The 72,089-nt window shown below is 43.2% G+C and overlaps 2 protein-coding genes across 5 annotated transcripts; one reads left to right on the forward strand and one right to left on the reverse strand.

The window, feature by feature from the left end:
• Positions 1-38,291: 38,291 nt before the first annotated feature.
• Positions 38,292-39,230, forward strand: LOC109762023 (uncharacterized). The gene has a single exon (XM_020320833.4). It carries the CDS (start codon positions 38,382-38,384, stop codon positions 39,066-39,068), a length of 687 nt encoding a protein of 228 aa, XP_020176422.3. The 5' UTR covers positions 38,292-38,381; the 3' UTR covers positions 39,069-39,230.
• A 652-nt stretch (positions 39,231-39,882) lies between these two features.
• LOC109762021 (uncharacterized) lies at positions 39,883-45,637 on the reverse strand. 4 transcript variants are annotated; one of them, XM_020320832.3, is made up of 5 exons: positions 45,228-45,637; positions 44,335-44,398; positions 41,816-44,236; positions 41,679-41,743; positions 39,883-41,543 (listed from the first exon to the last, which is right to left on the reverse strand). In XM_020320832.3, the coding sequence occupies exons 2-5, from the start codon at positions 44,356-44,358 to the stop codon at positions 40,502-40,504; spliced, it is 3,552 nt and encodes a 1,183-aa protein (XP_020176421.1). In that variant the 5' UTR covers positions 44,359-44,398; positions 45,228-45,637; the 3' UTR covers positions 39,883-40,501. The 4 variants fall into 4 exon arrangements, with proteins under 4 accessions (XP_020176421.1, XP_073352828.1, XP_020176419.1 ...); XM_073496727.1 differs by having other exon boundaries at positions 44,335-44,389; positions 45,228-45,592; XM_020320830.3 differs by having other exon boundaries at positions 41,679-44,236.
• Between the last annotated feature and the right edge of the window lie 26,452 nt (positions 45,638-72,089).

Below are 72,089 nucleotides of genomic sequence, written 5' to 3' on the forward strand. Positions count from 1 at the left end.
CTCGCCCGCGACGGATAATTGCAGGTCAGTTACCATCTCGATCTGGGGTGTTTCGCTTCCATATAATCTGATAGTCTCCTTCGTCCGGCTGTTAAATCCACACCCCCTTTTGCTGCTTGGTCTTCTCTGCTTTGTCTTCTCCAAGGTCATTCTCCATCGAATTTGGGATTGTCCATCTTTTATTGATGCTGATATTTCTACTCCCAACTTAATGCAGGTGCTCTTAGTAGTACATATTGATGTGCTATGGAGAGGCGACGACCATGACGATGGCCGACATGAGTCCACAACGGCAATGGTGGTGGCGACTTTCCCAATGAAGCTGAGGAGAGGCAATGATGATGTGGGCATGAGACTACGGCAGCGGCGGTGGATCCCACGCGAGGAGATCCTCCACCTACCATGTCGCCTTCTTGTTGCAGGTTCGATCTATCTCCCAACCTCCATCTTATGCAGATCCATCCATGTCGAACCCGATTGCGCCAATTCCATAATTGATAGGACGAACTTTCTTGTACAGAATTGCTGCCTCTAGTTCAGATTCTAGAGGACACAAGGTAGAAGTTTAGCACAACATGAAGAATCATCTACCTCTTTGTTTTCTAAGTATATATCACGAGAGTATCAATGTTAGTGCATGGCAGATGTTAATTTGATACATGTTTTCTTGTTGTCCCAAACTTTTGCGGGAGTTACAGTGGCTATAGGAACTGTTTCACATCTGAAAATCCATACTTCCAGGTTACACCTTCCCCTCTGCTTCTAATAAATTAGCTCTTCAGGTAACTTCAAGTCGAGGTTATTTTGATATGGTAGCAACAGTGGGTCGTTTGAGTGGTGCAGGAGCTACCTCTTGCTTTTCCAATGCATTTATTTTTGTTTCATGCTAGTTAGAGATTATAGTTTCTCATGCCATGCATAAGTAGCTAGGAGTGGATAATGATTTATCTTGGATATCAACATTGCGTTAAAATGATTGTGATGTAGTATGATGATATGGTATCCTCCTCTGAATGTTCGAGTGGCTTGACTTGGCACATGTTCATGCATGTAGTTGAATCAAAACCAACATAGCCTCTATGATATTTATGTTCATGGTGTTCATATCCTACTCATGCTAGTGTCCAATGTTACTTATGCATAATGCATGTTTATGACCGTTGTTGCTCTCTAGCTGGCCGCTTCTCAATCTAATTGCTAGCCTTCGCCTGTACTAAGTGGGAACTCTGCTTGTACATCAAAAACCTTGAACCCAAAGTTATTCCAGATGAGTCCACCATACCTACCTATATGCGGTATTACCCTGCCGTCCTAAGTAAATTTGCATGTGCCACCTCTAAAAACTTCAAATAAATATCCTTTTTGTGTGCCTGGATCGTTCATGGAATGACAGGAGGTGGTCGGTATCTTCCATGCAGAAGGAGTTATTCTCAAGTCGAGTGTTTATTCACTCGCCATTGCACGAGAAAAGGGCGGTAATAGGGATTCCTAGTCCCGAACTCAAAAATGCAAATAATTAAACAAAACTTCCCCGGGACTGTTGTTGGTTTGGACGGCACCCGTTGTTTCCGACAAGCCGTGGAATGTGATTGTTGGTGGAGGGGGAGTAAACCTTTACTTTTATCGCTTGGGAACCGCCACTAGCGTGCTTAGCATGGAAGATTTTAATAACTGATGGTCGTGAAGTAAATGAGAAGGGTGCATGTCTCAAAATATCATTTATCTCTGTTTAAAAACTTGAGCTCTGGCACCTCTGCAAATCACTGCTTCCCTCTATGAAGGGACTATCTATTTATTTTTATGTTGTGTCATCACCTTCTAAAACAAGCGCCAGAACCTGAGAGCACAGATGTCATGACTTATGCATTGTGTGTAGCTAATGTTGGGTGCATCATGACTGGATCTTTTATACCATGAATTACAATGTTTAGTCAGTACTTGAACTTTGGAGGTTGATACGTCTCCAACGTATCTATAATTTTTGATTGTTCCATGCTATTATATATTCTGTTTTGGATGTTTAATGGGCTTTATTATACACTTCTATATTATTTTTGGGACCAACCTACTAACCCAAGGCCCAGTGCAAATTGCTGTTTTTTTGCCTATTTCAGTGTTTCGCGGAAAAGGAATATCAAACGGAATCCAAACGGAATGAAACCTTCGGGAACGTGATTTTTGGAACAAACGTGATCCAGAGGACTTGGAGTGGACGTCAAGAAACAACCGAGGAGTCCATGAGGCAGGGAGGCGTGCCTGCCCCCCTGGGCACACCCCCCACCCTCGTGGGCCCCTCGTGGCTCCACCGACCTACTTCTTCCTCCTATATATACCTACGTACCCCGAAACCATCCAGAAGCACCACGAAACTCTATTTACACTACCGCAACCTTCAGTACCCGTGAGATCCCATCTTGGGGCCTTTTCCGGCGCTCCGCCGAAGGGGGCATCGATCACGGAGGGCTTCTACATCAGCACCATAGCCTCTCCGATGATGTGTGAGTAGTTTACCACAGACCTTCGGGTCCATAGTTATTAGCTAGATGGCTTCTTCTCTCTCTTTGGATCTCAATACAAAGTTCTCCTCGATCTTCTTGGAGATCTATTTGATGTAACTCTTTTTGCGGTGTGTTTGTCGAGATCCGATGAATTGTGGGTTTATGATCAAGATTATCTATGAACAATATTTGAATCTTCTCTGAATTCTTTTATGTATGATTGGTTATCTTTGCAAGTCTCTTCGAATTATCAGTTTGGTTTGGCCTACTAGATTGATCTTTCTTGCAATGGGAGAAGTGCTTAGCTTTGGGTTCAATCTTGCGTTGCTCGATCCTAGTGACAGAAGGAGACACGACACGTATTGTATTGTTGCCATCGAGGATAAAAAGATGGGGTTTATATCATATTGCTTGAGTTTATCCCTCTACATCATGTCATCTTGCCTAATGTGTTACTCTATTCTTATGAACTTAATACTCTAGATGCATGCTGGATAGCGGTCGATGTGTGGAGTAATAGTAGTAGATGTAGGCAGGAGTCGGTCTACTTGTTGCGGACGTGATGCCTATATACATGATCATGCCTAGATATTCTCATAATTATGCACTTTTCTATCAATTGCTCGACAGTAATTTGTTCACCCACCGTAATACTTATGCTATCTTGAGAGAAGCCACTAGTGAAACCTATGGCCCCCGGGTCTATTCTCCATTATATAAGTTTACAATCTATTTTACTTTGCAATCTTTACTTTTAATGTTTATCATAAAAATACCAAAAATATTATCTTATCATCTCTATCAGATCTCACTTTTGCAAGTGGTCGCGAAGGGATTGACAACCCCTTTGTCGCGTTGGTTGCAAGGTTCTTATTTGTTTGTGTAGGTACGAGGGACTTGCGTGTGCCCTCCTACTGGATTGATACCTTGGTTCTCAAAAACTGAGGGAAATACTTACGCTACTTTGCTGCATCACCCTTTCCTCTTCAAGGGAAAAACCAACGCATGCTCAAGAGGTAGCAAGAAGGATTTCTTGCGCTGTTGCCGGGGAATCTACGCACAAGTCAAGACATACCAAGTACCCATCACAAACTCTTATCCCTTGCATTACATTATTTGCCATTTGCCTCTCGTTTTCCTCTCCCCCACTTCACCTTTGCCTTTTCTTCGCCCCTCTTCCGTTCGATCTTGTGTTACCATGTGCATGTTTTTGCTTGCATCTTTGCTTGCTAAACAGAGAACCTAAGATCTATGGATCCTCATCCGCTTGCTAATATTTTTAAGAGATCCAATTATGATGAACCAATTGCTAGTGAGTTTTCTGCACTAGATTATCTTTATGAAGTTTTGCTTGAAATTCGTGAATCTGAAAATTGTGATGAAGTACTTTATGGAGTGATTCATGGTGGATCTTTGAATAAAAAGCATGATTGCAATGATGATAGTATAAATTCTATTAATGTCAATTGTGCTTATAATATGCAAAACCCTAAGCTTGGGGATGCTAGTTTTTGCTATGTCTACTACTTGTTGCAATGATCATGATTGGGGTGATTCTTCTTATGATCTTGAAAATTTATTTAAGCCCCATGATGAATATGAGATTGATAATAATGTTTGTAATAATGTTGAAAGTGGGTTTGGAAGAGTGTCGACTTTAGATCCCACATATTTGGAGAATGTTCAATCTTGTGATTTTTTTGATAAAAGTGGGTTTGGAGAGGTCACGACTTTAGTTAATGATAATCCCACTATTTTGGAAGAGTGTCAACTTCGCATGCATGTGGGTCATGTTAAGAATATGTTATGTGATAGCTATTTTGTTGAATTTGCCTATGATCCTACATGTAATTATTATGAGAGAGGAAAATATGGTTGTAGAAATTTTTATCTTACAAAATTACCTCTCGTCATGTTGAGATTGCTTTTGTTTCTTTCTTCTTCCTTGCATATGCTAGATCTTGTTCGCCTTGATAATGTGTTTGCTTATAAAATACCTATGCATAGGAAGTATGTTATACTTAAGTGTGTTTGTCTTATGATTTATGATGCTCTCTTTGTGCTTCAATTCTTGTCTTTCATGTGAGCATCATTAAAATTATCAATGCCTAGCTAAAAGGCTTTAAAGAAAAGCGCTTGTTGGGAGACAACCCAATATTTTTCCTTGATGTTATTCAATAAATCTTTCATCTAGCCTCTGTTTACATGTGGTTTCATGTTTTAATTAGTATTTGTGCCACGTAGAACCTTTGGGAAGACTTGGGTGAAGTCTTTTTGATCTTGCTGTAAAAAACAGAAACTTTAGCGCTCACGAGATTAGCAACAACTTTTTGCTGGAGAGTGCTATTTAGTTTATTATTTTTGAAGATGATTAATAGATAAATTCCTCACGTCCAGAAATTTATTTTAGAATTTTTGGATTTCCAGAAGTTTGCGTTAGATACAGATTACTGCAGACTGTTCTGTTTTTGACAGATTCTGTTTTTCGTGTATTGTTTGCTTATTTTGATGAATCTATGGCTAGTAATGGAGTTTATGAACCATAGAGAAGTTGCAATACAGTAGGTTTAACACCAATATAAATAAAGAATGAGTTCATTACAGTACCTTAAAGTAGTGTTTTGTTTTCTTTCGCTAACGGAGCTCACGAGATTTTCTGTTAAGTTTTGTGTTGTGAAGTTTTCAAGTTTTGGGTAAAGATTTGATGGATTATGGAACAAGGAGTGGCAAGAGCCTAAGATTGGGGATGACCAAGTCACCCCAAGGTAAAATCCAAGGATAACCAAAAAGCCTAAGCTTGGGGACGCCCCGGAAGGCATCCCCTCTTTTGTCTTCGTCCATCGGTAACTTTACTTGGAGCTATATTTTTATTCACCACATGATATGTGTTTTGCTTGGAGCGTCTTGTATGATTTGAGTCTTTGCTTTTTAGTTTACCACAATCATCCTTGCTGTACACACCTTTTGAGAGAGACACACATGAATCGGAATGCATTACAATACTCTATGTCCTTCACTTATATCTTTTGAGTTAGACAATTTTGCTCTAGTGCTTCGCTTATATCTTTTTAGAGAACGGCGGTGGTTTTATTTTATAGAAATAATTGATCTCTCATGCTTCACTTATATTATTTTGAGAGTCCTTTAGAACAGCATGGTAATTTGCTTTGGTTATAAAATTAGTCCTAATATGATAGGCATCCAAGATAAAAACTTTAAAGTGCATTGAATACTAAGAGAAGTTTGATACTTGATAGTTGTTTTGATATATAAAGGTGGTAATATTTGAGGTGTGCTAGTTGAGTAATTGTGAAATTGAGAATGTGTTGAAGTTTGCAAGTCCCGTAGCATGCACGTATGGTAAACGTTGTGTGACAAATTTGAAGAATGAGGTGTTCTTTGATTGCTTTCCTTATGAGTGGCAGTCGGGGACGAGCGATGGTCTTTTCCTACTAATCTATCCCCCTAGGAGCATGCGCGTAGTGCTTGATTTTGATGACTTGTAGATTTTTGCAATAAGTATGTGAGTATGACTAATGTTGAGTCCATGGATTATACGCACTCTCACCCTTCCATCATTGCTAGCCTCTTCGGTACCGTGCATTGCCCTTTCTCGCCTTGAGAGTTGGTGCAAACTTCGCCGGTGCATCCAAACCCCGTGATATGATACGCTCTATCACACATAAGCCTCCTTATATCTTCCTCAAAACAGCCACCGTACCTACCTATTATGGCATTTCCATAGCCATTCTGAGATATATTGCCATACAACTTTCCACCGTTCCGTTTATTATGACACGCATCATCATTGTCATATTGCCTTGCATGATCATGTAGTTGACATCGTATTTGTGGCAAAGCCACCATGCTTAATTTTTCATACATGTCACTCTTGATTCATTGCATATCCCGGTACAACGCCGGAGGCATTCACATAGAGTCATATTTTGTTCTAAGTATCGAGTTGTAATTCTTGAGTTGCAAGTAAATAAAAGTGTGATGATCATCATTAGAGCATTGTCCCATGTGAGGAAAGGATGATGGAGACTATGATTCCCCCATAAGTCGGGATGAGACTCCGTACGAAAAAAAAGAAAAAAATAGGCCAAAAAAAGAGAAGGCCCAAATAAAAAAAGAGAAAAGAAAAAAATGAGAGAAAAAGAGAGAAGGGACAATGTTACTATCTTTTTTTTCACACTTGTGCTTCAAAGTAGCACCATGATCTTCATGATAGAGAGTCTCTTATTTTGTCACTTTCATATACTAGTGGGAATTTTTCATTATAGAACTTGGCTTGTATATTCCAATGATGGGCTTCCTCAAATGCCCTAGGTCTTCGTGAGCAAGCAAGTTGGATGCACACCCACTTAGTTTCTTTTGTTGAGCTTTCATATATTTACAGCTCTAGTGCATTCATTGCATGGCAATCCCTACTCCTTGCATTGACATCAATCGGTGGGCATCTCCATAGCCCGTTGATTAGCCGCGTCAATGTGAGACTTTCTCCTTTTTTGTCTCCTCACACAACCTCAATCATTATATTCTATTCCACCCATAGTGCTATGTCCATGGCTCGCGCTCATATATTGCGTAAAAGTTGAAAGAGTTTGAAAAAGCTAAGTATGAAACAATTGCTTGGCTTGTCATCGGGGTTGTGCATGATGAGAGCATTTTGTGTGACGAAAATGAAGCATGGCCAAACTATATGATTTTGTAGGGATAAGCTTTATTTGGCTATATTATTTTGATAAGACATAATTGCTTGGTTAGTGATATGTCTCCATCGTATCTACTTTTCCAAACACTTTTGCCCTTGTTTTGGACTCTAACTTGCATGATTTGAATGGAACTAACCCGGACTGACGCTGTTTTCAGCAGACTTGCCATGGTGTTATTTATGTGCAGAAACAAAAGTTCTCGGAATGACCTGAAACTCCACGGAACATATTTTTGGAAAATATTAAAAATACTGGAAGAAGAATCCGCGTCAGGGGGGCCTCCACCTGTCCATGAGGGTGGGGGGCGCGCCTGCCCCCCTGGGCGCGCCCCCCTGCCTCGTGGGCCCCCTGACGCTCCACCGACCTCAACTCCAACTCCATATATTCGTGTTCAGGGAGAAAAAACTTAGAGAGAAGGATTCATCGCATTTTACGATACGGAGCCGCCGCCAAGCCCTAAAACCTCTCGGGAGGGCTGATCGGGAGTCCGTTCGGGGCTCCGGAGAGGGGAATCTATCTCCGTCGTCATCATCAACCATCCTCCATCACCAATTTCATGATGCTCACCGCCGTGCGTGAGTAATTCCATCATAGGCTTGCTAGACAGTGATGGGTTGGATGAGATCTATCATGTAATCGAGTTAGTTTGTTAGGGTTTGATCCCTAGTATCCACTATGTTCTGAGATTGATGTTGCTATGATTTTGCTATGCTTAATGCTTGTCACTAGGGCCCGAGTGCCATGATTTCAGATCTGAACCTATTATGTTTTCATGAATATATGTGAGTTCTTGATCCTATCTTGCAAGTCTATAGTCACCTACTATGTGTTATGATCCGGCAACCCCAAAGTGACAATAATCGGGACCACTCCCGATGATGACCATAGTTTGAGGAGTTCATGTATTCACTATGTGTTAATGCTTTGGTCCGGTACTCTATTAAAAGGAGGCCTTAATATCCCTTAGTTTCCATTAGGACCCCGCCGCCACGGGAGGGTAGGACAAAAGATGTCATGCAAGCTCTTTTCCATAAGCACGTATGACTATATTCGGAATACATGCCTACATTACATTGATGAATTGGAGCTAGTTCTGTGTCACCCTATGTTATGACTGTTACATGATGAACCGCATCCGGCATAATTCTCCATCACCGATCCAATGGCTACGAGCTTTTCACATATTGTTCTTTGCTTATTTACTTTTCCGTTGCTACTGTTACAATCACTACAAAACCAAAAAATATGACTTTTGTTACCGTTACCGTTACTTCCATATTACTTTGCTACTAAATACTTTGCTGCAGATATTAAGTTATCCAGGTGTGGTTGAATTGACAACTCAACTGCTAATACTTGAGAGTATTCTTTTGCTCCCCTTGTGTCGAATCAGCAAATTTGGGTTGAATACTCTACCCTCGAAAACTGTTGCGATCCCCTATACTTGTGGGTTATCAAGACTATTTTTTGGCGTCGTTGCCAGGGAGCATATCTCTATTCTTTGAGTCACTTGGGATTTATATCTGCTGGTCACTATGAAGAACTTGAAAGATGCGAAAACAAAAAGTTATCCCTCAACTACGAGGGGAGGTAAGGAACTGCCATCTAGCTCTGCACTTGATTCACCTTCTGTTTTGAGTAAGCTTGCGACACCTAAACCTGCTTCTGCTATTAATTCTGATATGTCGCATGTTATTGATGATGCCACTTCTGCTATGCATGATACTTATGATGAAACTACTTCTATGCTTGATACTACTGTGCCACTTGGTGAATTTCTTGATGAACAACTTGCTAGGGTTAGAGAGAATGAAATTATTGAAACTGATAATATTGAAGATAGTGATGATGAAGACTCTCCCCCTAATAAATATGAATTGCCTGTTGTGCCCGAGGGTTATGTTCTGGATGAAGAATCTGCTAGAGCCATTCTTGCTTGCAATGATAGAAGTGATCTTAGGAAGTTATTAGCTAAATGGAAGCAGCAATCTCTTAATGCTAGAATGAAACATGACCCTGCTTTTGCTACTTCACCTATCTGTGTTACTGATAAGGATTATGAATTCTCTGTTGATCCTGATATAATTACTTTGGTTGAATCTGATCCTTTTTATGGCTATGAATCTGAAACCGTTGTGGCACATCGTACTAAATTGAATGATATAGCCACCCTGTTCACTAATGATGAGAGAATTCGCTACCTTTATATCCTTCAAATATTTCCGTTCTCATTAAAGGGTGATGCTAAGATATGGTTTAATTCTCTTGATCCTGGTTGTGTGCGTAGTCCCCAGGATATGATTTATTACTTCTCTGCTAAATATTTCCCTGCTCATAAGAAACAAGCTGCTTTAAGGGATATATACAATTTTGTGCAAATTGAAGAAGAGAGTCTCCCACAAGCTTGGGGGAGGCTTCTCCAATTACTTAATGATTTGCCTGATCGTCCTCTTAAGAAAAATGAAATACTTGATATCTTTTATAATGGACTAACCGATGCTTCCAGAGATTACCTGGATAGTTGTGCTAGCTCTGTTTTTAGGGAAAGAACACCGGATGAAGCTGAAATTCTATTGAATAATATGTTGACGAATGAAAATAATTGGACACTTCCTGAGCCAGCTCCTGAGCCAATTCCAGAGCCTATTCCTAAACCAACTCCGAAGAAGAGAGGTGTTCTATTTCTCAGACCTGGAGATATGCAAGAGTCAAAGAAATCTATGAAAGAAAAAGGTATTAAAGCTGAAGATGTTAAGAATTTACCTCCTATTGAAGAAATACATGGTCTTAATTTACCGCCTGTTGAAGAAATATATGATCCTAATCCATTACCTATTAAACAAACTCATGGTCTTGATAACCCGACACAGGTAGTAAAGGTAAATTCTCTCTATAGATTTGATGAAGGTGATATTCCTCACTATAAGTCTGCTAGACAATTGTGGCACCCCGACTCGGAGAAACCGGAACGCCCCGTATTCCAGCCCAGAGATCGAGGAGAAGTCTCTGGAATATGGCACTGCTTGACATAGAACAAATCAGCTCTTATTACAAGAATAATAATACAAGGGTCTGGTGTTACAAGAAGCACATCAGCACGGCGACACTACGCCTGCGATACTACACTTGCTCTATGCTAGCAGCGAAACAACTCGTAGCAGCGGAATACTTCTAGCAGCGGAACAACGACGAAGGTGGTGAACTCCACTCCGCATGGACTCTGGCTGGAACACGATCTAGCTCGCACGCACGGCAACCTCGACAAGCAATCAAACAATCACGGCATCACCTGCAATCTGGCATGACACGCCAGGTGAGTACATTGAATGTACTTGCAAGCCCACAACAACCATAAACATCAAGGCAAGACAATAACATAGCATTAACAGGTTAATTAATTAACAACTACCATGATGGAGCAACTACTAAGCATGGTATGAACTGATACAATACCAACATCTCATATCTCCATAACCATATCTCTCTTGGCTAACCGGCCAAGCAATATACCATCTCGATCACCTCATGATCAAAAACCAAACGGTGATCTTTCCGGCGATCACAACCATGACCAACACTTGGTCTCCAACATCATCATCAACATCCTGCCATTCTGTACTGCTCAAAATATCAACATATATATATATCACATATAAGTCATTCCGTCATGTGAGTGTTGATCGAACGGTGTGACCTAGTACGAACCCATGCCCATGACCGAGGACGCGGCTATCGATAGGTTTAAATACACTCTGCAGAGGTAGCGCACTGTACCCACACCACGGAACCCATGGCCTCGCACTCCCATTCGGGTGGACCAACGGCGTTCTGACAAAACCGATCTACTGCCATGACACTCTCCCGGCCACTTCGACTCACTCCCCACTGGGCTAGTCCTGGGTGGCCCCGTGTCTACCAAAGACACAACAACCACCGTCGTGGCCAAAACAATAAATGGTCCCACACAGGGACAACCCGGGTACAACAACAACAATGGGCACACAAGGTTATGTTCCGGGCCAGGGTACCGCACGCCATAACCTTCCCTAGTTGGAGGCACCGGCGAGAGGCATGACAATAGACCGCATTAGGGCCTTCCCATAAAAGGCAAATGTGGTTGCACTGGAAAAAGCCCGGTTCGGTGGCACCTGACCAACTTAATGACGGAATTTAACCCCAAAATATAACTGTGATAACTGATACTCCGATATCAACTATCAAACTATAATCCAAGTCATAGCAATATCCAACAAATAATCCAAGCATAATCTCATCATCTCAAAATACTCAAAGGGTAGCACAACACTACTGTCATGATGAATCCGAAAACAATAATCGTACTACTCCAATAACAAGAATAAAGCTATTTGGCTAAGATCCACATGTAAACATCATCTCCGAAAATAATACTCCAAGCAACAGAACATCAACTAGTGAAAGAACATGCGGTGCCCCCATGTTTGGTTTTGGTAATTGATGACAATCTCTATGGACTAATAGTTGCCTTGAGTTATATTTGAAGGGTTTGTCCATAGGCTTTTCTTGGAGTCCATTTGTTGGTTTCAAGGAGAGTTTGTGATGACCAAGGTGCTATTAAGGAATTATCCAAAGATTGGTCTTACATCATCCAAATGAATAGAGTTGGAAAAATTCAAGGTTGATCAAGACTAAGTACAGAGAGTGTTTCAAGTTGATCAACACACAAAGCGTAGAAGATGTACCGAGAGGGATCAAGCGATCCCATGGTATGGGTTTGTCCATAGGCTTTTCTTGGAGTCCATTTGTTGGTTTCAAGGAGAGTTTGTGATGACCAAGGTGCTATTAAGGAATTATCCAAAGATTGGTCTTACATCATCCAAATGAATAGAGTTGGAAAGATTCAAGGTTGATCAAGACTAAGTACACAGAGTCTTTCAAGTTGATCAACACACAAAGCGTAGAAGATGTACCGAGAGGGATCAGGCGATCCCATGGTATGGTAAGCATTGTCAATTACGCTTTGTGTACTAACCCATGGTCTTTGTGAGAGTTCTATGTGGGGTTAGGTTATCTTCCATGGGCTTGCGTCAAGAGGAAGATCACACACAACCCATGGAGGATGACATCAAATCAAGGTTGTGGTGTGCAAGTTCGAGTGATGCATGACGAAGAGATCAAGTGCTTGAAGCTTGCCATCCATTGTGGTGACAATGGACTTGTGAAGATGTGCCGAAGAGTGGCTCACCCATAGTGGAGTATGGGGGAGCAATCTACTAGTCTTCACCGAGCCAACGAAATCAAGAAAGGTGGTCCAACTTCAGGAAGTCAAGATCGTCTACATCTAGCTCAAGTGGACTTTGTGCAAGGCAAAGGTTTGCCCTTGATAGGTTCTCTATTTTACCGGTCTCATGGTGGTAGTTTGGAGACCGGGTTATAGGATCGATTGCCGTACTATCAAGGGGGGCTCTTGATGAGTAGCTTGATCGTATCGTTCGCAGAGAACTCAAACCATTGCATCCTTGCATCATATTTCTTGGTTCTTGTTTGGTTCTCTTTGTGCGTTTTAGAGCTTATGGTCATCTTCTTGACAAGCTCAAGTTCATCGAAAACAGAGTTCACATGCTTCTTCCTTTGCGTTTTCGGTGTTGGAGGTTTTACCGGTCTTTTTCGAGGAAGGGTTCTCACCATTTTATTTTGGGCCTTTTCTAATTTGCTTATTATTGTTATTTCTATCAATATTGTGTTAGCCCTTGTCGCTAGCTTTCCAACAAACTTGGTTTCGTTGAATTCAGAGTCCGTTTGCAGAAGTTGTGGCAGTTTTGGTGTTCTGAAAAGGCTGCAGCGGTACTACCGCGGACAGGAGCGGATGTAATTTTTTACTACCGCTCCAGAGCGGTACTACCACGGCTACTACAGCGGTAGTACCGCTCCGGACCAAAAACTCGTCCCAAGCCCATCGGAAGTATGCACGTATGTATTTTTTTAGTACCGCTCGCAATCAGTAGTACCGCGGTAGTACCGTGAGGACAAGCGGTAGTACCGCTCCGACGGTTCTTCTGGCCATTTGCCTCATGGTCGTTGTTTTTCAAAGGGCTACTGCCTCCCTAGCGGTAGTACCGCTCGGTGCGGGGTGTGAGCATAACGGTTGGATTTTCCCCCACCTATAAAAGGGGGGCTTCTTCCCCAATGAACCTCATCCTTTGAGCTTGTGTTCTTCCCCCATTGTTAACCTTCTTCGAGCTTGCTAATCCCTCCATGGATTCTTGCTAGTTTTTGAGGGAAAAGAGAGAGGAGATCTAGATCCACATTTCCACCAATCACTTTCTCCTCTATGTGAGGGGAACCCCTTGGATCTAGATCTTGGAGTTCTTGGTGCTCTCCTTCTTGTTCTTCCTCTCATTTTCCTCCCTAGCATTAGTTTCTTCGGTGGGATTTGAGAGAGAAGGACTTGGGCACTCCGTGTGCCCTTGCCATTGCATTTGGTGCATCGGTTTGAGTTCTCCACGTGATACATGGAAGTTACAAGTTGAGAAGCTTATTACTCTTGGGTGCTTGGTACCCTTGAGCTTGTTCCTCTTGGGTGCTTGGGCGCCCTAGACGGTTGGTGGTGTTCGGAGCTCAATCATTGTGGTGTAAAGCTCCCGGCAAGCGTCCGGGTCTCCAATTAGGTTGTGGAGATCGCCCCGAGCAATTTGACGGGTTCTGGTGACCGCCCCCAAGGGTTGCCAAAGTGTAAGGGTTCGGTGACCGCCCCCAAGGGTTGCTATTTGTATGGGTTCGGTGACCGCCCTCAAGGGTCCCTTAGTGGAATCACGGCATCTTGCATTGTGCGAGGGTGTGAGGAGATTACGATGGCCCTAGTGGCTTCTTGGGGAGCATTGTGCCTCCACACCGCTCCAAACGGAGATTAGCATCCGCAAGGGTGTGAACTTCGGGATACATCGTCGTCTCCGCATGCCTCGGTTATCTCTTACTCGAGCCCTTTACTTATGCACTTTACTCTATGATAGCCATATTGTTTCTTGTCATATATCATGCTATCACCTAGTAGTTTATCTTGTTTAGCATAAGTTGTTGGTGCACATAGGTGAGCCTAGTTGTTGTAGGTTTTGTGCTTGACAAATTAACTGCTAGGTTTATTCCGCATTTGTTCAAGCCTAAACCGTAATTTTTTTAAGGCGCCTATTCACCCCCCCCCCCCTTTAGGCGACATCCACGATCTTTCAATTGGTATCAGAGTCTCATCTCTCTTTGTTAGGCTTAACCGCCTAGAGAGTTAAGATGTCGACTAGGGGATTAGGATTCTCTGACACTCTTAGTTTCGATGGCACAAATTTTGATGTTTGGGTAATTCGCATGCTTAATCTCTTTAGGGTCATGGACCCAAATTTAGAGCAAATTGTAGATATGGGTTTTTCTCCTCCAAAGGATCCCCAAAGATTATCTTTAGAGGATGAGAAAAACTCTTATCTCAATGCTCAAGCTTCTAATGTGCTTTTCGATGCTTTGAGCAATGTAGTTATATTTCAACTCATGCCGTTCCGGGATGCTCATGAGTTGTGGACAAAGCTTCAAGATAAATATAGTGTGTCCAAGATTTGTGGGGATGATTGTTCGCCCTCCACCTCCGGCCGTGTTGCCTTCTCAACTTCTTCTACTTCACCTACATGTGGATTTCCACAAGGTAATGTTATGGTGAGTAGTGTTGGTCATTGCAATGATGATAGTGTGCTTATCATTAATGACTCTTCATCACTATCTTGTTGCAATGCTCCATCTTTGGACTTTAACACTTCGTGCACCTTACATGTTTCACATGCTTGTGTTGATAGTCCATGCATATCATGTAGAAATCGCTTGAATAAATCTCATAATGATATGCTTTCTATATCTTGTTGCCATGATAAAAATGCATGTATTTCCTCTAGTTGTTGTGCTAACAATGTAGAGGAAACCCAACACTCCATGGAACAAGATGTGGTCTCAAATGGTGTTTCAAGGGATCCTACATCATCATCTATTGCTTTATGCCTTATGGCTAAGGCTTCAAAGGTATCTCCTACTTTGAACCCCTATATGTCTCTTGATGATGATGTTAATGCTAATGATGATGAGGATAATGATGAAGAGAATGATAATGTTTCCTCCTTAAAAATTAAGGGGGAAATGATTTTTAAAGATCTTCATAAAAATAAAATTGCTTGTTCCAACTTCATGGAAATCATGTCCATTGCCATTGAGGGCAAGAAATATATTGAGGAGTTGGAATCTCATCTCGAGGAGCATGAGGTCACCATTGAAAAAATGGAAGGTCATGAGCGTGATTACACTAATGAGATTGCGGACCTCTCTCAAGCTCCTGAACTTGAAAAAACCACCAAGGAATCTCTTGAGGAGACTTTTGCTCTAGAATTATCTAGAGTGAAGGAATCTCATGATAGAGCTCTTGAGGTGGCCAATGTTTTTGAAACTAAAAATGCTAAGCTTGAAGTTTCTCATGCTAGACTCCTTGAGGATTTTGAGCACCTCGAAAATGGCTCAAGGGTCATCAAGGGTGAGCTCATCAAACTCACCGAGTCTCATGCTCAACTTAAAGCTTCATATTCAAAAGATCTTGTAAAGTTGCCTTCTCCTCTTGCTTTTATTAATGATGCTTGTGCTACCAACTCTTTTACTTGTGAAGCATCCATTTTGAAGGATAATGTTGAGCTACGGGCTCAACTTGAGTTGCTATCTAGCAAATATGGGAAATTGGAAGAAAGTCATGAAAATCTCTCAAACTCTCATGATGATCTTCTAGTATCCCATAATGTGCTAAAGATAGCTCATGAGGCCATGCTTGCTAAGGTAACATCTAGTGAGCCTCATGTGGATACTAGCACTACTTCTAGTCAAAATGCTATATTGCCATGTGCTAGTCCTTGTAATTCATCTACTCACAATGTTGGTACATCTTGTGATGGATTGCTTTCCTTGCCTTGTTGCTCTAACGATGAAGCTTATACTTCCTCTAGTACTTGTGTTGAGACTAACCATGTAGAGGAAATCAAAGAGCTCAAGGCCCAAGTCACTTCTTTGAAGAAAGACTTGGAGAAGTGTCATGAAGGGAAGGCCACACTCAACAATATCTTGAGTGTGCAAAAATCCCCCAATGACAAAGGTGGACTTGGATTCAACTCCAATAAGAAGAAGAAGTCCAAGAGCAACAAGAAGAAGGGAAAAAAAACAAGTCAAGAATTCGGCCAAGATCATTTGCTTCAAGTGCAAAATTGAAGGGCATCATGTTAGATCTTGCCCTTTGAAGAAGGCCATTAGTGACAAGCAACAAGGGAAGCGGCCACAATTTCACTCTCATTCTCAACCTCAAGTTGAAGAAAGGCCTCTTCCCAAGAAAACTCAAGCTAATGCTTCTCAAGTTGAGAAATCAAGTGAGAAGAAAGTAAAGAGTAGACGTTGCTACCTATGTCATGAAAAAGGTCACGTCGCTTCTTCATGCACAAATGGTACCTTATCCAACCCTATTCTAATTGATGATATCTATTCTCTTGGGAAGGATAAGGTTGGCAATGTGTTTGCCAAATTTGTTGGTGCTCAAAGTGGTGTCAAGAAAAGAACCATTTGGGTAGCCAAGCCTATTGTGACTAACCTCTTAGGACCCAACTTGGTTGGGGACCAACTAGCTCATAATTAATCAATATGTGTTGTTGGAGGTCATTGGAGACTTGGCTACATTATGAAGAATTAAGGGACTTCATCATTCTTATTGTCTCAAGCCAAGCCATTCGGATTATCAAGTTTCTATCTTATATCCAATGTTCCTCCTTGGGGTAACTCGTGCTTAAAGTGTTTACATTGATAGTTACTTGCCCCTTTGCATGTTTGGTTTCGTTCCTTGCATGTGTTTGTATATGTTGTGCTTCCAACTTGATTATCTTGAGCAATCAAGTATGTGTGTGTTGGTTTGCACATCATGTACGTGTGTGTCATGCGTTGAGCCTTTTGCATCTTGTTTATTTCTTAGTTGGCTCTTGTGAGAGATTAATGGAATATCCCATTATGGGGAAGTGATGTGCTTTGTGCACCTCACAATCCTATAAATGTGTGTACATGAGTAATACCATCTAGTATTGATATTTCAAGATTATCTAGTCGCTATGTGGTATGTCTTCTCATGAGAAATTCAAATTCTAAATAGTCCATTAATTATCTCTTGTTGGATCCTTTTATTTGCCTCTTGTTTATCCTTAATTGGTATCACATTATGGGGGAGTAATATGCTATGTGTATATTACTAGCCTAGAAAATGTGTACATTTGAGATATTGTCACCTAGAGTTGATATTGTAAATTATCTTGTTCCTAGGTGGCATGTTAGCTCTAGAAGTTGCAATTTGCTTTTTGTTTGGTGTGAAGATGATGTCAGATATCCTTGCTATCTACCACCAGGAATTATTTCCATTTACTTCTTGTCTTTTGACAATTGGTACTCACTTGTGTGGTAGAATTTATTGATCATCTTTACATTGGATTTTGCTTTTATTTGCCTTTTCTCTTGCCAAGGAATGTATCAACTCCCTTTGTCTTCCATACCACTTGTGGAGCTTGTTTATTTCTTGATCTTGTCTAGTGTTTTCTAGATATAGTGAAAGTGGTGATCCCACCTTGTGCATTTTGTATTCAAATGCAAATTCTCTATAATGCACTAGTCTTGGGGGAGCTATCCTATTTTCTATAAAACGCTCATCTTGTGATCCTTATGAAGTGTGTGTTGGTGGAAGGCAAGCCGTTTTCGTTTTGGTACTTTGTGCCATCATGAAACTTTGTAGAGAGCTTGGTTTGTTTGGAACCATCCTCTCTTTTGGGAGTTTGATATCTTTTATTTTGAGTGTATCAATGGATATCTCATTCCTTGATGTATCTTTTATGGATATCCTCCAAGTGATGTTTTATTCATTTGGTATCTTTTCTTCACTTGGTTTTTCTTTGTCATTTAGTATCGGTTCTTGAAGGTCTTGAGCATGCATATTTACTTCATGTAGTCTCTGTGGCATGCCTTCTTTATTTGACCCAATATATAGGGAAACTCCACCAAGTCTCAAATTGGATGAGATGTGCATGAAATTCATTTCCTTCTCTATATGCACATATTTATGTGGAGTTTGTCCTATGTATATTGGTGTTTCTAACTCTTTGGTCCCAATGAGTTTGGGTACCATTTTGTTTGTGTTGTTGTTCTAGGAACAATTGGAGATGCATTGGATGCTCGGCTCACTCACAAGGAAGGTGGTGTCACCATGTGCTTATTGGACTCAAGCTAGGATGATCAATGAACTACTATCCACCTTTAATTGGTATCTACTACATCCTTCCAATGGTATCTCGGTAACAAGTATCATCATCTACTTCATGCACACATTTCTTGCATCAACCTTGTGTAGGTTGTATCATGGCATGTAATTCATTCTTTCTTGTGATACTTGTTTCCTTTCTCAAAGCATCCCAACAATGATCTCTTGTTGCTAGTTGTGATGTCTTTGATGCTCGTGTGGTTGGAACTCATTTATATACAATAAGACCATATCTAGCCATGTGCTATGCCTTCAAGCAAATATCTTATTGGTATATTTATGACTTCCTTGTGGATATCTTATTCTTTCCCTTTTGCAACAATTTCATGTGTACATCCTTCGATATCATCATGATCTCATCTACCTATAATCCTATACACTTGAGAGAAGTTGCATATCTAATTGATATCCCCTTCTTTCGCGTCCACCTTTTCTTTCTTGTATTATTTCTTTGGTGGCTCCTTGAAGGTGTGTGTCTTGAGTGCGGATCTTATATCGTTGCATCTTGATGCACTCTTTTGTGGTGAAGATCATTTTCCTCATGCTTGTCTTGACAAAGCTTGCCATTTAATTGGTATCCCTCGTCTTGATGAGGCTTTCATTTTCTATCTTCCCCATGGGTTTTCACAAGCTTGGTTAATATTTCTCTTTTTAGTGAGCTTGTGAATCCATTTTCTTGGTGTGTGTGAGAAGGACATGTCATGCACCTTGTATCTCAACTATTAAAGACTATGTTGATGCTTAATGCTCATCCTTATATTAGTCTTCTCAAGTGCTTTTACATGACTCACACACATCTTTTTGGTTGAACCTATTTCCAAGTTGCCTATTTTATATGTTGCTCAACTATTTGTTTCTTTGGAAGTGCTAGGCTTTGTTTCCTACATGCTCACTTGCACTTGTTGTGAGTTTCTATTGATTTTGGGGGAGTGATGATCCTATTTTGTGCACTTGGTATCCTAATGCCAATATTCTAAGGAGTGCACAAATCATGGGGAGCTTCACTGGTGTCTTTTAGAACGCTTCGTTGGTCTCTTGCACTTGTCGTGAGGTTCTATTGATCTTGGGGGAGTGACAATCCTATTTTGTGCTTGTTGTATGCAATTGCAAAACTAAATTGTGCACAAAACAAAGGGAGCTTCTCTAGTTTCTCTAGAACACTCCTTTGCTCATATCATAATATCTTTTATTCATGTGGCATGTAGGATCATTAGTCTAGTTGTTTCTATTGGTATCTTTTGATAGCTTGCTTCAATTGGTATCGTTTGATTGCTTGAGTGCTTGTTTCTCTCTTTGTTATGCCTTTGTGGCACATCATTCTTTTGGCAATCTTTGGGCCTCAAAATAGTTTGTCTTCCTCCAAGTATTTACCGTTGGATATGTGTATTGCATTCCACTCTCAAGTTGAAATACACAATTTATGGAGGAACACAAGTTATATTTGCCTTCTAAGCCTTTCGCCCATTTTGGCAATCGATGCCAATGGGGGAGAAGTTTCAGAGAGTATTGTGGAGAAGTTTAGAGAGTCATCTCTTCTTGATTTGGTTTTGTTCCTAAGCTTTTGCATCTCATGCACATACATTATTGTTGCATGGTATGGTGATGCATAATTCCTTATATAAACTCTCTTGAAAGTGATTGTCATCAATTACCAAAATGGGGGAGATTGAAAGAACATGCGGTGCCCCATGTTTGGTTTGGTAATTGATGACAATCTCTATGGACTAATAGTTGCCTTGAGTTATATTGAAGGGTTTGTCCATAGGCTTTTCTTGGAGTCCATTTGTTGGTTTCAAGGAGAGTTTGTGATGACCAAGGTGCTATTAAGGAATTATCCAAAGATTGGTCTTACATCATCCAAATGAATAGAGTTGGAAAGATTCAAGGTTGATCAAGACTAAGTACAGAGAGTGTTTCAAGTTGATCAACACACAAAGCGTAGAAGATGTACCGAGAGGGATCAAGCGATCCCATGGTATGGGTTTGTCCATAGGCTTTTCTTGGAGTCCATTTGTTGGTTTCAAGGAGAGTTTGTGATGACCAAGGTGCTATTAAGGAATTATCCAAAGATTGGTCTTACATCATCCAAATGAATAGAGTTGGAAAGATTCAAGGTTGATCAAGACTAAGTACAGAGAGTGTTTCAAGTTGATCAACACACAAAGCATAGAAGATGTACCGAGAGGGATCAAGCGATCCCATGGTATGGTAAGCATTGTCAATTACGCTTTGTGTACTAACCCATGGTCTTTGTGAGAGTTCTATGTGGGGTTAGGTTATCTTCCATGGGCTTGCGTCAAGATGAAGATCACATACAACCCATGGAGCATGACATCAAATCAAGGTTGTGGTGTGCAAGTTCAAGTGATGCATGACGAAGAGATCAAGTGCTTGAAGCTTGCCGTCCATTGTGGTGACAATGTACTTGTGAAGATGTGTCGAAGAGTGGCTCACCCATAGTGGAGTATGGGGGAGCAATCTACTAGTCTTCACCGAGCCAACGAAATCAAGAAAGGTGGTCCAACTTCAGGAAGTCAAGATCGTCTACATCTAGCTCAAGTGGACTTTGTGCAAGGCAAAGGTTTGCCCTTGATAGGTTCTCTATTTTACCAGTCTCATGGTGGTAGTTTGGAGACCGGGTTATAGGATCGATTGCCGTACTATCAAGGGGGGCTCTTGATGAGTAGCTTGATCGTATTGTTCGCAGAGAGCTCAAACCATTGCATCCTTGCATCATCTTTCTTGGTTCTTGTTTGGTTCTCTTTGTGCGTCTTAGAGCTTATGGTCATCTTCTTGACAAGCTCAAGTTCATCGAAAACGGAGTTCACATGCTTCTTCCTTTGCGTTTTCGGTGTTGGAGGTTTTACCGGTCTTTTTCGAGGAAGGGTTCTCACCATTTTCTTTTGGGCCTTTTCTAATTTGCTTATTATTGTTATTTCTATCAATATTGTGTTAGCCCTTGTCGCTAGCTTTCCAACAAACTTGGTTTCGTTGAATTCGGAGTCCGTTTGCAGAAGTTGTGGCAGTTTTGGTGTTCTGAAAAGGCTGCAGCGGTACTACCGTGGACAGGAGCGGATGTAATTTTTTACTACCGCTCCAGAGCGGTACTACCGCGGCTACTACAGTGGTAGTACCGCTCCGGACCAAAAAATCGTCCCAAGTCCATTGGAAGTAGGCACGTATGTATTTTTTAGTACCGCTCGCAATCAGTAGTACCGCTACCCCTAGCGGTAGTACCGCTACACCTAGCGGTAGTACCGTGAGGACAAGCGGTAGTACCGCTCCGACGGTTCTTCTGGCCTTTTGCCTCCTCGTCGTTGTTTTTCAAAGGGCTACTACCGTGTGAGCATAACGGTTGGATTTTCCCCCACCTATAAAAGGGGGGCTTCTTCCCCAATGAACCTCATCCTTTGAGCTCGTGTTCTTCCCCCATTGTTGACCTTCTTCGAGCTTGCTAAATTTCAATCCCTCCATGGATTCTTGCTAGTTTCTGAGGGAAAAAAGAGAGGAGATCTAGATCCACATTTCCACCAATCACTTTCTCCTCTATGTGAGGGGAACCCCTTGGATCTAGATCTTGGAGTTCTTGGTATTCTCCTTCTTGTTCTTCCTCTCATTTTCCTCCCTAGCATTAGTTGCTTCGGTGGGATTTGAGAGGGAATGACTTGGGCACTCCGTGTGCCCTTGCCATTGCATTTGGTGCATCGGTTTGAGTTCTCCACGTGATACGTGGAAGTTACAAGTTGAGAAGCTTATTACTCTTGGGTGCTTGGTACCCTTGAGCTTGTTCCTCTTGGGTGCTTGGGCGCCCTAGACGGTTGGTGGTGTTCGAAGCTCAATCATTGTGGTGTAAAGCTCTCGGCAAGCGTCGGGGTCTCCAATTAGGTTGTGGAGATCGCCCCGAGCAATTTGACGGGTTCCGGTGACCGCCCCCAAGGGTTGCCAAAGTCTAAGGGTTCGGTGACCGCCCCCAAGGGTTGCTATTTGTATGGGTTCGGTGCCACCCTCAAGGGTCCCTTAGTGGAATCACGGGATCTTGCATTGTGCGAGGGCGTGAGGAGATTACGGTGGCCCTAGTGGCTTCTTGGGGAGCATTGTGCCTCCACACCGCTCCAAACGAAGATTAGCATCCGCAAGGGTGTGAACTTCGGGATACATCATCGTCTTCGCGTGCCTCAGTTATCTCTTACCCGAGCCCTTTACTTATGCACTTTACTCTGTGATAGCCATATTGTTTCTTGTCATATATCATGCTATCACCTAGTAGTTTATCTTGTTTAGCATAAGTTGTTGGTGCACATAGGTAAGCCTAGTTGTTGTAGGTTTTGTGCTTGACAAATTAACTGCTAGGTTTATTCCGCATTTGTTCAAGCCTAAACCGTAATTATTTTAAGGCGCCTATTCACCCCCCCCCCCTCTAGGCGACATCCACGATCTTTCAACTAGCATCATGAAAATAATCATACTAACCACTAATAATCCAAAGGCAGCATGATATCCAAAGTAATACTCCAAAATATAATAACAGATACCATCATGGAAATAATCATAATACCAACCACTACTACTCCAATGGAAACATGATACTCATCAACTACAAGCATAAAGCTTAGTAATCCAAACAATAGCATGGCAACAACAAGATCAACATAATACTCCGAGAAAATGCCATGCACAAAGTCATGTAGCTAAAGCAATATTTTAAACAAGTTCAAATAGATTAAACCATGTCATTGCATTACAGTGATGCAAATGGAGGGTGCGGCTTGCCTGGGGTGGAAGAAATCACCGGGAGAAAGTGCGAGAAACTCGCGGAAAGGATCGCCGGAAAACTTTCTCTCTCGGAAGGGGCTGAATAAGGGCAGGGGCAAAATGGTCATTTTCAGAATGTCAAAACATGGTGAAAATGATTCCATCAGAACGGGCTCGACGAAACGAAGAAGTGGGCTTTGGATTCACCTCATTTGGAGTTGCGAGCAAAAAGTTATAGTTGTTTTTCTACCAGGGACCTATCTGTGAAAAGTTTTCTGCAAACAAGCCCCTGACTGAGAAAACTGAAAACGCATTCGGGAAAAATACGCTTTCTGCAAAAGAAAACACACTTTCAGCCAATGTAGACAGAGAATACGCTTTCGAACAAGGTAAACGTATTCTGCTCTAGAACAGAGGCAAAGTACGCTTTGCTCAAGGGAAAACGTACTCTGGCAAAGACGTGTCCACTTAGCTTACTGGACCGGGCTGGGTCAACGCCCAGAGGCTGACACGTGGGTCTGCGGCCAGCTGGCAGGGAGGGGGTCGGGGCCTTCGTCTCCTTCCTCTCGCCCGCGCCTGGTCGTGGCAGAGCCAGCCCCGACGAGGCCTGCCGGCGCTACCGACCACCGCAGGCGGCGCCCGACCTATCCACGGATGCAGGGGAACGAGGCGAAGGCGACCCCGGGGGTTGTAGAAGATGGGGAGCTCAAGAACGGCAGCTGCGTTCGCCGCGGCGGACGGCCGGCGTCGGTGATGATGAAGCCGAGGCCATGGTGGATCCGCCGACGAACTGAGCTAAGGGAGAGATGCGCCGGGGAGTGGGTGGAGACGTGGTGGTGGACAGAGAGGGAGGGGATGCTTGGCTCGCTCGAATTTAGCCGGAGCACCGCAGCGGCCATGGCAGCCTAGAGCAGCGAGGAGGGGCTCTAGAGCTTGGGCGAGAGGCTGGGCGGGGTTCTGGGAGTGAGGGGGAGGCGATGTTGAGCTCGGGAGGGGCTCGGGTGGCCTTATATAGGTAGAGGGGGAGGAGGCCGAGCTGGCGTCGCCGTGGACACGCGGTCGGCGCCGCGGACACGTGTGCACGTGCATGGGCTCATCGTTAGGCGACGGAGGAGGAACAGGAGAGAGCCTCACGGAGCAGAGGCGGCCAACGGAGCACGGGGAGGATGACAACGGTGACGAACAGAGCCAAACCGCCACTGTGCTCTCGTGGGCGTTCGGCGGCGAGCGTCGGTGAGGAAGCGGATAGAGGGGGAGAGGGGTTCAGGGGAACTGCGACAATGAGAGAAAGACAATGGACACGGTCACGCGCGCTAAGGCGACGAGAGGAGGAGGTGCCGAAGCACAAACAGCCACTGGGCGCGGCCACTGCACACAGAGCGCGTGCACAGTGATGCCATTAACGCGGTCACCGCATGCACTGGCATGTAGCGGGGGAGAGAGGCTTGAACATGTTGTCTAGTGGTAAGTTCATCCAGGGTAGGTTTCAACTCCGGTGGTAGCTCGGTTAAAAGTGATCTGGTTAAACGGTAAGAACCCTGTGAAGTTTACTGCAGTAAACTTGGGTGAGCACTAGTGATCAACAGGAAGGGTTTTGGATCCAATGGAGTTGTCTGCGAGGTTGAGGTAAATAAGGACTTTCATCCTGGTAACTTTGAGAAAGTTTGGACCAAGATAAATCATAGTTGCTTTGCAACTGACCAAAATGGTCCAGAAACTTGATCAGGAAGGTGCACTCACATGGAGTGTCAAATTGAGCTCAAATTGGGCAAGGCAGAGTCATTTGATCCTATGAATATGCTCAAAAAGTCTCATACCAATTGGCCGAGCCAAACTGGTACTTGCTTCACAAACATCTCCTCTGGACAGAAACTTGCAAAAATTCTAGAGGAATAATGGCTTGATGAGCCATGCCCAAAATGGGTGGAGGTAGGTTATATGGATAATAGAAGGCCTAGAAAAATTGGCAGCCATATTGGAGCAAGATAAAATATACTTGCTTCACAAACTGAAATTTTGGGCAGAATCAAAGAATTGAAGATGAGCTCACATGGAGGGATGACATGAGCTCTACTTTGGTGGAGAGCTATGATATGATGATATGAGGGATCATGCAAAATGGCAACTCATTTGGATATGCCTAGCTTGCACCTCCTTCACAAAGCTTCTTTCTAGATAGAAACTTTAGAAAATCATAATTAAATAATTACTAGGCAAATGAGGTTGCCTTTTGGCATGTGGCAATGATATGGACAGGAAAAGGTGTCCAAGGAGTTTGAGGTCAATTGGGAAAAGGAAAATAGCACTTGCTTCACAATGTGCCATTTAGGGCAGAATAGGAAATGCATTATTTGAGCAAGATGATAAACATGACAAATGAAATATTTTGCCATATTTGAGAAAGATATGACCCAAACAATTTATGAGAATTATTTTGGAATTTTAGGAGTGATGGAAATAAAGGTTGCTTCACAACCTAGGGCAGACAGGGTTATTCCTTTAATAGAAAAAGGAATATTCCTGAGAAAAAGAAATTAGGGTTTGGTCAAGCAGTGGAGTGACATGATCTTGGCAAGGTTTTGAGAATGATGAGCCACTTGGGAGGGGAAATGAGGATGATTTCCCAGGTGACAAGGCCACAGAACCACTCCAAAAAGAAAAACATAGCAAAAACCAATAAATCAAAAAGAAAAAGAAAAGGGCCAAAATCCAGGCTGTTACAACAATGCTTAGAAGAGTTTGATAATTTTATTGTCAAACAAGAAAACTTCAATGCTTATTTCGGTAGACAATTGAAATCTAATTCCGATACGCTTGAATACTTGGGTGATTATATGTCTAGAGTTAAAGGTGAACTTAAACTCATTAGTAAACATGCTTCTATGGTTACCACTCAAGTAGAACAAGTACTTAAAGCTCAAAATGATTTGCTCAATGAATTAAATAGTAAGAATAATGACTATGCTGTTAGAGTGACTACTAGAACCGGTAAAATGACTCTGGAACCTTTGTATCCTGAAGGCCATCCTAAGAGAATTGAGCAAGATTCTCAGAGAAATAATATTGACACACCTAGTTCTTCTAAAAAGAAGAAAAGGAAAAATGATAGGACGTTGCATGGTTCTAGTGAACCTATTGCTGAAACACCTGAGAATCCAAATGATATTTCTATTTCTGATGCTGAAACACAATCTGGTAATGAACATGAACCTAGTGATAATGTTAATGAAGATGTTCATGATGATGCTCAACCTAGTAATGATAATGAAGTAGAAATTGAACCTGCTGTTGATCTTGATAACCCACAATCAAAGAATCAACGTTATGATAAGAGAGACTTTGTTGCTAGGAAACACGGTAAAGAAAGAGAACCATGGGTTCAGAAACCCATGCCTTTTCCTCCCAAACCATCCAAGAAGAAGGATGATGAGGATTTTGAGCGCTTTGCTGAAATGATTAGACCTATCTTCTTGCGTATGCGTTTAACTGATATGCTCAAAATGAATCCTTATGCTAAGTATGTGAAAGAAATTGTTACTAATAAAAGAAAGATACCGGAAGCTGAAATTTCCACCATGCTTGCTAATTACACTTTTAAGGGTGGAATACCAAAAAACTTGGAGATCCACGAGTACCAACTATACCATGCTCCATTAAAAGAAACTATGTTAAAACTGCTTTATGTGATCTTGGAGCTGGAGTTAGTGTTATGCCTCTCTCTTTATATAGTAGACTTGATTTGAATAAGTTGACACCTACTGAAATATCTTTGCAAATGGCTGATAAATCAACTGCTATACCTGTTGGTATTTGTGAGGATGTGCCTGTTGTAGTTGCAAACATTACTATTTTAATGGACTTTGTTATTCTTGATATCCCCGAGGACGATAGTATGTCTATTATTCTTGGAAGACCTTTTTTGAATACTGCAGGGGCTGTTGTTCATTGCAACAAAGGCAATGTCACTTTTCATGTTAATGGTAATGAGCACACGGTACACTTTCCGAGGAAACAACCTCAAGTTCACAGTATCAATTCTATTGGAAAAATTCCATCGATTATTTTTGGAGGTTTTGAATTTCATCTTCCTACTGTCAAGAAGAAATATGATATTCTTATTATTGGGGATGTGCATATCCCCGTTGAGGTAACATAGTGTTATTCGAAATTTCTCCGGTTCCATGTTAGTCGGAATGAGTTTGTTAACAAGACCTGATCAACCTTGTTAATGGATTCCTTTTGATGAGCATGAGATGGATGAAGTTAGAAAGCACAACCTTCTGTACCCTCCTTTTACTTTCTGTTATTTAGTTGAAACAAAGCAAAAATAGTATTTTTCCTGTCAGTTTTCTGAATTATCCGTGCAATATAAAAATACCCCGAAAATAAAAGTTCTCCAAATGCCCTGCCAATTTAATATGTTTTTTTCTGGAATGTTTGAGAATATCTGGCACTGAGAACACAGCAGGGGGAGCAAGCACCTGGCCACGAGGGTCCAGGGCGCGCCCACCCCTACAGGGCGCGCCCCTCTGCCTCGTGGGCCCATGGTGGCTCCCCTTCACTTATTCCTGCACCCACACACTTCTTCTTTCTCCCAAAAAATCACCATCCAGCTCAAGCACGAGTTCTAGCTCATTTTGCTGCAATTTTCGATCTCCTTGCTCAAAGCACCTCTCACAAAACTGCATTGGGGGATTGTTCCTTGGTATGTGACTCCTCCATTGGTCCAATTAGTTTTTGTTCTAGTGCTTTATTCATTGCAAATTTGTGCTGCCTAGGTGACCATGTTCTTGAGCTTGCATGTCAAATTTATATGGTTCCAAGTAGTTCTGATGCATGATATAGTCTCTAGGCACTTGTAGGAGTAGTTGCTATCAATTTTGCTGAGCTTGGTTCACTTTTATTTGAAGTTACTAAAAATTTCAGAATTTTTCAGAAAATAATGAAGAGATTTTTGAGGGGCTCATCGAGCCAAAGCTCGAAGGAAAAGCAAAGTGAAGAAGCAGAGAGGCCCAAATATAATCTGCCTCGCACCGCGGAGGTTCGGCCGTGTGAATGGCCTTCCGATGATTTCTTGAGAGCAGCCGGGATTTATGATGATTTTTATGAATTGGCTGAGAATGTAGGCCTCACCGACTTCCTCCGCGACCAACGCGAACAGTATCTCTTACTCACCAATACTTTTGTGCAAAACTTCTACTATTATCCTAAGGAATCACCTCCTTCAGTAGAGTTTCATTTATATGATGTGGTTAAGAAGATGTCACTAGATGAATTTTGCAAGGTTTGCAAAATACCTTTCGAGGGTAGTTTAGAGGAACCACATCGTAAAGATGTGGACGGGTTTATTGACACTATTACTGTAGGGGAAACTAGGAAGGTTTCCGATGCAAGAATCACTAGCATACATTTTCCTGTTTTACGCTACTTTGCCATATTTGCTAGTCGTTGCTTAATTGGTCGCGGAAACTGTGGAAACCTTAGTGTTCCTGATATTATTATTTTGTTCCATGGTTTATTCTGTGACAATACTGTTAGTATGGGCGGTATTATTGCTAAACGGTTAAGTCTGAACCGTACAAAGGGCCCCATCTTTGGAGGTATTTACGCTTCACGCCTTGCTGCACACTATAACATACCTATTAGGCGCTATGAAAAAGAAGAAAAATTGTTGCCCACTATTTATTAGATTATAAGAGTATGGTAGCGCATGATTTTATTGTTAAGAATAGGGAAGGGGCGCTTAAATACAAATTGTTCTTTGATAAACATCACCCTGAGACTATTACCTTGCCTGCTCCTTCCTTGTTTGATTTATCTGCAGGTCCGTATCTCGTTCCGCTGGCGGCCATTCACGCCTATCGGAACCCTACATCAGCCGCAGAGCCGGAGCCAGAACCACAATTTGATCCTCCACGACAATCTAATTACCAGTGGGATCCGGAGATGATTACCAACCAGTGGCAATCAGAGTCTTCTTCATCTCAGTACGACCCCAACTACAACTTTGGATATCCACCAGGCCACCCGTGGCAATAAACCAACTTAGGCCAAAAGCCTAAGCTTGGGGGAGTACGTATTTCTCACTGACATTACATTCATATTCACACACTCATGCTAGTTGTCGGTGCTCATACTCTTTCATTGTAATATCCACCGACCTCAACTCCAACTCCATATATTCGTGTTCAGGGAGAAAAAAATTAGAGAGAAGGATTCATCGCGTTTTACGATACGGAGCCGCCGCCAAGCCCTAAAACCTCTCGGGAGGGCTGATCTGGAGTCCGTTCGGGGCTCCGGAGAGGGAAATCCGTCGCCGTCGTCATCATCAACCATCCTCCATCACCAATTTCATGATGCTCACCGCCGTGCATGAGTAATTCCATCGTAGACTTGCTGGACGGTGATGGGTTGGATGAGATCTATCATGTAATCGAGTTAGTTTTGTTAGGGTTTGATCCCTAGTATCCACTATGTTCTGAGATTGATGTTGCTATGACTTTGCTATGCTTAATGCCTGTCACTAGGGCCCGAGTGCCATGATTTCAGATCTGAACCTATTATGTTGTCATGAATATATGTGAGTTATTGATCCTATCTTGCAAGTCTATAGTGACCTACTATGTGTTATGATCAGGCAACCCCGAAGTGACAATAATCGGGACCACTCCCGGTGATGACCATAGTTTGAGGAGTTCATGTATTCACTATGTGTTAATGCTTTGGTCCGGTACCCTATTAAAAGGAGGCCTTAATATACCTTAGTTTCCATTAGGACCCCGCTGCCACGGGACGGTAGGACAAAAGATGTCATGCAAGTTCTTTTCCATAAGCACGTATGACTATATTCGGAATACATGCCTACATTACATTGATGAATTGGAGCTAGTTCTGTGTCACCCTATGTTATGACTGTTACATGATGAACCGCATCCGGCATAATTCTCCATCACCGATCCAATGCCTACGAGCTTTTCACATATTGTTCTTTGCTTATTTACTTTTCCGTTGCTACTGTTACAATCACTACAAAACCCAAAAATATTACTTTTGTTACCGTTATCGTTACTTCCATATTACTTTGCTACTAAATACTTTGCTGCAGATATTAAGTTATCCAGGTGTGGTTGAATTGACAACTCAACTGTGAATACTTGAGAATATTCTTTGGCTCCCCTTGTGTCGAATCAATAAATTTGGGTTGAATACTCTACCCTCGAAAACTGTTGCGATCCCCTATACTTGTGGGTTATCAGTTAGCATGCTTGAAGTATTATTATTTTTATGTCAACATTAAACTTTTATCTTGAATCTTTCGGATCTGAACATTCATGCCACAATAAAGAAAATTACATTGAAGAATATGGTAGAAAGCATTCCACATCAAAAATTCTGTTTTTATCATTTACCTACTCGAGGACGAGCAGGAATTAAGCTTGGGGATGCTTGATACGTCTCCAACGTATCTATAATTTTTGATTGTTCCATGCTATTATATATTCTATTTTGGATGTTTAATGGGCTTTATTATACACTTTTATATTATTTTTGGGACTAACCTACTAACCCAAGGCCCAGTGCAAATTGCTGTTTTTTTTCCTATTTAAGTGTTTCGCAGAAAAGGAATATCAAACGGAATCCAAACGGAATGAAACCTTCGGGGACGTGATTTTTGGAACAAACGTGATCCAGAGGACTTGGAGTGGATGTCAAGAAACAACCAAGGAGGCCACGAGGCAGGGAGGCGCGCCTGCCCCCCCCCCTGGGCGCGCCCCCCCACCCTCGTGGGCCCCTCGTGGCTCCACCGACCTACTTCTTCCTCCTATATATACCTACGTACCCCGAAACCATCCAGGAGCACCACGAAACCCTATTTCCACTGCCGCAACCTTCTGTACCCGTGAGATCCCATCTTGGGGCCTTTTCCGGCGCTCCGCCGGAGGGGGCATCGATCACGGAGGGCTTCTACATCAACACCATAGCCTCTCCGATGATGTGTGAGTAATTTACCACAGACCTTCGGGTCCATAGTTATTAGCTAGATGGCTTCTCCTCTCTCTTTGGATCTCAATACAAAGTTCTCATTGATCTTCTTGGAGATCTATTCGATGTAACTCTTTTTGCGGTGTGTTTGTCGAGATCCGATGAATTGTGGGTTTATGATCAAGATTATCTATGAACAATATTTGAATCTTCTCTGAAATCTTATGTATGATTGGTTATCTTTGCAAGTCTCTTCGAATTATCAGTTTGGTTTGGCCTACTAGATTGACCTTTCTTGCAATGGGAGAAGTGCTTAGCTTTGGGTTCAATCTTGCGTTGCTCGATCCTAGTGACAGAAGGGGAAACGACACGTATTGTATTGTTGCCATCGAGGATAAAAAGATGGGGTTTATATCATATTGCTTGAGTTTATCCCTCTACATCATGTCATCTTGCCTAATGCGTTACTCTGTTCTTATGAACTTAATACTCTAGATGCATGCTGGATAGCGGTCGATGTGTGGAGTAATAGTAGTAGATGCAGGCAGGAGTCGGTCTACTTGTTGCGGCCTATATACATGATCATGCCTAGATATTCTCATAATTATGCACTTTTCTATCAATTGCTCGACAGTAATTTGTTCACCCACCGTAATACTTATGCTATCTTGAGAGAAGCCACTAGTGAAACTTATGGCCCCCGGGTCTATTTTCCATCATATAAGTTTCCAATCTATTTTTACTTTGCAATCTTTACTTTCAATCTTTATCATAAAAATACCAAAAATATTATCTTATCATCTCTATCCGATCTCACTTTTGCAAGTGACCGTGAAGGGATTGACAACCCCTTTGTCGCGTTGGTTGCAAGGTTCTTATTTGTTTGTGTAGGTACGAGGGACTTGCGTGTGGCCTCCTACTGGATTGATACCTTGGTTCTCAAAAACTGAGGGAAATACTCACGCTACTTTGCTGCATCACCCTTTCCTCTTCAAAGAAAAAACTAACGCATGCTCAAGAGGTAGCAGAGGTGCTCTGCATTTATGTTTTGCGGTCTCAGAAAGGGCTAGCGAAATACCACTATTGTCATATTGTATCATGGTTGTTTCGACAACGTGTTGTCGTTTGAGATATTTTATTATTGCTCGCTAGCTGATTATGTCATTGATACGAGTCATTATAATCTTTAAGAGTTATTGTCGGCATGGTTAGTTATTATGATTGGTTGAAAACCTGGGTGTTGTTTAAGCTTATTTATGCAAACAAGAGCAAAAGAGTTCGTAAAAGTTTTTCTTTTTCACTTTCAGTTTATCAACTGAATTGCTTGAGGACAAGCAAAGGTTTAAACTTGAGGGAGTTGATATGTCTCCAACGTATCTACTTTTCCTAAGGCTTTTCCTCTTGTTTTGGACTCTAATTTGCATGATTTGAATGAAACTAACCCCGGACTGACGTTGTTTTCGCAGAACTACCATGGTGTTATCTTTGTGCAGAAATAAAAGTTCTCGGAATAGAACGAAACTTCGCGAGGAATTTTTATATAATAAATAAGAATTTTTGGAGCCAAGACCTGCCGGAGAGGGGCAACTGGGTGGGCACAACCCACCAGGGCGTGCCCCCCTCTCCTGGCATGCCCAGGTGGGTTGTCCCCACCTGGTGGCCCCGCAGACCCTGAAACCAACGCTATAAAATTCTATTTTTCCAGAAAAAATCAGGGAGAAAGAATTTTTGCGATCCACGAGACGGAGCCGCCGTCACCTCCCGTTCTTCATCGGGAGGCCAAATCTGGAGTCCGTCTGGGGCTACGGAGAGGGGGATCTTCGCTCTTCATCATCACCAACCCTTCTCCATCGCCAATTCCATGATGCTCCCCACTGGGAGTGAGTAATTCCTTCGTAGGCTCGCTGGTCGGTGAGGAGTTGGATGAGATTCATCATGTAATCGAGTTATTTTTGTTATAGCTTGATCCCTAGTATCCACTATGTTCTAAGATTGATGTTGCTATGACTTTGCCATGCTTAATGCTTGTCACTTTGGGCCCGGGTGCCATGAACTCAGATCTGAACCGTTTATGTTATCATCATTATATCCATGTGTTATGATCCGGCAACCCCGGAGTGACAGAAACCGGGACTTCTCTCGGTGATGACCATAGTTTGAGGAGTTCATGTATTCACTATGTGTTAATGCTTTGTTCCGGTTCTCTATTAAAAGGAGGCCTTAATATCCCTTAGTTTCCAATATGGACCCCGCTGCCACGGGAGGGTAGGACAAAAGATGTCATGCAAGTTCTTTCCATAGGCACGTATCACTATTTACGGAATACATGCCTACATTATATTGACGAACTGGAGCTAGTACCGTATCGCCCTAGGTTATAACTGTCTCATGATGAATATCATCCAACAAGTCGCCGATCCAATGCCTACGAATTTATCTTATATAGTTTCTGCTAAGTTACTACTGCTATCATCACTGTTACACTTGCTACAAAATTACCGCTATCACTGTTACCGTTACTGTTACTGCTGTCACTACTATCAAAACTATCATATTACTTTGCTACTGATTACTTGCTGCAGATAATTAATCTCCAGGTGTGGTTGAATTGACAACTCAGCTACTAATACCTTCAAATACTCTTTGGCTCCCCTTGTGTCGAATCTATAAATTTGGGTTGAATACTCTTCCCTCAAAAACTGTTGTGATCCCCTATACTTGTGGGTTATCAAAGCTCATCTTTGATTACTTTCTTCCTTTTCTTCTCATGGCCAAACTTGTCCGACCCCCATCCCTTGAAAAAATTCTTGAAACGTTTTAACTTGATATTTAGCACATCAATTGGATTAGTGGATCTAATAGGTCTTTACCAAATCTTTTTGACTAGAGGTAGAAATTCCTCATTGCCCATCCAACTCATCTCAAACCTAAACTCTCTAGGTTTAGGTGTTTGCGGGCAAGCACTATTAGTGGATAAAAGGAGAGGATTATGGTCTGAGATGTCTCTAACCAGTTTTCTGGTAGTGACCAAAGGGAATAAGTCTTCCCACTCACTATTCATAAGGATCCTATCCAGTTTTTTCTAGAGTAGGATGAGCTTGATTGTTGGACCAAGTAAACCTCCCCCCCCCCTCAAAATAAATCTCTCGCAGGCACATAGTATTAATGATGGCATTAAATCTGTCTACATACTGCGAGGCCACCATCTTTTTATTTATTTTCTCCACAATGCCTTAGAATATTAAAATCACCCCCAACTATATAAGGCATTGTCAAGTGGCTACAAAAGTTAGCAAGTTCAGAAAGGAATTCCTCTTTTTGATCATCATCGATAGCACCATAAACATTAAGCAGAGCCCATACATATTGTTTAGCCACATCAAATATAACAACTTGTAAGATATATTTTCCCAGAGACCAAGATACTATTTCTAGCTTCTCTTTTTTCACCCCACAAAGCATGCCTCCGGACTTACCAATAGAGGGAATCCAGCTCCACTCAAAGGTCTTATAAGGGTCAATATTCCTAAAAAACTAGAAGAGAATTTCTTCTTCATAGTTTCTTGTAGGCACAAAAAATCTAGGGAATGATCTTTTATAAGATCAGAGAAGCAGGTCATCATCCCTTTTTTACCTGCTCCTCTGCAGTTCCAAAAGATGCCATTCATTTGGGGCGTTTCTCCCCCCTACCCCTGATCACTCTGCTAGGAGACTTAGCAGCATTACCAGTGTTGGCAATGGGCTCCATTGCCTTTTGACTTCTAGTTCTAGGTCTAGATATAGGAGTTTGAATCTTTTTAGAACTACATTTTTTCCTAGGGCCCACCACTGTAAAATCAGAGATGTCACCCTCATGATCATCTCCCCATCTCATGTCAATAGGGATATCCTCTCCTTTACCATTGGTAATAAACATAACCTCATCAGGAGGTATAGGTTTTTCTACAACGTTATTTTTAACATTTCCAAGTTCCCTAAGAATATCAATCTTAGAAAACTCCATATCAGGGATCATAACTCCCATTTTCCTAGCTCTAAGCATCATCTCAGGATTAGATAAAACTGCAAAGGAATTAGCAACAGAAGTGGTACCTTCCAAATCCCTCTTCTTGCTGGCCGCTTTGGCCCTGTCCTCCACTTTCTCCAGGTTGAGTAGTGCGTTTCTGCATTGAACCTGAGCACATTTTCAGGTAAGAGAGGTGGTGTGGGAATCACCTCACCACAGTAATCATTAGCAGACTCAGGTGATTGCACGCTGTACTCAACTGTGTTGTCTTCATTAGCCACAAAAGGACCTTCCATCTCAACCACCTCAATAGTCTTTTTCACACTCTCAGCATATGTTTTGCTCAAGTTGCAATTGTCAGCACTATACAACAGCCTGAGTGACCACATCTGGACTTATGGAGATATTTTTTTCATTGAATTTTGTCCCAGCAGCAAGTGCTTCTTGTTCCATGCTATGGGTCAAAAGAGTATCATGATTTGAGCTATCAGATGTAACTGAAACAGGTGATTCCGTGGGATCAGCAGCACATTGTTTTCCTAGCTAAGTCATGTCTCTCATATCATCCCTCCCTCCTGAAGAGCTCCCCACAAGATCATCAGACATATCAGATCTCTTCTGCTTTTTCACTGAAGGAGCACCCTCATCAGCGGGGCCTTATTGTGCAAGTTTTCCCTGTCTGGATCTCTCACCAGCACTTGTTCAACACTGAAAGTAAAATCATAGAAGCGATCTCCCAGGACTAAGTCAGCCACTGGGATAATCTCATCAACATCACGGCACCCCAACTTAACTCTGACAGAGTCGGTGTGATGTAAAGTAGCCATGTCAATCTCCAGTGGAACTCCTGCTAGAGATGAAACAAATGCCACGTTCCTCTCACACCTTTTATCCATTGGGATCCTACCCACCTTGACCCATGCCTTTTCAAGAATCCCTTTGGCACCATCATCATGATTCCATCTAGTAACCCTCACCACTGTTCCACATGGTTTCATGGTCATGCGATCACTATAACATGCTTTTTCAACCTCTCTAGTGTTAGGAAATTTCATCAAGAATACCCCAGGTTCCACCAACTTAGCAGAACATCTCCAGGTTTTGCCCAGGTACAAAAAGAACGCATCGTTCATCTGTTTCACAGTAGGGTTCCCTTTCAGCACAGTGATAATAACATTGCATGATCTCTCTCTAGCCTGCTCAGCTGAACAATAATCATGCACATAAAAGAAACCCTGCCCCCAAGCCTGAAAAGCGCACATAGGAGCAATGCACTCCCATGGTAAGAATTCCACACAGACAGAGGCTAGATGGCCCAACTTGCTACATCTCTCACAGAAAGCTAACAGGCAACAGATCGGAGCATGACCAGCAGATTTGCAGATGGGGCAAAGATCTCCAGAATTGGAAGGGGGCACCTGATTTTTGGCCATGGCCCTCGAGGTCGATGGAGCGGTAGGTGCCGGGGCCGGCTCTATAACTTGGTGCGAGCTCCCTCCACCTGAAGCCGCCAATCCCTTGTGCTTCTCCACCCACACGCCCCCGGAGCTAGAGCTCTGTCGCTCCGCCGCCGCCGCCTCCCATCGCGAGGCCTCGGACGTGTTGGAGATGACAACCTTGTCGATGTTGTTTTTGCTGGAGTCCCTCCGCCATGAGAAACGACCACCACCGCGGTTGAATCTGCCCGCTCCGCGGTCGAAACGCCCGCCGCCGCGGTCGAAACGACCCGCGCATCCAGCACCGAAGCCCTCCCAACGGTCGCCGCAAAATCCCTGCATCGCCTTGTCAGCCATGGGATCTGGCGAACGTGGAGGAGATGCAGCAATCTCGATGAACGACCTGCAGTCACCGCTGATTTTGCCCCGCCACCAGGAGAAGGAAGAAGGGGGATCAGATCTAGGGTTCCGCTGCGCCGCCCACAAGTGCGAGAGGGCAGCGTCTAGGTCGAGAGGGAGGTGGGATTTGGCCTTTATACTCCCCTTCGAGTTATCGCGTGGTGGTAGATGCCCAAGATCGCCGTCCACGTGGTCGACATCCGCCATTGGTGGCGCCTCCCCCACCCTGGGTCCCATGCATGGCAGATTGGGCGCGGTGTCGCGATGCCTTGTGCCGGGTACCGCAGAAACCGGCTCGTGCTTCGGCACGTTGTGCTGACCCGATTCCCCGGCGCCACGCCGTGAGTCCGCCCCGGAAACCGCCCCGGAGGGCATGCACACGATGATAGAAGGTCTAAAGGGGGTGAACTGACCGACTTGGTATTGATGCTTGCATTTTTTAGATTATTTTAGACTTTTCGGTGAGCAGAAGATGTTCCTGCCAACCAACCTGTAGTTGAATGGTTAGAGGGACAGTGGTATCCCCAGCCCACCAGGATTCAAGTACTACTGCTCGCATTATTCCTGGATTTATTTCAGAATTTCCAGCGATGCCCTTTCGGTGGGAGGAGACGTTCACGTCGACGACGAGGCGCCTACGGTGACTTCGTAAATCTCAAGATGATATGCCGGCTCAGTCTTTCAGAGGTGCTCATAGGGGTAGGGTGTGCATATGTGCGTTCATATGGGCGAGTGTATGCACGTGTATATGAGTGCTTGTGTCCGTACTGATGTTCAAAAAAGAAAATTACTATGATTTATTTTTCTATAAGCACCTCCCTAAACAAAACAAACTTGAATCAACCTTTCTTTTTTATTTCAACATTCCTTTTTTCCTTTCGAGGATTTATATCAACATTCCTTCTTTTTTGAAGTGTTATATCAACATTCCCTTTTTTAGACAATTTATATCAACATTCCTAAACACTTTGCCTCGTACAAGGCCTTACAGCCCAGAAGAGAAGACCCATCAAAGTTTCGGACGGCCCCGAATTCTGTGCTAGATGTGGCCATCCTTGTCTAAAAAAAAAGATGTGGCCATCCAGGATTGTAATTTGTCCCAAAAAAATTCTAGAAACACACCGATTTTCTGGTTATTATCTTTTCGCTCCCAATTTTTCCCCCTCTTTTTTTTTGGCAAACCCCGATTTTCCTCTCGAGCAAACACTTGACACGCCTACAATTTCCATTTTGCAACGTGCGGCAGCTTTCAAGGCCCCGTGCATGCACCGGAGCCACGCATCGACCACCGAAAGTTATCCAAAACCAGCGGCAAACCAGGACGGGAGCCAACCAAGCAGCCGCGCGACCATGAAGTGCTGGTGCACACATGCGCCCAAGGGAGCAATGGCGACGCCGCTCTCCAGCCCTTTCTCCGTCCCCACCCTCCGCGCCCCGCTCTGGCACGGCCGCCTCCACGCGCCTCTCCGAGCAAGCTCCGGCGATGACGCCGCCGCCGGGCCGGAGACGCCGGCCCCGGTCGCCACCGCCCCCGCCGCCGACGAGGAGTTCGAGAAGCGCGTCCTGCAGCTGAAGTCCCGCGTCGGGCCCAAGAAGCGGGGCAGCGCCGGGGCGCGCAAGAGGAAGGCCGCCGCCGAGTCCAACGCCGTCACGCTGCCGCCGGTGCCGCTGCGGGAGCCGCGGTCCGCCCTCGGCCTGCCCGTGGAGTTCGGCTTCACCGCCTACAGCGAGCGGCTCAACGGCCTGCTGGCCACGGTGGGCCTCACCGCGCTGCTGCTGGTGGAGCTCGGCTCCGGCAAATCCCTGGTGAAGTACCACCAGGCGCCCACGCTGTTCCTGCAGGTGTACACGATCGTCGCGGCCGGCACCGTGTACGTCAAGTACGAGAAGGAGCGGATCAGCGTCTGGCCGGCGCCGGCGCCGCCCAAGGCGCCGACGAGCGGCGAATGAGCTACTAGCTCTTCTTGGTTGATTTTGGTCTCGTCGGTAGGATGCTTCCATTTTGTAATTTATTACGTACAACCTCCTGAGTTGCCGAGCTGAGCTGTGCTGTAAAAACTGAAATTGCTTAACCACGCGAGTTCAAAAAAAAATACAGAATGTTTTCTTACAGTCGCCTGACCTTTTTTTTACTCCACTTCCAGAATTGTTTCATTTTTTTTAAGGGACACTTGTTTCATTTTACTAGGTGAGATGAGATTGAATTTCTTTCGTGGATGGAAGTTCCCCACTGTGTTGAGAAGAAACTCTGTTGAGGCTGCCGTGTGTAGCTAGCTGTTGAGATAATTTTGGGGGCATTGCTACCGAGATGTGTGATGTGTACTTGCACTTGTAGATTTTCTTTCTCGGGTCGTCTTAAACAGGAGAATTTCCACGAAATGGACAAAAGTGGAGCCAAACAACAAACCGCTGCCGTTGGTCCTCGTCCGAGACTGCGTTTGCTACGTGGACCATATTCTGCCCAACGCAGGGGACATCAATTATGTTGTGTGTCCTGCTGCGTAGTCTACTCTTATCCACAGCTCCACCACAAGAGCTGGGCATAATTTCCATGACCTGGCCCGCGCTAAACAGGCGACCAACCAATGGCACGTCGTATGCGAGCAGCGCAGCCAATGATACGCATCGTCGCAACAGAGTTTTTCCACATGGACAGATCACAGGTGGACTTGACTAACGCATCCATCATGAGAAATTCCCAGCAGCAGCTGCTGCTTACTTTTCCACTCCATAAGAAAAAGGCAATGCCAAACACACTGCGGACTTTTATTCGATGCAAATTGCCCGGTGGCGGTGCAGGTCACACCCATTAATAAACAGTAGGTAAAAAGTCTGGTCCAAAGACAGCAACAAGTCCTAATTAAACCACATCCAAACCGGGTGGGTATGCGTACCGTACCGTATCCCATCTGCTTCTCCAGACCAACAACTAGGCAAATTATAGCGAAGACAAGTCACTTTAATACAGGGCGCCCTACCAATACCGTGCAAGTAGGTAAAGCCCAGCTAGAGAGAGAAAGAGACACTTCTGCAAGTAGCTTCAGGCCATCTCTCGTTTAGTTTGAAGATTTGGCGAGAAGAAATGTCAAGCGTTTTCGCCTGCTAGCTTCAGCTTATACCAAGCAGGATCCAAAGATGCAGCCACCCGATGACGCTCATCTCATCAGTGTAACATGTGTATCACTGTAGATATTATTACGCTGCAGCATACCTCCTGAGAAAGAACGCAACAAACAAACCAATGTAGGAGAGGGGGGGGGGGGGGGGGTATGGTCAGCAAACACTCCTTGATTTGGCTAACAGAAGCGACGACGGCTGAATCAAAATGCCACTATGTATTAGTCGGTAGAAGATTCAGATTCATTCATCCATTCATTGCTAGGTCAGTACCTCCTCTTCTTCGATCTACTGTCATTCGGGTTGCCGTCACGGCACCCCCCCTGAGGGCCACGGTACCTGAAGCCATCTTCCTGCTCGCCCCTTGCTCGGTGCTCCATTCTGTTCCTGAAGCCACGGCCGTCAGGCTCCCGTGGACCGCCATCACCATCGGCAAAGTCGATGTCGCCATCGCCGTGGTACGAGAGCATCTCCTCGTCGCCGCCCATGGGGCTCCGTTCCAAGGATCGACGATACGCTCTCCTCTCCCCAAACCTCCTTCTCTCTGTAAGCTCAGCCTCTGCATGTAGCTCGGCTAGTTGAGCGGGATGTAAAGGTGGCTCAAAGGTCTCACCTTCCACACCTTGATGCATGCCACACCGCTTCATGTTCCTTTGCATACCTCTCTCGTCATGTCCTACTCGGTCGAATGGAGAACCACGGCGTCGTATGTGGCGTTGATGAGGTAAGTATGGTCTGTCACTTCTGTTTAGTGGTGGTGATCTTTGCATGGTTTCAGGGGACCGTCCCCGGTGGAAATGCACGGGGGCGCCCCTTCTTTGACCAGGTGAATGACTGCTGTCCCTGTGGATAAATGCATGATCACCTAGAGTGTGCTGTGAATGAGGATGGGGCATGAAAAACCTCTGTTCCATCATGTCATCTGGGACATCATCCATCTGCCCGTGTTCCAACAGCCTAGGGTCCATAATCTCTCTCCCAGAAAATCTGTCATGCTCCATTTCTCTCATGAGGCAGCCAGGCATCTGATGCGGTGGTGAACGCAGCCGCCTATGCTGAGTTCGGTGCAAGTGCCCGTAGTCATTTTCATGTGGCCTCCTTCTGCCAACAATAGGTTCATCTTCGAAGTCAATTTCAGACTCATCGCTCATTCTTGGACCCCTGAAGTTCCTTGGATGGCCATGATATCCACCACCACGACCACGATAACGTGGGTCCATCCTCCGTTGATTGTTCATGTCTCTGCCACCATGGAACTCTCTATTGTTCTCTCGCTCAGACTGCATGAACCTCTCCCATCTCTCATTCCTGTAAAAAAAATAAAGACAACCTTCTGTAACAAGAGTCAAGGATAAAACCAAGAAACATAAATACGCACAGGGCAAAGCCAGCCATGCTACATACAACATGACTGCGAAAACAAAAGAATAACAAGAATCATACCTATTAACATAAGCATTTGCCACATCTCGCCAATGCGACCCATTAACCTGTCCATCTTTTTCATTCTGTACAGAAGATGTCATGCAAGAGTCAGGTTTGGATTTTTCGTGTTCTGATCTTTCACCTGTCGATTTTACCTCTGTAGATTCATTATGTAGTTGACTGGTCGAAGCTCCGTCAACAAGTGAATCTTCACCCAAAACTGGATCGTTTGGCTGTAAATTAGAACCTCTAGCAATCTCTTCCTTTTCTGTCCCATGCTCACTCTTTACAGCAGCAATTTTTGTATTGTCCTCGCTACAATTAGCAGCTTGCTTACCATCAGGAGACTGACTCCTTTCAGATTTTATCACTGGGATTCTACACTTCTCGACAGTGTTATCAGATGTCTTGGGAGATTGCCTCGTAGAATCTATTTTATGGGAACCTGAAGCTCCCAAAATAGGTGATCTCGTAAGATCTGCTGAACTGGCACCTGCGGAAATCTTAACATCTTCCATGGTAATGTCAGTATTAGTCAGTGGGGAATTCTTATGAGATGTCAACAATTGTTTGTCTTTGGCTTTCCCATTAACAGAAACCTCACTTTCATGCTCCTCCTCACCTGAATGAGTGGCAATGACATCTGGCGTATTAACACGCTTCACATCATCAGTGCCCTGAATGTGAACCTTATTTGTCACGGACAAACAGTCATGATGCATATTACTATCACCTTCTTTCCGCGGCTCTGTGATTAAGTTATTAAGCTCAGTAATTTGACTATTACCCAATGACTCAACATGAGGCTTATTGGTAGTAGGCAGCTGTGAAACAGCATTATCACCATCCTCTGAAAAGTCCATTGAAGCACTTCCTTGGGACATACCATCAAGTACAGCACGGTGCAGAGAATTGAAAACCAAAGATTCAGCTGTAGGGTTGGAGGAACTTCGGGATACATCACAAGGCTTCCGGGCCACATTTTTGCGAGCACGAATCTGATTAACTGCTGGTTTACAATCAGTAGTAGCTTTAACAGGATTACAGCTTGCAGGTCCCGAAGCAGAAATGGTGGGTTGACTAGCTGGTTCACATAATCCAGCAACAGGGCTGGCAACATTACCTTCCAAATGCAGTGATTTAGCAATTAATGACTCAGACTGACCACTTACTGTTGCAATCACAGGGCTTGGGATGGCAGTTGTCACTTCTTCACGCTTGATAACTTTCTCAGTGCAAGCAACACCACACAACTTGTCAGTTTGTACAGGAACACTATCAGTCACTACCTCCAATCCATTGCGGACAGCACTACCATTTGGAAATTTTCCAGAGTACAAATCAAAGCCAGCTTTACCACACACTCGGTTTAGGTTGCCAGTTTTTTCAAATTCAGCACTACTGCTAGCCTGTCCAACACTTTGTTGGACGAACAGAGGTGCCTTTTCTACATTTTTCTGGATATGTCGCCCTGTAGGTTCTCCAGGCTCTTTCTTCACCAAATTACTGGGCATTATCTCCACATTTCCATAAACTGTTTGTGGCATGGTAGTGCGAGGATTTACATTACACGCCACAGGTTTCAGAAGCTTCTCAGCTGGTGATTTATCAGAGACTGGTGCAGGAACCTCCAGGCTGATCTTATTGGCTCTTTCAACAGGTTCAGATGTAAATATAGCATCAGGAACATTCAGACCCTTAGGCTCATCTGTGTGATTACCAGACAGAGAGAGGCTTAGCTCTGGATCAGGAGCAAGGCCTTTCCAGCTTATTCCAAGCTCGGGTCTGGTTGGTGGTTTAAGTTGCAAATCTAAGGTAACATCAGCTGCTACACTCTTATTAGGAAGTTGATATGCATGCGGCTGTTTCAGAGTATTGTCAATATTTAGACTCAGCCGACTGCTTACTGAAGAAAAGGGTGCCACTGGGGGAACCTGTGCTTTCTGATGCTGAATTGTTGTATGATGAGGTATGTTAAAGCCAGCCTGCATTGTAGGCAAACCTTCAAGTTGATCAACTGGGTCCAGTGATACATTAAGATCTAAATTAGATAGTTTTCCCAAGCTAGCGTTAGAAGAAGATTCCATGCCACTTGTTGTTTGCACATCCTTGGGAGGTCTTGCTGAAGGAAATATAGAAAACCCCTGATCTAGTTTCTCTTTCTTGACAGGGGAATTAGAGTTGATTTTGACATTCTGACGAGACGCTAACTGTAAATCCAAAGTCAGAAACTTGTGACTCTGTGATCTGGCAACGGGAGCAGCACTCCCTAGTCTACCACTCTCTCCGCGAGAGGGGATCTCGCTTGAGCCATTAAGTAGCACGCCTTTCTTCTCGTTCGTCGACGGAGTAAAAGATCTATTGGGAATATCCGATTTAGATCTATTCAAGACAGGCTCGTTGCTAAAGCCCGCCCCCAGAGCCGAGACGGACATCCCCGTCGGAGTAGATGGGGGCTTCATGGAGAGTGTCATTCCAGATGGAACTGATTTGTCGGATAAGAAAACTGGCCTTTTCTTAATGGGAACACCAGCAGCCGGCTCACCCAATCGAAGCCCAAGCGGATGACCGCAAACCTGCTCACAGAACATGCACGATTTATGTACATATAGAAATGGAAAGACGTGTATCCAAGCAACCTAGAATTAACATTCAATTTGGAAATTGCAAGTACCTCGTCCTTCTTGGCTACCGACATCTTGCTGTGTAGTAGTTAGGCAGACAATAACCTGTTTTCTCTGGTAGAAACTGAAGTCAGTCTCCCCCCAAAAAAGGCAGAAAACAATAGTAGGTACAGAAAGGCACAAGTAATGCATACCAACCGGGAATAGCCAGGCAGATGGTACGGTGGATCATACTAAGAAACTGCTACTAGCATACAGGAGAAAATTCCTTTGTCTATTTGCAACACCAAGAGTAAATTAATTCTTTAGCTTCCAAGACACGACAAGTCTTTTTCATGAGAACGAGTCAGAGAATTGGCTGGGCAGAAGGCACGGACAAATCTGCCAAGTGATAAATGGTGGACCGACGGCATGGCAAATCTACCAGGTGTTAATGATGAACTCGATGGCATACTTACTGCAAATCTACCGGTATATTCCAAGGAGAAGTAGTAATTTCTTTATGAATACTACCGATTCATAAGACAGGATGAGCACATCTCAAGATCATATATAATCATAACTCATAAAGCAATTTCACACTGGATACAAACTGTCGGCGGAAAAAGAAAGTAAAAGCGCAGCAGAATCCGGAGAACTGGGCTGCCACGCTATCGTGTTGCGCCCAAGAGGACTAACCGAAAACTGGGGCAATTCACACGGGCTTTTGCCGCTTGCGTGAGAGCGAAGCGCCCCCATTACACCACTAGGAATTCACGAATCTCACCAAGGAGAAGAGAACTACCACAAGCACTTAACCCGCAAAAGAAAACAATCGAAGTAACCGCTGAAACCCAGCGGAAGATCGATCTAGAAGGACGAATCCAATCTCACTCACAAACAACAGCAACATCTCATACCGCCGAAATAAGACGAAGAAAATACAAGCTCACTTCAAAGTTACCTGCTGATCACTCAAAGCCTCCGGAAGAGAGGCCGCCGTTCAGTGCTGCAGCAGCTAGCAGGCTGGAGAAGAAGTAGTGGTAGAAGAAGAGGAGGGTGCGTAGGCGAGGCGAGTGCGGCGGCGGGGCATTAAAAAGAGAGCGCGCAGTGTAGGCCGACGGCGACGGGGCACCCACTCAGCCTCAGCCCTCCGGAGACGAAATGAAATCCCTGGTGGCTCGCTCGCTCGCTCGCTCCTCCGCACCAGTCCCTCTCCAAGACTCCAACCAATCTCATCTGACAGAGCGAGAGGGATGGAGATCCCTTGCCTCTCCGCGCAACCAAGACGCAACCAACGCCGAATAATAATGATGATAGATGGACTATACTAGTATTTCTTTCCGCCTTTGGCTTGTTTTTTATAACCCATATCTGGGGGCGCGGGGCGGGGCGGGGCGTGGTGCGTGCCTTCCGCGAAGTTCCCGGGCCAGTCCCCGTCTGGACTCCGGTGACCTATCGTGCGGCCGTGGCGACGAGGAGGGGCGATCTCGGCCGTCCGTTGACCGGGCCAGGCCGACCTGGGCCGGGCAGTTCCTGTTGGTGACTTATTTATGCGGCCGCATTTTGTTGGTGGCACACGCGATCCAGACGGGAGAGGCGGTTTGGGTAGGGCAGGGCGACGGAGGCGCGACTGCAGCGGGATGGGACGGGTGCCGCACGGTTCGGACGTGACCACCGGTCGGTCGGTCAGTCGGGTCTACCTACGGCCATGCCCACAACGGACGAGCGGTACGAGTACTGTGCTGGGAGGCAACGGCACGTACCCACGCACCACGGGCTCGCAAATGGTGAGTAAGGGGCTGTTTGGTTTAAGACTAAGTTTGCCTAAGGTTGCCACACCTAAGGTTAGACAAGTTTGACCAATTTAGGTGGGTGTTTGGTTCAAGCCACATCTTAGACAAGCCACATTAGGGTCCCATATTACATACACTTAAAAAATGTGGCAAGATTCCCTTAGGCTTGTCAACTTGTGGCTCTCATTTTGAAAAACTAACCTTAGGCAAGTATGGTAACATTGTATGATAAAGTGTGGTATGATTAGGTGTAGAACCAAACAGCCCCTAAATGCTTTTGACCTGTCGTTGTCGAGGCGGGAGCACCGCATCGGTCGGCGTGAGCTGTGGCGCCCTCTCTGGAACATGGAACGTGGCCACCACTGGGCAGCACTGTGGAGCCTGTCGGGCGGGCCATCCGTCAGCTGCGACGGGCACACCAGGGCGTGCCTGGGCACACCAGGGCGTGCCCGTAGAAGATCGCGTTGAAAAAAGGCCACAGTGGGCGCGTCACGCACTTTGGCCCGGCCTCGCCTGCACCGTAAATTAATGACTGCTCTCTGCAAAGGAGGAGTAAAGAAATGAGCAGATAACGGCCCCCGGAGGAGAGCTGGGCCCCACCCCGTTCCGTGGTGCTCCTCCACCGAATCATCTCAATCTTTCGAGGTGGGATCGATCCCCACCCCACCGAGACGAGAACAAAGCTGTCCACCACGGCTTCTTCCACATCACAGGGCAGTGACTGGCCACGAGTCACACTCGAAAGCTCGTAAAGAAGATGCGTCACTCGCGGCAGGGACAAATGGTTGCCCGCGGGACAAACTATCCAGGCGAAAGCATCCATCCATGATGCCGTGTGCTTATTGGGCGTGGCATGTGGCTTCTTTGACCCTTTCATCGCGACTTTGCTCTCCAGCTGGCGGCTTAATTAGCTTATTGGCTTCTGTGCTGTCAAGAGAAGAAAAAAGGATTATTGGCCTCTATCTTGTTTTGTTAAGTTGTTATACGGTGCCATATGCGTCCTTCTACTTCCCTTCGTCAAAAAGAAAATGATCCTGCTCCATGCAGGCACCTACCCCCTTCGTTCGGAATTACTTGTCTCAGAAATGGATGTATCTAGAATTAAAATACGTCGAGATACATCCATTTCTGCGACGAGTAATTCCGAACGGAGGGAGTAATTGTTTGTGGGAAAATTTGTGTGTGTTGTTCAACTGCCTCGCGTTTCTTTCTTACTAAAAGAGAAAATTCTTCTTGCTTGACTGTCAACGGCCATAGTTAATACTCGACGTCCTCGTCGTCCAGTGCACATACTCTGACGAATCATTTTCCGTTTAGCGTGGCTTTAAAGAAATGTTCATGGTGTGAACGCTCGTTTATTCTGTAGCCACCGGGTATCCTCGCAACCTTTGTCAAAGAGAATAAGGGTTTTGCATTGCGGGGATGATGTGTTGACAAGCTTGACATTTGTCGACTCTTCGTCGCAGCGGGTACTAACACCATCGTTGATACGAAGAAAAAAGATGAAGATAAATTTACAATCGAGAACATGAATTTTCTAATTAAGGATCATACGATTATAACATAGTAACATAGTGAAATTTCATATCTACAAGTTTTTTTTTTGCGATGGATCTATAAGTTTTTTTTAAAGTAGGTAAAACACATATATAGACACACACACACATACATAAAAAAAATATAAGCTTAAAAAACAATAAAAAATCTCTAAAAATAGAATATAAACTTTTGAATTACTGTTAAAAATATCATTTCAAAAAAATATGAAGGGACTAAAATGCATGTATAATGTGACAGCATTACATGTATAGATTAATGTCAAAATAATTGTAATTTATAAGTTCGCTTATGTGGCAGATTTTGCATGGCTTAGTGGGGACATTCGCTTATGTGCCAGATTTTGCATGGCTTAGTGGGACGTTCGCTTATGTGGCAGATTTTGCATGGCTTAGTGGGAGAGAAGACTTAAATGCATGACCTTAATGGGACGATAAGATGGACACTTTGCATGTTGAGAGAAATGGGACCAACTTCTTAAGAATGTAAGATGTGGCACCCCCGAAGGAACGGTTCTTCACATGGCTGGTCCATCGACCATCTGATGGTGCAATGCTCATTTGCCAGACAATTTTTGGTTTCTCTTCCTTCGTGGCTTCGGACTTAGGAGCTGAACTATAAATATAAACACCAATGCAAGAGAATGTTTGTGCTTGATGTGCATTAGGTTCTCTTGTGCTAAGGCAAGGGAATTGGCTTTGATATTAATTGTGGGATTTCGCAAGCTTTGGCTAGAGAGGAACGCCAAAGTGTTCGATGGTAAGACATCGACGGTGCGGATAGTTTTATGCTTAGTGGTAGACAAGGACAAGCAATGGGTGCTTGCTAGGTGAAGAAAGCGGGCATTAGAGAGGAGTAGCTTAGTTCGACTGTGGTGGATGGCTTTGGTTACGGTCCGCTTTCTCCTTTGTGTGCCATATAAAATATTCTTTGCACTCATAGCTTGTAACTGACTCTCCTCATCCTTAATGAACATGGTATGCATTATTGGTGTTGCTTGTTCTTCAAAAGAGAAATGGTAGTGAAATATGAAAATCTTCAAGCAGTGGAAAAATAAAGTAAATTACTTTACGTTGAGCTCAAGCAAGTTACAATAATATAATGTAAAAAGGGTTTTAAGTTACAGTACGAGTATAAGGGCAGACTGGAGTTGAAACCATAAGATCTTCAAACATCATCAATGTATGGTCAAGTTAAAAAAAAGTTCTTGTGTAGCTGCATTCAATGGATTATAATAGCTCTTTCACCCAAGCATGTACATCTCTTACCATTTACTTAACCAACCTTTTTTGCTCTCCAAGCGGAGGAAATGTAAAGTAAGTTGGATACAGTATTACAAACCAACATATCTATGTGGAATCCCAAATTAATGATTTTGAACTTTTTGACGCAAACTTGTTGGGGCACATTTTATGATCATGCGTAAGGTACAGGGTACATAAGCAGACATGGATGTTTGGAATCTTTTTTCACACACATTTGGAATCTAGCGGTAGATTTCCCTGTAATCGGCCATGAGATGGTGCCTTGTGATATGTGCTGAAAATAAGGTCATTTAAGCACCAAAAGATGCATTGAAGCGTTAGGCATCAGACTACTGATAGGTAGCTTCCATCAGACTACTCATGAAACGTACGATCTGTTTAGATGATTTAACCTGGAGCGAGCGATGGCCTTGAAAAAAGGACGTGGGCCTAGGTGTTTCCAATACATTGCCATTTATTCCCAATAATTACTCCAATGCTAATAATGTGGGATTGACCTGCTTCAACTCTAAGTTGTATTTTTAGGAAGTTATTCTAGATTTTTGGAAGTAAATATTGTTAGGAAAATTATTGTAGATTTTCTGAAGCAAATATTGTCTCAATGTTTCCATCGATCAGATAATTTGCTTCCCACAATATATGAAATTCACTTCAATATAAGTTGTTTTGACTATCATGATTATACATCCTTCAACCGAAGTGGCGATGTGCCTCTAAACAAATAAACATTTGCACCCATCATAAGAAGAATTTGCTTCGATGGACAAAACATCTCAATCTGTAATCATAATATTTGTTTCTATAAGGTCAGTCGGCACAAATATTTTCATTGTTATGCCACATGCTTCCAACTTGCTTTCTCTTTGCTTCCGTAAACCTTGACGATGTAGCCAAGCCCCCTCCTACGCAGGCCTCCAACTTGCTTCCATGTAACATCCCAATTTTCAAATTGGATGTTATTCATTAGGTCATCATATACATCCATGATTTGTGCATTTTTGAATTGGTTTTATTTGGAGTTTTGATCCTAGAAACCTTAAGCAACTCAAGGACCAATTGAGAGTGTTGGAGGTTTTCACAAAAAAAAAATCCATTTTTGAATTTTTCAAAATTGGTAAATTGGATCAAAGTGGTTTTATTCAAATTATTTTTCCAATTATTTCAATTTAAATAAATGAGAGAAGATAATATGACTTCTTCAAAACAACTAGGAAATGTTCGAAATCTACTCTTGAATAAAAGTATATTTTATTTAGATTTTTTATCTAAAATTTTATTCGGTTAAATTTGGGAAAAATGTGCATTTAGCCTAGAGAAATGTTCACTCTGTCCTAAATATTAGGAGAGGACGGTGAAAATTATTTCTGGAATTTTAGGATTTTTATTTTATTTTATTTTGGACTTTTTTTCAGCGGCGAAATTATTAAAAAAAATCTCCACCGAAACTGGGCCGGCCCAGCCACCACCGCCTCGTCCCCATCCCCGGGACGGACTCCCGCTCGTCGCCGCCGCCGAGTCCAGCTCGGACTCTACCACTACCACCGCCTTGCCCCCTCCCCAAGCCACCGCCTTCCCCGCCTCCTTTAAAAGCCGGCCCGACCCCCCTCCTCTCCTCATCGAAGCAGCAGCAGCCGCCGCAAGCCGCAACCGCCGCCGCCTCGCCGCCGACGCCGCCGCACTCCGCCGCCGCGTAGCCGGACCGCCGTAGCCACCGCCCCACCCCGCCGTCGCCGCAGAAGCCGCCGGAGCCGCCGCAACCGCCGCCGCCGTCGGATGTCGCCGATTTTTCCGGTGTAAACCCTAGATCGGTTTTCTTCGGTTTTTCCCGGTTCGATCGGTTTATTTTTTTAGTATTAGGTTAGTTTATTTAGCGAACGTTCGTCCGTTAGTTCTCGGTAGCGAATGATTTTCATTAGATTAGGTTCTGCAGCGAACGTTCGTTCGTTAAATTTTTTTCTTTTAATTTTATTTTCGGCCAGGGACCTATGCACGATTAGTTTTCTTACAGATTAGTCCTTGATCTTTAAACCCTCACAACTTTTTGCTCGCTTATCCAAATCCAACGAAACCAACGCCAAATTCTTCGTCTTGAACCCCTCTGTTCAATAAACAACTTGAACATGATTTTGAAAATTTAAAATTTTGTTTCAATCAGATTTGATTTTGAACTTCTTTTGATCGTAGTTTGAGGTTCGTAATTCCGATTTGATCGATTCTTTTTGCAAATCGAAGTTCTTCACGTGATCTTTCTGTTTAGATCTTTTAGCTGGTTTTTCCTTTGCATCTTATGCTTGAGTGCTTATATATGCTATTGTTTGTTCACGATAGAGTATCCGGAGTGCGAGGCTTGCTACTACGAATCTCTAGGGTTTTCCAATCGTTAGCAAGGCAAGTAACACTTTGATCATATCCCTTTATTACCCAGTTTTTATGCATTAGTTTCAACCCACAAACATTGCATGAGCAGGATTGGTAACATGTGTATTTTGGGAAGTAGTTGCTGAGGTAGGAACCTATTGTCCTTTATCAACCCTGGGAATATACGTTATGCTCATATTGCTTGCTATGCTCGTAGACGTGGATTGGTATGTGAGATTCATGAAACTTGTGAGAGTAATTTTAATTAAGGGTAACTCAAGGTGGCTACTTTAATACACATCTGGGTGGATTGGTTGCGGGCACCTGGAGCGATCCAGCGATGTCCTAGGATATCCCGGAGTACCCGTGTGATCATCCTATGGAATGCCACCCAAGCTCAAAGGGATCATAAGATTATTCATGCTAGAAACTTTTGTGTGCATCCACAAGCCATTATGGGCTCTGGCATAGTTGAGTATGTTGTGTGACCTCTTTCAGTGGTAGGCTAGCAGATGTAGGGGAAGTAGGTGGTGCTGTCTACCCAGAGTAAAGAGTTAATGCTTCGGAAAGACGATGTCTCGATCATCCGTTTCTCAAACACCATGTACTGCGAGAAATTCAACGGAGGAGATCGAGTCTTGTGGGGAAAAGTGCGCAAACCTCTGCGGAGTGTACAAACTAATCATGATTAGTCGTGTCCCCGGTTATGGACATCTTGAGTATCTGGTACTTGAATTATTGATTTGATCTCATCACTTTACTTAATGAATTTGATGGGTTATAGTTATTACTTTGGGATTGAGTTGGAGGAACCTTCTCATTAATGACATAAACTTGGTAGTTAAAATAATCTATTCCTTTGTTGTAGGGAAAAATTGGCTTTATGCAAATGATAAACATTAGAGCCTCCACCAGCCATATATGCATGTAGTGATAGCTATTATTTTTTCATTGTTCTATAGTGTTAGCTTGCCAGCATATTCCATGTGTTGACCTACACGGCTGCAACTATCATGTTGCAGAATTTTCAGATGAAGAGTAAGGTGCGCTAGGCCGTTGTCGTGCACTCATTTTTTGCCGTGGAGTTGGATGTACTCATTTTATCTTCGATGCTTCCGCAGTTATCTTATTTAGATGGCCTTCGGCCATATTATTGTAATAAGTACTCTTTTTGAGACACTCGATGTAATAAGTGTGTGATTGAACTCTGTTATAAATCCTCGAGTACTGTGTGTGTCAGCAATACCGATCCAGGGATGACACTTAAGCACAGAGACTATGGTCCATTGGGATCAGGTCGCTCCAAGATGGTATCAGAGCACACACTGACTGTAGGACGCAACCACTAGGAAAAGCCACAGGATACTCTTCTCTACTCATTTCTAACTCTTCTCCATTTCTTCTCTATAGATGGCGGACCCAAGGAACAAGTTCACACAACCAGATGACGACACCCCTTTCGGACGACACTTGAAGGAAGTCACTAGGTACATGAACATCGGCATACTAAGCTTCACCGGAACCTTCGCCGCCATTTTACCAGAAGAGGAGTGCTGGAGATTCAAGTTCATGTTCCAAGAAGGACTTTTGCACAAATTACCGAGCCCATCGAGTTTTCCTTTGATGCACCAACCTGGAGTTTAGGAAAGAGCATGGCCGCCCACATCGCCATTGGACGCATAGGCGAGGTGTACAACAAGGATCTTAAGGACACCATCTACCAGATATGTGGACGCCGAGATGAGCAATGGGAGATGATTTGCACCAGGAAGGATAAATCTATTGCAGCATACATACAGGAGTTGAATCAGCACATTCATTGTTATGAGAACCAGATGTGCGCCAACATGATAGACACGAAGAAGGTGATGACCCGGAACATGGAGCTGGAGGAAGAACTGAAAGCTACGCGCGATGGATATGAAGAGGAAATTGCCGTACTACTGGAGAAGAATGAAGACCTGAAGAAGAAGCTAGGAATATTCATGGGTGATCCCGAACCCGAAGTGGACATCCGTTCTGAAGACTACATCATACTAGACGACACAGACTCTGACCCCGATGGCGATGATGAAGACAATGATGATTATTAAGACGAAGCTGGAGCAGATATTATGGAGTCTTCCACTGATCAAAATTTCTAGTCGACCACCATATTACCATTAGAGTTCTTCCATGTAGATAGTAATAGTCCGCGAGATTTTTGTAATGGTAGTTTAGATCGATTGTATGAATCTTGTTTGAGATTGAGTGGTGTGGAATGAATATGTTTGTCTCATGTGCATATGGGTAGTGAAATATCTCTTTAGACCCTACTCTATTCTGTTCTCACCCCTCTAAACCTATCAGATGCCTCTGAGACGTGACACCGGATTCGTTTTCCCGCCGGAGCTCACTCAGTTTATCCAACAGCAGAATGCCTTGATGCAGTTGCTAGTCCAGAACCAAGGCAACAAAACAACAACCCACCGCCACCACCACCAGTTGACAACTTAGCCTGTTTTCTAAGGTTGAATCCGTCGGTGTTCTCTAGTAGCACCGAGCCAATTGTTGCTGATGACTGGCTCCGCAAGATTGGATGGGAGCTGACCATCGCAGGTTGCACAAATGCTGAGAAGGTGCGCTTTGCCGCACATCAACTGGATGGACCTGCAGCCTCATGGTCGGAGAACTACATCGCTACTTCCCCCATGGCCAATGCTACTTGGGATTAGTTTCAACAATCCTTCCGCACTGCACACGTCTCAGCTAGAGCTATGAGTATGAAGAAGCGTGAGTTCTGCAACTTACGCCAAGGGAATCGTACCGTGGCGCAGTACGTGGATGAGTTCAGCAAGTTAGCACACTACGCCCTAGATGATGTGGCCACAGATGCCGCGAAGCAGGAGAAGTTTCTTCAGGGACTGAATGATGAGCTGAGTATGCAGTTGATGGTGGCAACATTCACCAACTATCAGGAGCTGGTAGACAGGGCCCTCATGATTGAAAGCAAGCAGCAGCAGATAGAGAGCCGCAAACAGAAGTATGGATAGGGGAAGTACAACTCTGGAGCTCAGCAGAAGCCTCGCTATACCCCATACTCGGGAGGACACACTCATAACTAGGGAGGACATAACCATGGAGGCCATTCCCACAATGGAGGAAATTCACACAACCACAGTGGCCCTAAGAATGGCAATGGGAGTGGAGGAAACAACAATCAGAACCGTCCCAACCCCACTACACCCGCTAAGAAAGATCTGAGTCACATTACTTGTTTCAAATGCGGGAAGACTGGACACTATGCCACCGAGTGTCCTGAAGCAAAGAATGGTAATGGTAATGGAAGCTCGGGAAAGAAGCCAAACCCCTTTACCAGAGGTCAAGTGAACCACATCAACGTGGAGGAAGTTGAAGAGCAGCCTGACGCAGTTATTGGTAAGTTTTTGATTAAGTCATTTACAGCCCTTGTTCTTTTTGACACTGGTGCATCGCATTCATACATATCAAGGGGATTTGTGGATAGGTTTGAGCTGGAAACCTTAGCCCTTAGGTCGCCCATGTTAGTAAGCTCGCCAGGAGCGGAATATATGGCTAGCCGATGGTGTTGTCAGTTGCCATTGACCATAGGTAAGCACGTTTTTCCCTCATACCTCATTATCTTGGAATCACAAGGATTGGATATAATACTAGGCATGGATTGGCTATCAAAGTATGGAGAAAACATCGATTGTGCTAGTAAGTCAATTCTTCTCACCACCCCAGAAGGGAAATGGATCAAGTATGTATCCAGGCATGCGCCAAGGAGGACTCAAGTAAATTCACTCTCGGGGGTAGTTCAAGAGGAAGTGCCAGTTGTGAAGGATTTCCCCGATGTATTCCTGGAGGAATTACCAGGCATGCCACCAGACCGAGACATAGAGTTTTTGATCGAATTGTTGCCAGGCACCAGACCAATATCGAAGAGACCATATCGGATGCCCGCAAATGATCTGGAGGAAATTAAGAAGCGTATTAAGGAGTTATTGGAGAAAGGTTATATTCGACAAAGTTCATCACCGTGGGAGCCCTAGTGCTCTTAGTTGAGAAGAAGGATGGATCCTTGAGAATGGTTGTTGATTATCGTGCACTGAACGAGGTGACGATCAAGAACAAACACCCACTACCGATGATCAATGATTTATTTGACCAGCTGCAGGGAGCTAAAGTATTCTCCAAGATCGATCTTCGATCAGGATACCACCAGCTGAAGATCCGAGAGTAGGATATACCTAAGACAACTTTTACCACAAGGTATGGGCTATATGAGTACACGGTCATGTCTTTTGGTTTGACTAACGCCCCTGCCTACTTTATGAGCATGATGAATAAGGTATTCATGGAGTTCTTGGATAAGTTTGTTGTGGTGTTCATTGATGATATATTGGTGTACTCGAAGAAGGAAGAAGAACACAAGGAACATTTGCGCTTGGTTCTCGAGAAGCTCAGGGAACATTAGTTATATGCCAAGTTCAGCAAATGTGAGTTTTGGTTGAAGGAAGTTGGATTTCTCGGACATGTTATATCGGGAGAAGGAATATCAGTAGACCCTTCCAAGGTTAAATCTGTCACCGAGTGGTTGGCACCCACTTCAGTTGGAGAGATACGTAGTTTCCTTGGACTCGCAGGGTATTATCGGAGATTCATTGAGAATTTTCCCAAGATTGAGAAGCCCATGATGGAGTTATTGAAGAAGGACACTAAGTTCAAATGGACCGATGAGTGTGAAGCCAGTTTTCAGGAGTTGATGAAACGTTTGGTTACAACCCCCGTGCTAATTCTTCCGAATATACACAAGGATTTCCAAGTATATTGCGACGCTTCACGCCAGGGACTTGGAGGTGTTCTTATGCAAAAAGGAAGAGTTGTTTCATATGCCTCACATCAACTTCAACCTCGTGGGTTGAATTATGCCACGCATGATTTGGAGTTAGCAGCCGTAGTGCATGCGCTCAAGACCTGGAGACACTTTCTCATTGGAAACCGTTGTGATGTGTACACGGATCATAAGAGTTTGAAATACATTTTCACGCAGAAGGAGTTGAACTCAGGCAGAGGAGATGGTTGGAGCTCATAAAGGATTATGACATGAAACTGCATTATCATCCAGGAAAGTCCAATGTTGTAGCAGACGCCTTGAGCCGCAAGAGTTATGTCAATACTCTTCTAACCGGAGGATTACCTTAGGAGTTAGCCGACGATCTCAGAGAACTTCGCTTGGAGATAGTTCCGAGAGGTTTTGTTGCAGCGTTGGAAGTTCAGTCCATGTTGTTGGGAAAGATCCGAGAAGCTCAGAAGACTGATAAGGAGATTGTGGAGATAAAGGAGAAGATGAGTAAAGGAAAGGCCAAGGGATTTCGTGAGGATGAACATGAAAATTTATGGTTTGAGGATCGTATTTATGTGCCCAATGACCCAGAGATAAGGAAGTTAATTCTTCAGGAAGCTCATGATTCGCCATACTCGATTCACCCAGGAAACACCAAGATGTATTTGGATTTGAAGGGACGTTTCTGGTGGACAGGTATGAAGAAGGATATTGCCGAGTATGTAGCGGTATGTGACGTATGTCAGAGAGTGAAGGCAGAGCATCAGAAGCCAGCATGATTACTTCAGCCTTTGCCGATACCCGAATGGAAGTGGGATAAGCTTGGCATGGATTTCATCACCGGATTACCTAGGACACAATCAGGCTATGACTCCATCTGGGTAGTAGTGGATTGCTTGACCAAAGTGGCTCACTTCATCCCCGTGAAAACCACTTATACAAGCGCGAAGTTGGCCAAGATATATATGACCAGGATCGTATGTCTGCATGGAGTTCCGAGGACCATCGTATCAGATAGAGGAACACAGTTTACCTCGAAGTTTTGGAATCAGTTACACCAGACTTTGGGTACCAGGCTAGAGTTTAGACAACCTTTCATCCGCAGACAGATGGGCAGACCGAGAGAGTCAACCAAATTCTAGAGGACATGTTGAGAGCCTGTGCGCTAGATTATGGATCTAGTTGGGATGATAATTTACCTTACGCAGAGTTCTCATATAACAACAGCCACCAAGCCAGTTTGAAGATGGCCCCTTTCGAAGCTTTGTATGGAAGGAGGTGCGGGACACCATTGATGTGGGATGAAGTTGGAGATCGACAATTGTTCGGACCAGATGATACGTCTCCAACGTATCTATAATTTTTGATTGCTCCATGCTATTATATATTCTGTTTTGGATGTTTAATGGGCTTATTTATACACTTTTATATTATTTTTGGGACTAACCTATTAACCGGAGGCCCATCCCAAATTGCTGTTTTTTTTGCCTATTTCAGTGTTTCGCAGAAAAGAAATACCAAACGGAGTCCAAATGGAATGAAACCTTCGGGAGAGTTATTTTTGGAACAAACGTGATCCAGAGGACTTGGAGCGGACATCAAGCAATCAACGAGGAGGCCACGAGGCAAGGGGCGCGCCCTCCACCCTCGTGGGCCCCTCGTGGCTCCACCAACCTACTTCTTCCTCCTATATATACCTACGTACCCCCAAACCATCGAGGAGCACCACGAAAACCTAATTCCACCGCCGCAACCTTCTGTACCCGTGAGATCCCATCTTGGGGCCTTTTCCGGCGCTCCGCCGGAGGGGGCATTGATCACGGAGGGCTTCTACATCAACACCATAGCCTCTCCGATGATGTGTGAGTAGTTTACCTCAGACCTTCGGGTCCATAGTTATTAGCTAGATTGCTTCTTCTCTCTCTTTGGATCTCAATACAAAGTTCTCCTTGATTCTCTTGGAGATCTATTCGATGTAATCTTCTTTTGCGGTGTGTTTGTCGAGATCCGATGAATTGTGGGTTTATGGTCAAGATTATCTATGAACAATATTTGAATCTTCTCTGGATTCTTTTATGTATGATTGGTTATCTTTGCAAGTCTCTTCGAATTATCAGTTTGGTTTGGCCTACTAGATTGATCTTTCTTGCAATGGGAGAAGTGCTTAGCTTAGGGTTCAATCTTGCGGTGCTCGATCCCAGTGACAGTAGGGGAAACGACACGTATTGTATTGTTGCCATCGAGGATAAAAAGATGGGGTTTATATCATATTGCATGAGTTTATCCCTCTACATCATGTCATCTTAATTAAAGCGTTACTCCATTCTTATGAACTTAATACTCTAGATGCATGCTGGATAGCGGTCGATGTGTGGAGTAATAGTAGTAGATGCAGGCAGGAGTCGGTCTAGTTGTCATGGACGTGATGCCTATATACATGATCATACCTAGATATTCTCATAACTATGCTCAATTCTATCAATTGCTCGACAGTAATTTGTTCACCCACCGTAATACTTATGCTATCTTGAGAGAAGCCACTAGTGAAACCTATGGCCCCCGGGTCTATTCTCCATCATACTAATCTCCCGTCAACAAGCTATTTCTATCGCCGTTTATTTTGCTTTCTTTACTTTTAGTCTTTATCATAAAAATACCAAAAATATTATCTTATCATCTCTATCAGATCTCACTTTTGCAAGTGGCCGTGAAGGGATTGACAACCCCTTTATCGCGTTGGTTGCAAGGTTCTTATTTGTTTGTGTAGGTGCAAGGGACTTGAGCGTGGCCTCCTACTGGATTGATACCTTGGTTCTCAAAAACTGAGAGAAATACTTACGCTACTTTGCTGCATCACCCTTTCCTCTTCAAGGGAAAACCAACGCAGTGCTCAAGAGGTAGCACTAGACTTAATCAGAGAGTCTGAGGAGAAAGTCAAGTTGATTCGTGATAGACTGAAGGTAGCTCAGTCCAGGCAGAAGAGTTATGCCGATACTAAACGCAAGGAGGTAGCCTATGAAGTCGGAGACAGAGCAAATCTCCGTGTGTCATCACTTCGAGGAGTTAAACAATTTGGAGTCAAAGGAAAGTTAGCTCCAAGATTTGTAGGACCATATAGAGTTTTGGAACGTATGGGAGAGGTTGCCTACAAGTTGGAGTTACCCGAAGGTTTGTCAGGAGTTCATGATGTGTTTCACGTTTCCCAGTTGAATAAGTGCCATGCAGAGATGGTCGATATCCCTCTGAGAGATGCAGTGCCCCTGGAAGCAATTCATTTGGAGAGTGACCTAACCTATGAGGAGAAACCCGTCAAGATTCTCGAGTTTGCCAACTGAGTTACACGCAGCAAGGTCATCAAGTTTTGCAAAGTTCAGTGGAGCCACCATACCGAGGAGGAAGCCACCTGAGAGCGAGAAGAAGACCTCCGGAAAGAGCACCCACACCTTTTTGCTAGCCAACCCGAATCTCGAGGGCGAGATTCATCTTAAGGGGGGTAGGTTTGTAACATCCCAATTTTCAATTTGGATGTTATTCATTAGGTCACCATATGCATCCATGATTTGTGCATTTTTGAATTGGTTTTATTTGGAGTTTTGATCCTAGAAACCTTAAGCAACTCAAGGACCAATTGAGAGAGTTGGAGGTTTTCACAAAAAATCCATTTTTGAATTTTTCAAAATTGGTAAATTGGATCAAAGTGGTTTTATTCAAATTATTTTTCCAATTATTTCAATTTAATAAATGAGAGAAGATAATATGACTTCTTCAAAACAGCTAGGAAATGTTGGAAATCTAATCTTGAATAAAATTATATTTTATTTGGATTTTTTTATCTAAAATTTTATTCGGTTAAATTTGGGAAAAATATGCATTTTTAAAAATTGCATTTAGCCCAGAAAAATGTTCGCTCTGTCCTAAATATTAGGAGAGGACGGTGAAAATTATTTCTGGAATTTTAGGAATTTTATTTTATTTTATTTTGGATTTTTTATGCGGCAGAATTATTTTAAAAAAAGTCTCCACCGAAACTGGGCCGGCCCAGCAAGCGCTAGGCCGCGGCCCAGCCGCCACCGCCTCGTCCCCGTCCCCGGGACGGACTCCCGCTCGCTGTCGCCGCCGATCCGACTCGGACTCCACCACCGCCGCCGCCTTGCCCCCTCCCCAAGCCACCGCCTTCCCCGCCTCCTATAAAAGCCGGCCCGCCCCCCCTCTCCCCATCGAAGCAGCTGCAGCAAGCCGCAGCCGCCGACTGCCGCCGCCACTCGCCGCCGCACTCCGCTACCGCGTAACCGCACCACCGTAGCCACTGCCCACCCCGCCGTCACCGCAGAAGCCGCCAGAGCCGCCACAACCGCCGCCGCCGCCGGATCTCGCCGATTTTTCTGGTATAAACCCTAGATCGGTTTTCTTCTGTTTTTCCCGGTTCGATCGGTTTATTTTTTAGTATTAGGTTAGTTTATTTAGCAGACGTTCGTTAGTTCTCGGTAGTGAACGGTTTTCATTAGATTAGGTTCCGCAGCGGACGTTCGTTCGTTAAATTTTTTCTTTTAATTTTATTTTCGACCAGGGACCTATCCGCGATTAGTTTTCTTATAGATTAGTCCTTGATCTTTAAACCCTCGCAACTTTTTGCTCGCTTATCTAAATCCAACGAAACCAACGCCAAATTCTTCGTCTTGAACCCCTCTGTTCAGATAAACAACTTAAACATGATTTTGAAAATTTAAAATTTGGTTTCAAGCAGATTTGATTTCGAACTTCTTTTGATGGTAGTTTGAGTTTCGTAATTTTGATTTGATCGATTCTTTTTGCAAATCGAAGTTCTTCACGTGATCTTTCTGTTTAGATATTTTGTTGGTTTTACCTTTGCATCTTATGCTTGAGTGCTTATATATGCTATTGTTTGTTCATGATAGAGTATCCGGAGTGCGAGGCTTGCTACTACGAATCTCTAGGTTTTTCCAATCGTCACCAAGGCAAGTAACACTTTGATCATATCCCTTTATTACCCAGTTTTTATGCATTAGTTTCAACCCACAAACATTGCATGAGTAGGATTGGTAACATGTGTATTTTGGGAAGTAGTTGTTGAGGTAGGAATCTATTGTCCGTTATCAACCCTGGGAATATACGTTATGCTCATATTTCTTGCTATGTTCGTAGACGTGGATTGGTATGTGAGATTCATGAAACTTGCGAGAGTAATTTTAATTAAGGGTAACTTAAGGTGGCTACTTTAATACACATCTAGGTGGATTGGTTGCGGGCACCTGGAGCAATCCAGTGATGTCCTAGGATATCCCGGAGTACCCGTGTGATCATCCTATGGAATGCCACCCAGGCTCAAAGGGATCATAAGATTATTCATGATAGAAACTTCCGTACGCAGCCACAAGCCATTATGGGCTCTGGCATAGTTGAGTATGTTGTGTGACCTCTTTCAGTGGTAGGCTAGCAGATGTAGCGGAAGTAGGTGGTACTGTCTACCCAGAGTAAAGAGTTAATGCTTCGAGATCTCTTGGTTGTTATATTGACAATGAAAGTATGCCACTCAAAATATTAGTTATCTCTGTTTCAAATCGAGCTCTGGCACCTCTACAAATCCTTGCTTCCCTCTACGAAGGGCCTATCTATTTACTTTTATGTTGAGTCATCACCCTCTTATTAAAAAGCACCAGTTGGAGAGCACCGTTGTCATTTATATGCATTACTATTAGTTTACATTGAGTATGACTGTGACTGGATCTCTTTTACCATGAATTACAATGTCTAGTCAGTCCTTGATCTTCAGGGGTGCTCTGTATTTATGTTTTGCGGTCTCAGAAAGGGCTAGCGAGATACCATCTTGTTATATCATATTATGATTGTTTTGAGAAAGTGTTATCATCCAAGATTTATTATTATTGCTCGCTAGTTGATTATGCCATTGATATGAGTAAACACGAGACCTAAGTGTTATTGTGAATATGGTTAGTTCATAATCTTTGCTGAAAACTTGAATGCTGGCTTTACATATTTACAACAACAAGAGCAAATAGAGTTTATAAAAGTTTTTCTTTATCACTTTCAGTTTATCAACTGAATTGCTTGAGGACAAGCAAATGTTTAAGCTTGGCGGAGTTGATACGTCTACAACGTATCTACTTTTCCAAACACTTTTGCACTTGTTTTGGACTCTAACTTGTATGATTTGAATGGAACTAACCCAGACTGACACTGTTTTCAGCAGAATTGCCATGGTGTTATTTTTGGGCAGAAATAAAAGTTCTCGGAATGACCTGAAACTTCACGGAGAATATTTTTGGAATTAATAAAAAATACTGGCAAAAGAATCAACACCAGGGGGCCACACCCTGTCCATGAGGGTGGAGGGCGCGCCCCTGCCTCCTGGGCCCCCCTGAGGCTCCACCGACCTCAACTCCAACTCTATATATTCATGTTCGGGGAGAAAAAATCAGAGAGAAGGATTCATCAGGTTTTACGATACGGAGCCGCCGCCAAGCCCTAATCTCTCTCGGGAGGGCTGATCTGGAGTCCGTTCAGGGCTCCGGAGAGGGGAATCCATCGCCATCGTTATCATCAACCTTCCTCCATCACCAATTTCATGATGCTCACCGCCGTGCGTGAGTAATTCCATCGTAGGCTTGCTGGACGGTGATGGGTTGGATGAGATTTACCATGTAATCGAGTTAGTTTTGTTAGGGTTTGATCCCTAGTATCCATTATGTTCTAAGATTGATGTTGATATGACTTTGCTATGCTTAATGCTTGTCACTAGGGCCCGAGTGCCATGATTTCACATCTGAACCTATTATGTTTTCATGAATATATGTGAGTCCTTGATCCTATCTTGCAAGTCAATAGTCACCTAATATGTGTTATGATCTGGCAACCCCGAAGTGACAATAATCGGGACCACTCTCGGTGATGACCGTAGTTTGAGGAGTTCATGTATTCACTAAGTGTTAATGCTTTGGTCCGGTACTATATTAAAAGGAGGCCTTAATATCCCTTAGTTTCCAATAGGACCCCACTGCCATGGGAGGGTAGGACAAAAGATGTCATGCAAGTTCTTTTCCATAAGCACGTATGACTATATTCGGAATACATGCCTACATTACATTGATGAACTGGAGCTAGTTCTGTGTCACCCTATGTTATAACTGTTGCATGAGGAATCGCATCCGATATAATTATCCATCACTGATCCATTGTCTACGAGCTTTTCACATATTGATCTCTGCTTAGTTACTTTTCCGTTGCCACTGTTACGATTACTACAAAACTGCTACTGTTACTTTTGCCACCGTTACCGTTACTTCCATACTACTTTGCTACTAAATATTTTGCTGCAAATATTAAGTCTTACAGGTGTGGTTGAATTGACAACTCAACTGCTAATACTTGAGAATATTATGTGGCTCCCCTTGTGTCGAATCAATAAATTTGGGTTGAATACTCTACCCTCGAAAACTTTTGCGATCCCCTATACTTGTGGCTTATCAAGACTATTTTCTGACGCCGTTGCCGGGGAGCATAGCTCTATTTCTTTGAGTCACTTGGGATTTATATCTGTTGATCACTATGAGGAACTTGAAAGACAAAAAAACCAAGATTTATCCCTCAACTACGAGTGGAGGTAAGGAACTGCCATCTAGCTCTGCACTTGATTTACCTTCTGTTATGAGTAAATTTTCAACACCTACACCTGCTATTGATTCTTATATGTCACATGTTATTGATAATGCCGCTTCTGCTATGCATGATACTTATGATGAAACTACTTCTATGCTTGATAATACTGTGCCACTAGGTGAATTTCTTGATGAACAACTTGCTAGGGCTAGAGAGAATGAAATTATTGAAACTGATAATATTGATCAAAGTGATGATGAAGATTCTCCCCCTAGATAGGAATTGCCTGATGTGCCTGAGGGTTATGTTATGGATGAAGAGACTGCTAGCGACTTTTTTGCTTGCAAAGATAGATATGATCTTAAGAAACTGTTAGTTAAGCTAAAAGAGAAGTCTTTGAATGCTAGAATGAAATATGACCCTGCTTTTCTTACTTCACCTATCTGTATTTCTGATAAGGATTATGATTTCTCTGTTGATCCTGAGTTAATTACTTTGGTTGAATCTGATCCTTTTTATGGCTATGAATCTGAAACTGTTGTGGCACATCTTACTAAATTAAATGATATAGCCACCCTATTCACCAATGAGGAAAAAATTCGTTACTACCATATCCTTAAGTTATTTCCGTTCTCATTAAAGGGTGATGCTAAAACATGGTTTAATTCTCTTACTCCTGGTTGTGTGCGTAGTCCCCAGGATATGATTTATTCCTTCTCTGCTAAATATTTCCCCGCTCATAAGAAACAAGCTGCCTTAAGGGAAATATATAATTTTGTGCAAATTGAAGAAGAGAGTCTCCCACAAGCTTGGGGGAGGCTTCTCCGATTACTTAATGCTTTGCCTGATCATCCTCTCAAGAAAAATGAAATACTTGATATCTTTTATAATGGACTAACCGATGCTTCCAGAGACCACCTCGATAGTTGTGCTGGTTGTGTTTTCAGGGAAAGAACTGTTGATCAAGCTGAATTACTATTGAATAATATGTTGAGTAATGATAATAATTGGACACTTCCTGAACCAACTCCTAAGCCAACTCCGAAGAAAAGGGGTATCCTATTTCTCAGTCCTGAAGATATGCAAGAGGCAAAGAAACCTATGAAAGAAAAGGGTATTAAAGCTGAAGATGTTAAGAATTTACCACCTATTGAAGAAATACATGGTCTTGATAACCCGACACAGGTAGTAAAGGTAAATTCTCTCTGTAGATTTGATGAAGGTGATATTCCTCGTTATAAGTCTGCTAGCCAATGCTTAGATGAGTTCGATAATTTTATTGTTAAACAAGAAAACTTCAATGCTTATGTTGGTAGACATTCATATGATCAAACACTTGAGTGATTATATGTCTAGCATTAAAGGTGAACTTAAACTTATTAGTACACATGCTTCCATGGTTACCACTCAAGTAGAACAAGTGCTTAAAGCACAAGATGATTTGCTTAATGAATTAAATAATAAGAAAAACGATAATGCCGTTAGAGTTATGACTAGAGGGGGTAAAATGACTCAGGAACTTTTGTATCCTGAGGGCCACCCTAAGAGAATTGAGCAAGATTCTCGGAGAACTAATGTTGATGCACCTAGTCCTTCTAAGAGGAAGAAAAAGAAAAATGATAGGACTTTGCATGCTTCTAGTGAACCTGTTATTGACACACCTGAGAATCCCAATGATATTTCTATTTCTGATGCTGAAAGACAATCTGGTAATGAACATGAACCTAGTGATAATATTAATGATGATGTTCATGTTGATGCTCAACCTAGCAATAACAATGATGTAGAGATTGAACCTGTTGTTGATCTTGATAACCCACAATCAAAGAATCAACGTTATGATAAGAGAGACTTTGTTGCTAGAAAGCACGGTAAAGAAAGAGAACCATGGGTTCAGAAACCCATGCCCTTTCCTCCTAAACCATCCAAGAAAAAGGATGATGAGGATTTTGAGCGCTTTGCTGAAATGATTAGACCTATCTTTTTGCGTATGCGTTTGACTGATATGCTTAAAATGAATCCTCATGCTAAGTATATGAAAGATATTGTTACAAATAAAAGAAAGATACCGAAAGCTGAAATTTCCACCATGCTTGCCAATTATACTTTTAAAGGTGGAATACCAAAGAAACTAGGAGACCCCGGAGTACCAACTATACCATGCTCCATTAAAAGAAACTATGTTAAAACTGCTTTATGTGATCTTGGAGCCGGTGTTAGTGTTATGCCTCTCTCTTTATATCGTAGACTTGATTTGAATAAGTTGACACCTACTGAAATATCTTTGCAAATGGCCGATAAATCAACTGCTATACCTGTCGGTATTTGTGAGGATGTGCATGTTGTGGTTGCAAACATTACTATTTTAACGGACTTTGTTATTCTTGATATTCCCGAGGATGATAGTATGTCGATTATCCTCGGTAGACCCTTTTTGAATACTGCAGGGGCTGTTATTGATTGCAACAAAGGCAATGTCACCTTTCATGTTAATGGTAATGAGCATACGGTACACTTTCCGAGGAAACAACCTCAAGTCCACAGTATCAATTCTATTGAAAAAAATTCAACGATTATTATTGGAGGTTTTGAATTCCCTCTTCCTACTGTCAAGAAGAAATATGATATTCTTATTATTGGGGACGTCCATATCCCCGTTGAGGTAACTTAGAGTTATTCGAAATTTCTCCGGTTCCATGTTATTCGAGAAGAATTTGTTAACAAGACTTGATCAACCTTGTTAGTGGATTCCTTTTGATGAGCATGAGATGGATGAAGTTAGAAAGCACAACTCTCTGTACCCTCCCTTTACTTTCTGTTATTTAGATTAAATAAAGCAAAAATAGTATTTTATGTCTGTTTTCTGAATTATCCTTACAATAAAAAATACCCCGAAAATAAAAGTTCTCCAAATGTCCTGAAAATGAAATATGATTTTTTGTAGAATATTTAAGAATATCTGGCACTTAGAACACACCAGGGGAGCCACCACATGGCCACGAGGGCACAGGGCGCGCCCCCTGCCTCGTGAGCCCCACGTGGCCCCCCTCCACTTATTCCAGCACCCACACACTTCTTCTTCCTCTAGAAAAAATCCTCCCATAGCTCAAACCCGTGTTCTAGCTCATCTTGCTGCCATTTTCGATCTCCTTGCTCAAAGCTCCATTCACAAAACTATTTTGGGGGATTGTTCTTCGGTATGTGACTACTCCAATGGTCCAATTAGTTTTTGTTCTAGTGCTTTATTTATTGCAAAAAAATTCTGCTTAGGTGACCCTGTTCTTGAGATTGCATGTCAAATTTGTATGGTCCCAAGTAGTTCTAATGCATGATATAGCCTCTAGGCACTTGTGGGAGTAGTTGCTATCAAACTTGTTGAGTTTGGTTCACTTTTATTTTGAGTCACTAAAAATTTCAGAAATTTTTCAGAGGAAGAAATATGTTTAGGAAAATGTACCAAGATGGTTCCTCAAGGAAGCAAGGCCCAAGGTTCGCGATACGTGAGCCGGACAATGAACTACCAAGGGAAGCTCAAATGCGGCCTTGTGAATGGCCATCAGAGGAGTTTATGGTCCGGGCAGGCATCAAGGAAGAATTTGACGCGTATGTGCGTAATGCTGATCTTGAGGGCTTCGTGTCAGATAAGTGCCCACAATACTACTACCTAACTAATTCCTTTGTGAGAAGGTTTAAATTTACATCTTCGCGCAATTCTCACACTGTTTTATTTGATTTATATGATAAATCATATACCATGGACCTAGAAGATTTTAATGCTGCTTGTAAACTCCCGCAGTGGGGTAATGTTAGTGAACCTCGCAAATCTGAATATAAAGATTTTCTGGCTAGTATCACTGTGGGGGAATCTAGAGAAATCACACAAGCTACCATAGGGAGCATTCACTTCCCTTCCATACATTATTTTGCTCTCTTCATAGGTAGAGGCATTAACGGTAAAGATGAGGCTTGTCACATGTGCGTTCCAGATCTTTGTGTCCTCAAGAGTGTGGTATTAGGTGATAAACAATATAACTTGGAGGCTATTGTTGCACGAAGGTTGCATCTTAACGGTTTAAGTGGAGATTTGTTTGGTGGAATTTATGCAACTCATGTAGCTAATTATCTTGATGTACCATACATGCAAATGACATGGAATTGCCTCCTGCTTATCTAGATTATAATGCTATGGTTCGCCATCAGTTTGTTGAGAGGAATGAACAGCCCCTCTAGTACCGACTAATCTTTGACAGACGTCGCACTGTCCATATTGTTCTCCCTGCTCCTACTTTCTTTGACTTTCAGGCAAAAAGGAGATATGTTATAACCAGGGAGGAGGCAAACGAGTACGAAAGGAGGACGGAGGCAGCTCGCCTCCAAGATGCAGGTCTTGAGGCAGTAGCTGCTGCATCTCAGTACGACCCCAGCTACAACTTTGGATATCCGCCAGGCCAGCCGTGGCCATAGACCAACTTAGGCCAAAAGCCTAAGCTTGGAGGAGTACGTATTTCACACCGACATTACATTCATGTTCACACACTCATTCTAGTTGTCGGTGCTCATACTTTTTCATTGTACTATCCATGCTAGTTTATTTTCTTTTCTAGCCTTCTTCTTGTGTGTTTGAAAAACCTTAAGAAAAACCAAAAAAATTAGTTGTAGCTTTTAGCTAGTTTATTTTCCATGTCTGTACTAGTGGTAATTAAAAGAAACCCAAATAGATTTCTCGTTCTTCTTTTACTTGTTGGGAGCTTTCCCGGGTAAATAGTTTTATTTCTTTTCTTTTCTTGTTCTTTGAGGGTCGAGAGGAGAAGACCATGATGAAAATGTTGAAGTGGCTCTTATATGCAATATTGTTGATTTAACCAAGAGCCCATATTACCTTGTCTTCTCCCTTGTATTAAATGCTCGCAGATTCCAGCTTAGTCCAATGCACGTGCACTGTTATTATTATCCACACCATTCGGTCGTGCTAGTGAAAGGCAATAATGACGATATATGATGGACTGATTGAGATGAGAGAAGCTGGTATGAACTCGACCTATCTTGTTTTTGTAAATATGATTAGTTCATCGTTCCTGATTCGGCCTATTATGAATGGAACATGTTTGCAATGACAATTAGAGATTATAGTTGCTCATGTCATGCTTAATTAGCTAGGAGTTTATAATGGTTTACCTTGAGTGCCAACATGCTATTAAAATAGTTGTGATGTGGTATGATAGGGTGGTATCCTCCTTTGAACGATTCGAGTGGCTTGACTTGGCACATGTTCACGCATGTAGTTGAAACAAAATCAACATAGCCTCCACGATATTTATGTTCATGGTGGATTATATCCTACTCATGCTTGCACTCAATGTTGATTAATTTTAATGCATGTTCATGACTGTTGTCGCTCTCTACTTAGTCGCTTCCCAGTCTTTTTCTAGCCTTCACTTGTACTAAGCGGGAATACTGCTTGTGCATCCACTTCCATAAACCCCAAAATTATTCCATATGAGTCCACCATACCTTCCTATAAGCGGTATCTACCTGCCGTTTCAAGTAAATTTGTATGTGCCAAACTCTAAACCTTCGAATGAAATTCTGTTTTGTATGCTCGAATAGGTCATGTTCAACTAGGGTTGTCTATATCTTGCATGCTAGGTGGGTTATTCTCACGAGGAGTGGACTCCGCTCCTCACTCACAAGAAAATGGTCGGTCACTGGGATGCCCAGTCCCATGCTCAAACCAAATCAAAATAATTGCAAACAAAACTCCCCCGGGATTGTTGTTAGTTCGAGGCACCCATCGTTTCGGACAAGCCATGGATTGATGCTTGTTGGTGGTGGGGGAGTATAAACTTTACCATTCTATTTGGGAACTGCCTATAATGTGTGTAGCATGGAAGATATCGAGATCTCTTGGTTGTTATGTTGACAACGAAAGTATGCCACTCAAAATATTATTTATCTCTGTTTCAAAATCGAGCTCTGGCACCTCTACAAATCCCTGCTTCCCTCTGCGAAGGGCCTATCTATTTACTTTTATGTTGAGTCATCACCCTCTTATTAAAAGCACCAGTTGGAGAGCACCACTGTCATTTATATGCATTACTATTAGTTTACATTGAGTATGACCGTGACTGGATCTCTTTTACCATGAATTACAATGTCTAGTCAGTCCTTGATCTTCAGGGGTGCTCTGCATTTATGTTTTGCGGTCTCAGAAAGGGCTAGCGAAATACCATCTTGTTATATCATATTATGATTGTTTTGAGAAAGTGTTGTCATCCGATATTTATTATTATTGCTCGCTAGTTGATTATGCCATTGATATGAGTAAACATGAGACCTAAGTGTTATTGTGAATATGGTTAGTTCATAATCTTTGCTGAAAACTTGAATGCTGGCTTTACATATTTACAACAACAAGAGCAAATAGAGTTTGTAAAAGTTTTTCTTTATCACTTTTAGTTTATCAACTGAATTGCTTGAGGACAAGCAAAGGTTTAAGCTTGGGGGAGTTGATACGTCTCCAACGTATCTACTTTCCAAACACTTTTGCTCTTGTTTCGGACTCTAACTTGCAAGATTTGAATGGAACTAACCCGGACTGACACTGTTTTCAGAAGAATTGCCATGGTGTTATTTTTGTGCAGAAATAAAAGTTCTCGAAATGAACTGAAACTTCACGGAGAATATTTTTGGAATTAATTAAAAATACTGGCGAAAGAATCAACACTAGGGGGCCCACACCCTGTCCACGAGGGTGGAGGGCGCGCCCACCCCCTGGGGCGCGCCCCTGCCTCCTGGGCCCCCTGAGGCTCCACCGACCTCAACTCCAACTCTATATATTCATGTTTGGGGAGAAAAGGATTCATCGCGTTTTACGATACAGAGCCGCCACCAAGCCCTAATCTCTCTCTGGAGGGCTGATCTGGAGTCCGTTCAGGGCCCTGGAGAGGGGAATCCGTTGCCATCATCATCATCAACCTTCCTCCATCACCAATTTCATGATGGTCACCGCCGTGCGTGAGTAATTCCATCGTAGGCTTGCTAGACGGTGATGGGTTGGATGAGATTTACCATGTAATCGAGTTAGTTTTGTTAGTGTTTGATCCCTAGTATCCATTATGTTCTAAGATTGATGTTGCTATGACTTTGCTATGCTTAATGCTTGTCACTAGGGCCCGAGTGCCATGATTTCAGATCTGAACCTATTATGTTTTCATGAATATATGTGAGTTCTTGATCCTATCTTGCAAGTCAATAGTCACCTACTATGTGTTATGATCCGGCAACCCCGAAGTGACAATAATCGGGACCACTCCCGGTGATGACCGTAGTTTGAGGAGTTCATGTATTCACTAAGTGTTAATGCTTTGGTCCAGTACTCTATTAAAAGGAGGCCTTAATATCCCTTAGTTTCCAATAGGACCCCGCTGCCACGGGAGGGTAGGACAAAAGATGTCATGCAAGTTCTTTTCCATAAGCACGTATGACTATATTCGGAATACATGCCTACACTACATTGATGAACTGGAGCTAGTTCTGTGTCACCCTATGTTATAACTATTGCATAAGGAATCGCATCCGACATAATTATCCATCACTGATCCATTGCCTACGAGCTTTTCACATATCGATCTCTGCTTAGTTACTTTTCCGTTGCCACTGTTACGATTACCACAAAACTGCTACTGTTACTTTTGCCACCGTTATTGTTACTTCCGTACTACTTTGCTGCTAAATATTTTGCTACAGATATTAAGTCTTACTTGTGTGGTTGAATTGACAACTCAACTGCTAATACTTGAGAATATTCTTTGGCTCCCCTTGAGTCGAATCAACAAATTTGGGTTGAATACTCTACCCTCGAAAACTGTTGCGATCCCCTATACTCGTGGGTTATCACTGACCTACACGGCTGCAATGTATCATGTTGCAGAATTTTCAGACGAAGAGTAAGGTGCGCTAGGCCGTTGTCGTGCACTCAGTTTTTGCCGTGGAGTTGGATGGACTCATTTATCTTCGATGCTTCCATAGTTATCTTATTTAGATGGCCTTCAGCCATATTATTGTAATAAGTACTATTTTTTAGACACTCGATGTAATAAGTGTGTGATTGAACTCTGTTATAAATCCTCGAGTACTGTGTGTGTCAGCAATACCGATCCAGGGATGACACTTAAGCACAGAGACTATGGTCCATTGGGACCAGGTCGCTACATTCCATGAAGCTATTTGCTTATTTTACAAGTGAAATTTGGTTGGACCTAAGTATTTCCTTTTTGCTGCTTCAATGTAACAAAATTTTGCATCCAAGTATTTTCACACGGGAAATTTTGAGTCCCATCTATCTTTTTTTTATGTTTCCAACACAAGAA

Source organism: Aegilops tauschii, chromosome 4, assembly GCF_002575655.3.
Source record: "Aegilops tauschii subsp. strangulata cultivar AL8/78 chromosome 4, Aet v6.0, whole genome shotgun sequence".
Classification (NCBI taxonomy): domain Eukaryota; kingdom Viridiplantae; phylum Streptophyta; class Magnoliopsida; order Poales; family Poaceae; genus Aegilops; species Aegilops tauschii.

Excerpts from the sequence above, each read along its gene's own strand:
- LOC109762023 (XM_020320833.4), top strand. The coding sequence starts at position 38,382 with ATGCACCGGAGCCACGCATCGACCACCGAAAGTTATCCAAAACCAGCG.
- LOC109762021 (XM_020320830.3), bottom strand. The coding sequence starts at position 44,358 with ATGTCGGTAGCCAAGAAGGACGAG. Across the intron at positions 44,237-44,334 it reads CGGTAGCCAAGAAGGACGAG|GTTTGCGGTCATCCGCTTGG; the intron begins GTACTTGCAATT and ends TTCTGTGAGCAG. Across the intron at positions 41,544-41,678 it reads GCAAATGCTTATGTTAATAG|GAATGAGAGATGGGAGAGGT; the intron begins GTATGATTCTTG and ends TTTTTTTTACAG.